General features: G+C 33.7%; 2 protein-coding genes and 1 pseudogene across 2 annotated transcripts; 1 reads left to right on the top strand and 2 right to left on the bottom strand.

Annotated features, from left to right (window-relative positions):
- The first annotated feature begins 28,616 nt into the window (after positions 1–28,616).
- On the top strand, positions 28,617–30,137 carry LOC107898118 (7-deoxyloganetic acid glucosyltransferase). Its single transcript, XM_041091428.1, has 3 exons — positions 28,617–28,994; positions 29,042–29,122; positions 29,259–30,137. Exons 1-3 carry the CDS (start codon positions 28,617–28,619, stop codon positions 30,135–30,137), a joined length of 1,338 nt encoding a protein of 445 aa, XP_040947362.1.
- Positions 30,138–54,880: 24,743 nt separating this feature from the next.
- LOC107898116 (tRNA-specific adenosine deaminase TAD2-like) lies at positions 54,881–63,056 on the bottom strand (annotated as a pseudogene).
- A 6,044-nt stretch (positions 63,057–69,100) lies between these two features.
- LOC107899009 (uncharacterized) lies at positions 69,101–71,232 on the bottom strand. The gene is made up of 5 exons (XM_016824597.2): positions 70,598–71,232; positions 70,190–70,501; positions 69,779–70,094; positions 69,569–69,688; positions 69,101–69,486 (listed from the first exon to the last, which is right to left on the bottom strand). The coding sequence occupies exons 1-5, from the start codon at positions 70,949–70,951 to the stop codon at positions 69,380–69,382; spliced, it is 1,209 nt and encodes a 402-aa protein (XP_016680086.1). The 5' UTR covers positions 70,952–71,232; the 3' UTR covers positions 69,101–69,379.
- Positions 71,233–72,089: the final 857 nt, after the last annotated feature.

The raw sequence follows: 72,089 nt of genomic DNA, 5'->3' as shown, positions 1-72,089 counted from the left end.
TCTCATGCACTTTATGTGTCGTATCAGGCACCTCGTGTGTCGTTTCAGGCACTTATGTATCGTATACTGATCAAGTACTATGTACCGTTTTAGGCACAATGTGCCATATTGGTGTGTTTGGGTTGGAATCCGTGTATCTGTCAAAGTCCAGATTGTTAATAGGGTGAATAATTGAAATAAGAAAAGTTAAAATTGTGGATTGAAATTTGAGATTGAAAATGAAAAGCATGAATTTAATGTTTATGTAGTGATTGAAATTATTACATGTGATATATGATTGAAATTGAAGAATAGCTAAAAATTGTATTGTTATTGTTAGTTAATGAAAGTTTATAAATTAATTGATATTTAAGAAATCGGATAGTTACATGCTTGGTAATTATAATTCTTTGTTGTTATTATAATTTGAATTATGGTAATACCACTGAGTATAAAATACTCAGCGTAAGGTTGTTTCTGTGCGTAGGTTGAAAAGGGATCAGAGTCTCGGTTCAGCATCCAGAACAATCCCAACTCCGACATAAAGATTTTGGTGATGTTTTCTTCCTTTAAGAGAAAGTGGCATGTACATAAGAATTATAATAGTTATTTTGGTATGTTATCTAGTTTTATTGTAAAGTAAGATATTATGTATTTTGATGATTATATTAGCAAATTGGTAGAAGTCCTTTATGGCATTGGTATCGAATTGAAATGACTTGATTAGTTTTATGTGTTAATTAGAAATGATAATAGGATTTTTATTAAATAAGTTGTTATATCAATATGTCAAGTAAGATTTAAGTATATAAATGCCTTGGTTGAAATACTGGAATTGGGTTGGTTATGTTTGAAATTTTGCAGGGGGTTGTATGTAAAAATAAGCAAAAATGCTGCCGAAATTTTTATAAAAAAATAAAAAAATAAAAAATGAATGAAGTCAATTAGTAAAATTTATATGAATTATTTGTAAATTGTTTGATTTGTCATGTAATGCCTCGTAACCCTGTTCCGGTAACGGTTTGGGGTTAGGAGGTGTTACACTATATCTATCTCTAGGGTCGTCTAAAGGGGTCTATTGAGACTAAAAACATGAATCACTAAAATAAAAAGTCAATGGCACTCTAAAGACCATATAGTGTAAGACTATAGTTGGGCTATGGTGTCATATAGAATATGTAAAGGACGATTGGGTGAGTAAAGTGATGAGGGGCTAACCTCACGACGGTGAGTTTAGGCAAATCCCTATCGTCAAAAACACCAATTTCCATATAAGTGACCATTTGTTGCTACCTTTGAAATGAAGCCTTTGTGGTGACCTCTATTATAAGGAAGCCCTTGTGGCGATCTCTATTAAAAGAATGTCTTTATGGCGATCTCTGTTATAAGGAAGCCTTTATGGCGATCTCTGTTATAAGAAAGCCTTTGGGAGGATCTCTGTTAAAAGGAAGCCTTTGTGGCTATCACTGTTAAAAGGAATGCTTTGTGGCTATCTTCGGAAAGGAATGCCTTCGTGGCAAAATTTAAAGAATGGATCTCATGATGACCATCTGAAGAAAATGCCTTTGGCAAATACCGAATGAATGACGAACCTTGTATAGTTACAATGGATGAATAAGAAAGGCTAGTGAGCGCCAAAGCATGTGGCAAGGCAACGATATAAGTTAAGAGTAAAAACAGAGAATGGACTAAAGTAAGAAAAATATGGGGAATTTTTTAAATAAGTACTGGGCGCAGTCTATCCAGCCCGAAGATAATGACAAGACTGATAAGTATGGAATAAGATATCAAGGTTGATGATAGGGTAAATGAAGAGGTTAAGGATTATTTAAAGGTAAGAGTTAAGAAAGGATATAAAAGATAAAGAGATGGTAAGTATAGTACGCCCAAGAGAAGGAAAATGGTTTTGAAGAAAGAAAGATGGTAGCCTTAGAAATGTACCTGCCAAAGGAGGAAATGTCAAGAAATACTTAAAGATGTGCAATATACCATATGCAACGTAGAATGAATGAAAAAGGTATTCTAAGGTTTACCTCACTAAGTTCTTACGAACTTATTAAAGTTGTTTGTGTTTCTAGGTCTGTAAAGGAAAGTGCACCGAGAGATGATCCCAGGGCTACACCAATGAAGCAGTACACTGGGCTATTATGCATACAGAGGAAAATCAAGTGGCGTGTCAAAATCTGTGCATAAGTCATTAGAGTAGAAATTGAATATGTTTATAACTGATATTTGAGCCTAAATAAATATGTAGTACTCCAAGATGTACATAGTAGACTGAGAGAGATAAGTAAGGAAGTTTGAAATGTTATTGCGTCAAAACGATAACAATATATTGTATATTTACAAGAAACTCTATAGTAGCCATAGATAGTAGTCTGTACATAGGCGAAATGTAAATGCACGCTAATAAGAAATTTTGTTACATTCATGGAGACTTTTACAACAATGAATAAAAGAAAGAAAGAAAAGTTTCAAGTACATCCATATAAGGTGTAACACCTGAAATTCGGATCTGGTAGATCGAGTTAGGTCGAGGGTGTTACACCAGGTGCAACAAATCTTGGAAGTTGCTCTATATAGATCTCCTTGTCCAAATCAACATTCAAGAAAGTTGTTTTCACATCCATTCGATGTACCAACAAATTGTGAATGGAAGCTAAAGTAAATAAAAATGAATGGTTGAGATCTTAGTCACAAGAGAATATATATTAAAGTAATCTACTCCAAATTTCTGAGTGAACCCTTTTACAACTAATCTTGACTTATACCTCTATATTGACCTATATTGTCTAAGTTTCTTTCTAAAAATCCATTTATTACTAATAGGTCTAAATCCTCTAGGCAAGTCTACTAGTTCCTAAGTGTGATTAGACATATTAGACTATAGCTTATTATTTATCGCATCTCTCCAAAAACTAGCATCTATTGATTATATAGCTTCATCATAGGTTTTTGGATCCTCAACTATAAAAAATGCATTAGCAATAGAATCACTTATTAAGGCTAAATCTCTAATTTAAGTTACAAAGGTAGTAAGGAAATCAAGTTCAAAACTAGTGGTAGTCACCTATCTTTTCCTCCTCCTAGGTTCAACGTCATTGACTGACCACAAATCGTATTGGCAATTTAAGTACTTTTTGGCACTTAACGAGATTGTTTTCTAGTCATTTCAATGTCTTTTATTACATTTTCACATTTCGTAACATAGATTCAAATTATTGTAAAATAAGAATTTTTATGCATTATTTCGAGATAGTTGATCTATTTGGCCAATATCGACCTTAAAAAGGTTTTAACGATCTAATGGAATATGCAGGACACCTATTTTTAGGCCTAAAAGCATTAGGAATGACAACAGAGTTGCAACACATGAACGAGCACAAATATTTATACTCGAAGTTGTGTTGCGACACGCCTTAGTCTATATTGTGACACAAGTGCGACGTGGGGCAAAAATTAAGCAAGGGTATTTTTGTTCGCACAACTTATACTTTATGTGATTAAGGCTTGTATTTGACCTAAATAGGACTGCTAAGCAAAGTTTGGGAGCTTTTTGCGAAGCCATTTTTAGGTTTTAGTTTAGTATATTTAGGTTTTTAGTTTAGGTTTATTTTATTTTAAAAATAATTTTATTTCTTATTCTTCAACTTGGATTCGATTTGAGTCCAAGCCTTTATTATTTTGTACTTTCATAAGTTTCTCTCACTTCTTGTTTGCAAATTACTAGATCTCAATCACTATTAAAGAATTTCACGATTCCGAGCACATCAAGATCATCAAACGAGTCGATGAGTGGCTAGATATTTAGGGAGATTAATGAGTGTATGTGAGAGTGATTAACGAATGAACTACAATTTTTCCAATAAAGTTAGTTGGTATAAATTCATGTGTGTTTAAAGCCTAGGAAGTAATCTAGGGTAAATGAGGTCGAGAGATCAGTTTACTGAGTAAATCTCGGATTTATCCCGATTAGGAAAGTGAGGTCGAGAGATAAGTGTGTACTAGTAGATTAGTTAATTAGTAGAAGCTGAGAGGTAATACTGGTTAGTTGATAAATAATTCCCTAATAAAACTTAAATTCTGAAGTTAATTGGACTACTAAAGCAAGTTAATCTTCTGCCTGTTAATTGAGAGATTTTCGTTTGTTAACTTTGTTTTAGTAGTTTAGTTTTTATTTTACAACGTTGATCTTAATATTAATTTTCGTAATATGTTTTTTAGTGATTACTAGTTAGAGTGCTATTGTAGATAATATTTTTAGATTTAATTCAACCTCCTTTTGGTACAATCCTCGAAATACTTACCGATGTTCTGTTGTAACACTAAATTATATTACAATTTGACATATTCGCTTGTAGATACCGCACTTATTTTATATATTTTATTGGCAAGATTTTTACTCTAAGCATTTGTACGTTTGGAAGCGGTCAAATTGTTGGCGCCGTTGTCGATGAGGTTTCGGCATTGAATTTAAATTTTTTTCTGCAATTAGTAGGATAAATAAAAAAATTAAAAATTATAGATACAATTTTTATTTTATTTTATATTTTCCATACTTTTTTAATTTATCAAGTTATTTTATTTTTCTATCTTTGATTTTAGTTTATGACCCGAAGTGGAAGCATTCTATTCAAGCCATATACTAATATGGAGCAAATTCTGAGACGCAACCATCACTTGATGCAAAACGATCCACCTATGGTAGCTGAGTTGCCTTAGGGAAATCTACTGTATGACGATCCACTTGAACCACAAATACAAATCTGCGGAGAGCTACTTATGGCTCAAAAGACATTGTACGAGTACACACTACCAACGCTAGATGTCGTGCGAAGAGTATTGAACGACTAACGATCAATGCCAATAATTTTGAGATTAAGATGACTACAATATAAATGATCCAAAATTACATTGCAATTCCAAGTGAACATGATAGAGGATCCAAACCAACACCTAAAATGGTTCCTCCAATTGTGTAATACTTTTAAGTACAACGGGGTAACAAATGACGTTGTTCATCTTTGGCTATTTCCCTTTCCCTTATGTGACTATGTTGCTGATTGGTTAGATTCATTAGAACCAGGTTCTATAACCATATGGGATGAATTACTGGGAAAATTTCTACACAAAATTTTCCCGATAAGCAATCTATTTAGCTCTATTATGAGATTACTAATTTCAAGTAATTCGAAGGTAAAAATTTATACGAAGCTTGGAACCAATTTAAGTCACTAATGAGGAAGTGTCCCCATCATAGAATGCAAGAGTGGCTCCAAATGCATATATTTTATAATTGTTTAGACAAAAATTTGAGGTCCACACTGGATGATGCATCCGGAAGAGCCTTGATAAACCATATGTAAGAGTGAACCTGTCAAATAATTAACGACTTGGCTATGAACTCATATGTGTGGTAGAATGAAAGGTTCACTTGTAATCTAAAACCAACACCTACAAAAGCAACCCAATATGTAGGTGCTTATCAAATAATTTTGGAGAAGTTGAACCGATCGGAAGCAAAATCTAAACCAACCATAACAGAGCCAAACCCAAAATTGTGGACAAAATTCGGAGGACCAACCGGACGAGGTGAATTACATAGGTAATAGAGGTGGAAATCTCTATTCGAACACATATAACCCTGGTTAGAAGGATCACCTGAACCTAAAGTGGGGAGGTAAAGGAGGTGGAAACATAGTGCAAAATCATTCAAACCCTTGTTACCAACTTCCATATGTACAAAAGATCTCAAGAAAGATCCATGAGGAATGACCATACTGTATGTGGTCAATGACTAGATCGGATACAAGGAGAAGTCTAGTCAATAAAGACGAACATCCGACAATTACAATCTAAGTGTACAATGGAGAATTCACGTACCCATTTACCTTCGTATCTCATTCAACGCACTCACAATGTTGTGCATTTCTTTCTTTAATTTGGTCATATTGGCATAAGTTTAATTGCATTCAATCTTAACCAGTTGAATCTCGAATCTCATTAATTTCATTTCACCTTTGTTTCAATCCAAATGTTGACCACAACCCACATAATCATTACCGATGGGTCTTTCTTCTGATCGTTGAATATGCAAAGGTCGATATGGAGGATTCTTTTGATTTGGAGCTAGGTTTCTGCTATCTTGGTTGTCTCTCCACTTTATATTTGGATGATCCTTCTAACCAGGGTTTTAGGTGATCGAATAGGGATTTTTTCCCCTATTACCCAAAGAATTCACTTTTTTTTGTTGGGTTTCTAAGTATGGCACGTAGCTTCAAACAGTGTTGTTTTTGGACGACTTAACAGTGGTCTCTAGACAATTTAATTTTTCCATGTTCTATTGATATTTATCATCCTCTTTAACCACTTTAGCCATTGGTGACTTTAAATTATATGAGAAGCACTCATTGGGCCATATGTATGAGTTCATGTCGTTTCCTCGATCAATTGACGAACTCACTCGTAAGTATTGGTCATGAAAGCCCCGTCGAATGTACAATCTAATCTGACCCTCAAGCTACCATCCAATCCATTGTAAAATATTTGCAATTTCAACCATTCTTACATTCCATGATGTGGGCACTTCCTTAGCAACGATTTAAAATGTTCTCATGCGTCATATAAGTTTTCATCTTCGAATTACTTGAAGTTGGCTATGTCGCGCCTCAATTGGATGGTTTGACTAATGGAAAAAAAAATTTATAAAAATTTCCCCACTAAACTGTCTCATGTTGTGATAGAACCAGGCTCTTACGAATCCAACTATTCGTACGCGTTGTTGTACAGCGAAAAGGGGAATAACCGAAGAAGGATGGCGTCATCGGTAACCTCGTTATATTTGAACGTATCGCAAAGTTGCAAGAATAATTTTAAATGTTGATTCGGGTCTTCTACTATATTGCCCCGAAATTACAAATTATTTTAGATCATCGGGATGGTAGCCATCTTGATTTCGAAATTATTGGCGTTCATTGTCGGCCTTGCGATACTAACTCAGACTATATCTAAGCTGGGTAGCGTGTATTCACGAAAGGTTCGCTCTTGTCGAGCCATCAGTGGCTCCCTTTGGAACTGTGCTTGTGGTTTTGGTGATTCGTGTAACATCTTGCTTGACGAATGATATATTTATGGTTATTGTTTATTGTAATAGGTGTATTTTTGAGTGAGTAAAGTATTAGTTGTGGCTAAGTATGGATCCTGTGTATGCGCAGATTGGTGAAGTCTACGTTTTGGCGCGATTTGTGGTTTAACAAATTCTTCTGTTAAGTGTATACCACCCCAGATGTTTTGGCAAAGTCATCAAAAATGTAGTTTCACAGATTTATTTATTATTTTTATAAGACTATTTAGTGAGACCAGTGAGAACTAGTTAGAATGGAACTAAGATACTATAGTTTATAAGACTTAAATGATGATAAATGCACTTAATCACGAAAATTGAGAGTGTTAGTGGAATAATTTGATCCTTCCACTAAACCTTGTCTCCATGCTTAAGTATATAAGAATATCAGTGTCTTCATTGATAAACTTTTTCTTTTTCTTTGCATTCATCTTCTTGATTTTCTCTGCATCCTCTGAAAATCTTAAGTCTAGAAACCTTACTGAAGTTGGGTTCGCTGTATTCAGCCAACTCCTACCTTTGTTTTAGCTCTCTAGCAAATACTGATGAGCCTTAGGTTATTTTTATAGTTTTTTTACATATTTTTAACTTTGCATGCATAAGTATCAAATTAGTATGTAAAGAGAGAAATTTCTTGATTCAAAGTTAAGTGTTAATGTTTCTTACATGCATGTTTGGTTTCAATGGTGTAATGATCTAATAAGTGTAATTATTTATATTTTAGCTCAATACACTATAGAAGGTCTGAGTGATAAAGGCAAAGGTCTTGCTATATAAACTTTGTTGTATTTTTTGTGAGTTCTTTCATACTTCTATGTGTGTGGTATTCCTTTTTTATATTTCATGAAAGGTAAGTACTCATGCTCTGTAAAGGTGAAGTGTGCGTTAATGAAAAGTGGTTGCTTAGAGTTGTTAGTCTGGGTCTGTAATGTCTGTGTTAAAGTGTAAGAATCATTCTTCATGCTTAAGCCATTACCTTCTACTTCTAACAAGAATGATATGATCTAAATCATGGAAAGGATGTTAAGGAGAAATATTCATGGCAATGCCTTCAATGGAATGTACATTGAACTGGCAGATCTCGATACATGAAAATAATTGTGTAGCCTTTGGTAGGGAAAATGTATGTTGCAAACCAGATTGAAAAATCACGACAATGGATACAAAAGAAAGGAATATGATTGGTATACATTATATGAATTTGACTAAGGGTTTGAGTAATTGGTTGGCATGAAGAAGGTTTCTCTGTATGGTTATATAGGCATAGTGTATACACCAAAGGAATAGTAAATCGACGTATAGACTATCTATGTATGGTACTCACCATCTGGTGAACTGTGTGATAGTGTTTGACTCTTTGATATGATTTGTTTGAAGTATTAGTGATTATTGATAATTATTTTTTCTAGAACTCATTAAGTTCTTTTGAACTTACTCCATTTCCCTTTTCCTTCTCAGGCTTACTGTTGAAGGAAGACATTCTGTTAGACTACACCAGAGGACATCTTCCACTGAGACTTCTGTTGTTTTGTATTATGCATGATGATGGGGGTGATGTCTAATTGTATTTTAGAAAGAAATTGTAATTAAGACTCATGTTGAAGAATTATGAATAAATGAAGTTTCATTAAAATTTATGGAATGATTTAAGAGTATTGTTATTCTGGGTAATAAAGCATATTACTGAAATTCTATACGCCATTTGACTTATACTTTATTTTCCATATTTTATTAAAGTTTTATTTTAAAAACTAAGGTTTTATAATGTTTACACCAGAAACAATTTAAGATAATAATTTATGAGAAGTGACACGTCACATTCGGATCCTTCTATAGGATTGGGTTTGGCGTGTTACAGTTCGTCAAACAGTAAATTCTCTTGAGGTAAGTCAGCTACCATGGGTAGATTGTTTTTCATTTGTTGATGGGTTTGTCTAAAAATTCTCTCTGGTTTAGGATTTAGCTCGATTGGGATGGTTCCGCTTCGAGTCATACAATGAAATCAAAGAGAAATTGAAATAAAATTAATAACCGAAAAATAAAATAAAATAACTAAAATTAAATTTGTATCTATAATTCTAAATATTTCTATTTATCCTATTAAAATGCAAAAAATAAAAGTTTCAGTTCAATGTTGAAACCTCCATAGCAACGACGTCAACAACTTAACAGGCGCTAAACGTGCAAACGTCTAGACTAGAAATACTGAAACAAATAGATAATAAATAAAACAGCGATTCTGCAAGTATACGAGTCAAATTGTAATATAGTAAAGAATGTTACAACGAAACACTCTAGGAAGTATTCCGAGGATTGTACCCAAAGGAGGTTGAATTAAACTTAAATTGATTTTCTACACTAATAGGGCTAAATAGTACTAATCTAAAATTGTATTACGAAAAGCCAAATTAAAATTGTTAACCAAAATAACATAAAATTATCTAAGATTAAGACATCCAATTGACAATCGAAATTAATTCCAATTTAACAGACAGAAGATTAACTCACTTCAATGTTCCTAATTAACTTCAGAACTTGGGCTTGGTTGAGTTAAATATTAATTAACCAGTTATTACCTCTTGGTCTCTAACTAATTAACTAATCGACCAATACACGTTTATCTCTCGACCTCACATTCTTGACCGGGATAAATAATGATTTACTTGGTCAACTTATCTCTCGATCTCGTTTATCCTAAATTACTTTTTAGGGTCATCACTTTCTAGGGTTTAATCACACATAATTTAAACCAACTAAATTGGATTCATTCGTTAATTAATCACACATTCGTTAGTTAACCTCCCTATGGAAATTAGCTACTCATGGATCTAGATGCAATTATCCCTAACTTCATATTTAACATACAAAGCAGTAAATTAAATAAGAACAAGGAATAAGAAAATAAATTCGTTTCGATGTTGATTTGCACGCGAAAGCCAGATTTCCATTAACAGTTATGAAGATAACTGGTTTGCGATGGAATGTGCAAGTGTACACAATCATTATCAAATAATAAGTAAGTATAAGAGTTATCTTCTCCACAGGGACTGTGTTTAAATTGATAATTATAAAAAGACTATTCACGAGTTGGTTAAGAGAAACACACTAATTTTGGGGTGATAGATGTTAAATTAAATTAATTAACTAAATACAAGTTAACCTAAATGCAAATGAAATAAAATGCAAGGTGATGGTTTAGCAGTAATTTTCACAAGTTAAGAACAATAACATGAATAGGTTAGATTATTACAGCCTTTGACTTAATTCATTTCTCATCATGCTTAACAATGTTCGGTAAAAATTTCATGGCAACTTGATCGTTCATTAACTTGGAATATAATATAAGTTCTCTCGAAATCTTATACTTAGAAAAAATGTATATTTCTATGTCCATATTTAACTAATGATTCCTTAGAATTTATGTGAAGTAATAGGAACGGATCAGGTTTGAAACAATTTAATCACACAAACCTAAAGTTATGCAAGGTAATAGAGCTCTCCCTAGTTATTACGAACCTTTAATTTAATTGGATCAAGATCTAAATTAAACAATCACCTTTCAATTATCGCGTCCATTAATTGTCATCTGGTTAAGATTGATCAACTAATTCTAATGCATTCAAACATGTTTTAATGCATGAAATACATAAATGATTTTAATTGGAAGCTTGAACAACTAAGGCACAAAACATCATAAACATGAATAAAATGAAGTTCATTAAATTAATGCAATCATTCTAGCCTAAACAAAATTATGCCATCATTTTTAATGGGAAAAATCAAAACGCTTGTTGATTTTGGAGAACAAAATTAAAGAATACAAAAGAAGAAACTCTTGTTGATTTTGGAGATGCTCCGAAAATCAATCATGGTAGCTTCCTCCAGTTCTCGTGATTGCTCATTCGCAAAATGCTCTTCAAGGTGGCCGACCAAGAGTAGCTTTCCTCTTAGCTAAAGGAAATGGGGAAATAGGAAGACTTATGCGTGGAAGGGAGAAGAGAAATGTTATGAATGAAAGATGAACGAACGATGTGAGATGTTTGAGAAGTGAAATGAATGTAGTATTTATAGTAGAGGGATAACATGGGAGTTAGTTAAAAATAGCTTGGAAATCCTTTGAATTTCTCCCTTGCTTTACCGGTCATGAATTGTGGAAAGTGGGCTGAATTTTTCTTGAATTTCTTACTTGATTATTCCTTAATTTGTGGCATGGGTTGTACAACAATCAAGGGGGGAAGTTAGAGGCTGATTTGTGATTTCTTTGCACATGTAGGGACCTTCAAATTAATTCTCCCAAAGTTGATGTGGGTTGCTCTCATGCCTTTGCCGAATTTGGGCCATTCTCTCTCTTATTGGATGGTTTTGACAACCCAATTGAGAGTATACTTCATTCTTTTCAACATCCATCTTCCAAGTTGGGTGGAATTGAATTTATGAGTCTAATTGGTGAGCTTGTCGTCCACATGAAGTAGAAATTAACTTGTGTCTATGTGTGATATTATTGACTCCCACATGAATTAATTTAGTTGTCCAATCTACAGCAAATTGAGTAAAAATTAACATGAAGCATAAAATAGAAAAAATATGTACAATTAATATTGAATTGTATAATATTAAAAAATTCACTCAAATTATGTCTAATGTCTAAATATTAATTAAAATGACTCATTTGGCTACCCACATGCTCGGAATTAGCATAAATTATGAGTAAAAAAGTGCTAATAAAACGTATATAATTTAAATGTATCAAAAACTCCGATTGTGATTGGAAAGCGAAAAGAAATGAATAAAAACTATTTAATTGAAAGCTTGGATCAAAATCGAATCTAAGTTAAACAAGAACAAAAACTGTTTAGGACTAAACTGAAAGAAAATAAAAACCCTAAAACTAACTAGGTGGCTCACTTCGCTAAGCCTCTCAAAATGAGGCTAAACACCCCTATTTATAACCAAAATTAATCAAGGGCAATTTATTCCACACAGTACTTCAATATTCGTACATCCGAATAAAGAAGGTGGAACACAACTGGTATCGCTCTTCTCAAAATGATTCAGAAAAATAGACCGAAAAATAAATTGAAAAGAAACAAGATGAGTTGAGGAAAGAAGAATGAGATTTTTGTTGTGAAAAGTAAGGAGAATGACTTGCTATTTATATTGTTTTTTGAAGGGGGAAAATGGTAAAATAACAGTGTCAATTTTCAAAACGTTAGAGGATTTTTCGCAATTGAAAATATTTTGAAAAAAAAATATTTCATATAAAAAAAACAAGAAGTTTATCTAAAAAAACACACACACACACACAGTGTGTATATGTCGTAAACACAAACATGAGTCGGACGAGTGACGAAGCATGTGTGTTTAGCGTTTAGCACCAATTATTCAACGAGGTAAGAGGCAAGACTATATTTAAACCCTCTTAGAAGCCTTTTCACAACCAATGTGAATTACCTACTTTGCATTACCAACAATCATTAACTCAAGGAGATGAAGTTAAGTTTCCTTACCTCCCCTGCTTATTTTTTTGGAGTGTTGTCTCCTTTTGTGCATTGAAGCAGTTCAACCATGTGTTGCCTAGTTCCCTATCTTATATTATTGTCCACCCAGGATGCATATTGAAGCCAAATAAACCCAAAGGTGTTGCATATATGGTATTTAAACCAATAGTCCTTTTTTCCAGCAACTCTTCCCATAGACCATATTTCTGTCACCATTTTATGTTCAATTAACCAACCTAGCATTTTTTTTACTATGTGTCGTGCTTGCTTTGCTAGGACTACCTTGTTTAAAAGCCTCATCTCCTTTATTCTTATCCTAATCCTCGTTTTCCTTTGACAGGTATAGAAGAAAATCTCAATTCCTAAAATGTAGTGTTTACTTTTTAAAATAAAGTTGTGTTCAACCAATTTGTTGAGTGAACACAAATATGTTTTTTTGACCAAATGAACAGAACTTAGTTTCATTTGGTCAAAAGAGCACACAAACTGCTTTAAGTTTAAAGTATCAATGTATTGTTTGATATCATCCACTTCATATATTTTCTTCAAGTAAGCTACCAAGTGTCTTTGATGGAGCTAAGATCCTCAGTCACTTTAGCATTCTCTTTTTCTTATTTCTTTTTTTTTTATCTATTACTTTGTTAAATTTAACTTCGCCATTAATTTAAAAGTTGTAATTCATTTGACCAGGTTTAGAGTTGTGGATAAAAACATAATACCATGGTTTGAGTGTAAAATTGGTTTGCTTGTGGAGGGGCCATGCATGTATATAAAAAGTTTAATGTTTACAAATTCTATTAATTTTAAAAATGAACAACTAAAGACAATTAATCATGTTTTTTTTTTCAGTTTATCCTATTTTGTATAAAATAGCCCTTAATGTTTATAAACTCTATTAATTTTGTCCTAATTCTATAAAATTTAACAAATTTAACCATTAACATTTACACATTCTACCAATATGGTTTTAATTATAAATTTTTGGTGTTTTTTTAGAATAAGGACCTAAATGATAGAATTTGTAATTGTTGAAGGTTAAATTTATTATATCAATCAAAAGTAGGAAAAACAATATGATTAGTTGTCTTTTATTGCTCACTTCTAAAATTGACAAGAACTAAATTGTTTCTTTTTTTTTTGTGAATGATCAATTTACTTAGATATCGAAAATTAGAGATCCTTTTACCTAATATTTTTCTCATTCATCTTTAAAGATTTAATTTTTTTTTTTGGAAAACCATTAAATGTCAGAATTGAAATAAATTATTTAATTAATAAACTAAAGTAAACATGAAAAATTTTACATGATATGTGTAATACCCAATTTTAGCCCGGGCTCACAAAAAAATAATAAACCCAAAATAATAAAACAAAGTTTAAGTCCAGTGCAAAATTATATCATTTGGCCCGATTGGAATGGCCCATTACTTGAAAAGGTTGAAGGTCCATCTACAAGCTTATGAAAACATAATCTTCAAGGATATGCAATCTTAGATATGATATGCAATCTTAGACATGATATATGCAATCTTGGATATGATATGCAATCTTAGAAGATATGATTTTGTAATCTTAGAGATTTAATTTGTAGATACCCTTTAATCTTAACCGTTGATGTAATAGATCTGTACCGTTGGATTTGGGGAGACTCAGCTATAAATAGAGGCCTCTCCCTTCATTGTAAGGAGAGAAAAATCAATAAAAAAAGGGAGAACGATTGACAGTTTTTTAAAGGTGGCTTACTCTTTTCTTTTCTTTTTTCGATTATTTTTTACTTATTTACGATTTTAAAAAAGGGAGAAGGTGATACCACTGCGAATTTTATTTATTTATTTTATTTACCCCTAATAAAGTGACGCGTTTCAAATGATGGAGATATTTTCTCATTCGAGTCCTATGGGTTATTCACACCTTTTAATTGGGCCCTTCATTTTTTTTCCTTTAATTCTGTTTGGAGTTCAATTTAAATCCTTATTAATTCAATGTGCTCGATTTCTTACTCCACTACTTTTTAAAAATATATATATTTAATTTTGAATCTAATACTATTTTAATGATTAAGCTTAGTATTTTCTATTTTATTTTACGTTTTATATGTATTATGGCTATAAGTTTATTGAATTATATGTATATATTACCCTTTTTAAAAATTATAATGTATCATTATTTTGAAATTCAATATATATTGCTATTATTTCGATTTATCACGAATTTGTCAATTATGAGTTGGGTGCTTAAACCATTCAACCATGGATGCTTAGCATGGATCCTCGTACACAGTAAATAATCAAATTTCAATTGAAATGAAATCTTTAGGATAATTCAATGCAATTTAGAAGAAATCAATGAAACAACATCAATTCAAATCTTGAATTTTCAAATTAAGAGAGATCAATAATCATTCACTATTTCTTAGATTCATGGACTCAATTCAATTCAATGAGATATTTTCTTTACATAACTCTTTTTTCACCTTTTTATCCTAGCAGACAAAAATTTCAGATTTTTCAATTGGAAGTCGAGTTAAGCAAACCGATTTTTCCTGAATAAGTGAAATTTGTTCTACTTTGGACAACATGAAAATTAACGTTTTGCTTTGGGATTTTTTTCAATATTAAAGGGGTAAAAAAGCTTCTTCACTTTACTCTTCTTTCAAATCTTAAGTTTTAGTCTACTTTTAGAATGAAAGGAGATTAAAATTCTAAATAAAAATGTGAAAAATATTGAAGAAAAAGTGAAAATTTGAAAGTAGAGGGAGGAGGAGTGGGGGAAAAGTGCGATTTTAGATGAGATGAGGCATGATGCGAAGGTATTAGGTAAATATACCGATTTAAAAAGAATTGAGGGTTTTAGGCCATTTTTCTAGGTATTTAGGGAATTAAGTCATTTTGGAGAGAGAAAACAAAAATGCCTCTTGTGGGAAGCTTTTTCAACTGATGTGGCAGCAAGGAGGCGTTTTCATTTTCTTTCTCCAAAAATGACTTATTTTACTAAATTTTGAGAAAAGCAGTCTAAAACCCTAATTTTATTTCAAAACCAACATATTTGCCTAATTACCCCAATGATGTGGGATAGAGAAAGAGACATGATTTTCATTTCCCAATGCATAATCTTTTTATCAAGTGTCAAAGATATTAAATATTTATTACCTAAAATAAATAATAAATATATTATTATATAGTTGAGTCGATTTTGGATCACTTGAATAAGTAAAATTGGGACTCAATGATCTAATTAATTCGATTACAGATCCAGTTCTAAAAACTTGATGGAACTCTAGAACGAAAAACAATCTCCTCTCTTTTATTAAGAAAAACTTATCTTAAGTATAACGTATTATTTACCTATGATATATTTATAAAATCTAAATTTATTAAAATATAAGTATATTGTAATGAATTAATTTTCTTTTTAAAATAAAAATTTATTTTATATAAATTTTCAAAATTAATTACGAACTTTATATAAAGATTAAGCTTCCATAACCATTTATATGATTAATATTTTTTTAAACAATACAACCGTTATATTTTATGGTCTATTCATATAGATCATACATGTCAAGTTTAATGCAAATTTAAAACTTCTAACTATTTGTTTTATATATAAAAAATATCAACTGTTGAATATATATTAATATATAAATTATTTTAGACCGATATGATAGAGATATCGGATCGGTTCAAAAATTTACATGCATAACAAGTAGAATTATATTGATAAATTCAATGTTCAGACCATTAAAATATTAACTATATAAATAATTATAGAAGTGTGTAAAACTATTTTAATTTTTACACTATATTTTTAATATAATAATATTTTTAAAACATTTTATTTTGCCATGCTTGTTTGAGCAACAAAAGCTTTTCTAAAAGCAAAAGAAAATCTTTTGCTGCCTGCCATGCAGATTTAATTTTTTTTATATTTCGAAGAAATAATAGATAAAAATATTAAATACAATTCATTGTTTTTAATCATAAAATATAAAAATAAAAAAGTGGAAGATTGAGTCATGTCAATAAGTTGAGTTTTGATGCACAATTTGTAAAATTCTTTGACTCTTGAGGTATGGTTAAAAATTTTACAAACGATGTTGGACTTAAATTAAAGAATTACGTGGTCTTTTAATCCAATGTTTCCCATTCTTCATCTAATATGCTTTGTAATGATTACATTTTATTTTGTAAATGTGTTTGTACTTTATTTATTACACAGAAAAAACTTTAGAGAACTGTAGATCCACTCCTCTAATTACGCCTGATTTAATAATGCAAAATTAATTCAACATCATTATTATAAATTTAATTCAAGAACAATGTTGTCAAAACTCAACTTAGCTCATGAGAGAACTTGACCCCAAAAACAACTAACATGAAAAAAATAATGAATCTGTTTTATTTCTTATTTCTTAATACAATTTATTATTCTTATTTTTCATCCATTTTAGTCCTACAATTAATATAAATTAAAAAAAATTACAAATATTAAATTTTAATTCAATAACTTTCTTATCAAAATATTGATATTTTACCTTTATACTCATGGTTTAATGACATGAATTTAATTCAAAAATCACTCTGCTTTGTAGCATGTTTTCCTCTACTTCGTAGCACGTTTTGATCTTTGCTTTTCATTTTTCTCTTTTTTCGATTTTCTTTGCTCTTTTTTTCTTATTCACTGCTCTTTGTTTCTGTAACTTGTTTGGAGGATGACAGATGTGGAAGGAAACTTTGCCAATTTATCTCTTGAAGATGAGGAGGAAGAGGTGGTGTAGTTGGGTACACAAAGATTAGGTCTAGGTGTCTCTTTTGACAACTATTTTGTGGGCTCCTTTTTGACATCGAGTGTGGTTAATTTCCAGTCAATGCGGGTGACGTTGGTAAATGTTGGGCACCTGATTGGGGGCATTTCTATTTCGGATCTAAATAAGGGCAAATTTCTTTTTTGATTATATCACAAGGTGGACGTGGATCGTATTGAGGCTGGGGGCCCTTGGAATTTTAACTCTCATCTTCTAGTTACGCACCGGTTAAAATATAGGGATGATCCTAAAACTATGTTACTATAGATATTTTGGTCTTAATCCATGATCTACTGCATGGATTCATGTACAAGATGGTGGCAAAGTACCTGGGTAATTTTATTGGGTATTCCTAGAGTATGAGGTGAAAGCTATTTCTTTGGGGTATAAGGGAATAATGCGAGCTCGAGTCAGATTCAATATTCAAAAACTGCTGAAGCACAAGAAGAAGTTCGCCTTACCAAATGAGACATAAGCTTCTGTGAGATTTGAGTATGAAAAGCTCATGCTTTTTTACTTTCTTTGTGGTAAATTAGGTCATGGAGAAAAAATTTTCCTATTAGGATTCTACAAGAGAAGCAAGCTTTTGTGTTAAGGTGGGATATCTCCCTTCGTGCTCCAGCCAGGCGAATGGTGGTACCGAAGGGTGTGTGGCTGAGGGAGGAGGATATCTTCAGTGTCCCTAACTCTAGGGTTACCACTACCGCAAATGTGGGGATAAAGGAGAGATTTTCGAAACCTCATCCCTACAATTTCGATGATAATCTTCAAAGGGATATGGTTGACAATATGGGCATTAATGGGAAGTTAGCAGATGTACAGTTCCCGAGCTCACAAAAAAAGGTTATTATTGGGCTGAATGCTGATCCAATTTTGTCCCGTAATCAAGGGTCATTGTACACTGATTTTGATGAAGAAATGGGTGTGTTGATAAGAAGACTAACCAACCGTGTAGATGGATGGGCTTAAGCGTCTACGTACTCAGTCAGATTTTTCAAAAGTTTTAAATGACTCAATTTTGAATAATGCAAAAAACTCTATATCGACAGGCTTTGCTCAGCGGGTCGACTGGTCACAATGAAATTCTTGAGTTAGAACGTTTGGGGCTTGGGGAACCCTCAGATAGTTCATCACCTTTAGCAAAGGGATTTGAACCCCTCTATAATTTTCCTAGCTAAAACAAAATTATAGAATACTTGAATAGAGAATGTACGTCGACTATGTGGTTTTCCAAATGGAGTTTATGCTAATTCTTTTGGTAGTGGTGGTGGTCTTTCTTTGGGTGGAAAAATAATTGTATTGCCTCTTTACGATCTTTTTCAAGTAGACATATTAATGTTTTAATTAATGATGATTCGGATGAAAATTGCTAGCGATGTATAGGGTTTTATGGAGCATTTGAGGAACAACGAAGAGTGGAGTCTTAGAATCTATTAAGACAGTTGGATGATTGCCCAAAAGTACAGTGGCTTGTAATTTGGGAGTTTAATGAAATTACTTTTTCCTTTGAAAAGCAAAGGGACTTTTGCGAAGTAAACGCCAGATGAATGCTTTTTGGAGTGCCTTAGGCCCCGTTCTTTATTCCGTTTCAAACTGACTTTTTCACCCAAAAGCACTTTTCTCTTAAAAGGAGCAAATAACAGCCTCCTTTTAGCTTAAAATTTCTCCATCCCAAAAGTGCTTCTCTCTAGACGGAGAAGCCAAAATAGAGGATTGTTCTTGGAGGATTTGGGTTACAATGGTGTTTGGTTCACTTAGGAAATGGGGAGAACGGCGAGCAATAATATTCGCGAGAGGCTTGATAGGGATGTTGCAAATGGATTATGGTGGCTGATGTTTCTGCAATATAAAGTATCCTATTTGCCACATATGTTCTTTAACCATTTCCCTATTTTGGTTGAGACTACTTATGGCCTCAATAGGTGTCCACGAAGATAGCACTTCAAATTTGAGGTTGCTTGGTTAATGAATGAATCGCGTGAATCTAAGGTGGCAAGGCTTTGGGAAAGCTCATTTGGTACTGTCCTAGATAGACTTCGAATTGTCAGCGATGGACTAAATGTGTGGTTTAGAAAGATATGGCATGGCAACAAGTTGATCGAGGTTGACCTTCAAAAATGACTTAAATCGTTAAGTAAAATCATTCCAACAGATGAAGTTTTGGGGGAAATGGTCGATGTAAAACTTGTGTTAAATCTAGCATATAACAAGGAGTTATATTGGGAGCAACGAGCAAGGGAAATGTGGTTGAAATATGGGGACAACAATACAATATTCTTTTATCAATTTGCTTTGCAAAGACGATGGACGAACCGTATTCACAAGTTGGAAGATAGTAGTGGGATGGTGGTAGAAAAAGACAATGAGTTGGAATGAGTGGCTCGTGAGTACTTTGAGTTGTTTTTCACCTTTCAAGGCGTGTCGAATGTTTTCGGAATACTAGCAAGTGCTGGTAGATGCATAACGGTTTATATGAATGAGCGTCTAAGTCTAGATTTCACTAGTGAGGAAGTAGTTGTTGCTTTACGATAAATGAGTCCCCTTAAGGTGTTCAGGGACGATGGATTGGGTACGATGTTCTATCAAAGATTCTAGCATATTGTGGGAATGACGTGTCTAGTTTTGATGCAATCGTAACCCAACTAAAAATTTGACTAAGGCAAGTGCCTCTATCAATTAATAGTATAGCTACTATGAGAAAATATATCGTTCCCACGAAGACTAAAAGTATTAGTAATTACTGTCTTTCAATTATTTAATTGATAAATTCAAGCGATTGATTAAAAATAAAATTAACTAAATTAGCTAACTAATGAACACAACAAAGAACAAATCAGGAAAATAAATTATTAACAACTAAGAAGCGAAACAATACCCAAGAAAGAATTCACCTAGACTTCATCTGTCACTATCAATCTAAATTACACAATTTCTTCACTTAGCATCTTGATCTGTAGAAATCCATATATTATGATAATATCTCTCTTCAAAAATAAGAGCAACTAACTCTAGGTTGATTAATTAAAATTTCTTTCTAATTAAAACCCATATTATTGCATTAACTCGATCTATGGATTCCCCTATTAAATTTGACTTTAATCTAGTAAATTTATGTCGTTCTATTTCTAGGATTGCATGCAACTCCACTCAATTATGCTAGATCTACTCTTAAACAGGGTCTATTCCTCCTCTGATTTAAGCACATCAAACATAGATCAATAGTCTAGAAATATTAAACTAGGAATTAAGCACACATAATTGAGAACAAGTTCTAAGTCTTTATTGCATAAAATAAAAATCAAACGATAGAATCCATCTTAAGGTTCATCTCCCCTAGGTATTTAGAAAATTAGTTCATGCTAGCAAATAAAAAATCCAAAACATAGTATAACCACAAGAAATAAAGAAACTCATGATAATCTCCTGATAAATCAATTGAGAGTCTTCAATCTTGGTGGAATTCTACTTCAGAATCAGCTTCAATGGTGTTTTTCGAGTTGTTTGCTTGAATATTCTATGACGGCTCACTCGTATCTTCTTATTTTTGTTATATATAGGTCTCAGAATGCTCGAAAATCCTTAAAAATCACGTTTTTCCGTTGTTCTGTGTGCAATTCGTGAAATTGACACGACCTCCTACATGGCATTGTGACAGCGCGTGTAGCTAGGCCGTGTGGAATGGTCCATCCCGTGTAGCCCTTGTACCTTGCTCCAATTTTTTTTTATTTTTACTCATTTTTCGCTCATTTTGCTCCCAAATGCTTTCCTATGTATAGAAACATGATTTTAAAGGATTAGGAACATAAAATTCACAATTTAACATCAAATAATCACCCAAAAATACATTAAGAATGAGATTAAAACATGTTAATTTTAGCACCTATCAAGTTTCTATATTGTTATTCTAAAAGGTGAAGTCCCTTTAGCCATTATTAATCACAATCACATTGTCTTAATACCAAATATTAATAATCCTCATACTATGTCTCATTTTAGACCTATCAGTCTTTGTAATGTTATTTTCAAGATTGCCTCGAAAATGTTGGTTAACAAGTTTCAAGAAGTGCTTCATTTATGTATTAATGAGGCCCAAAGTGTTTTTCTGTTTGGGTGTCTTACTTCTAACAACATTTTGGCTGCTTACGAGATACTTCACTCTCTTAAAAAAAGAAGGTTGGTTCAGCAAGGGTCATTTGCGCTTAAGTTAGACATAAGTAAGGCTTATGACCATGTTGTGTGGCACTTTATTAAGGAAATATTGCTGAAAATGGGTTTCTTCTCTAGATGGGTTAATGGCATTATGTGATTTGTTTCATCAGTGGCCTATTCGATTGTGGTTAATGGAGTGGTTGGTGAAAAGTTTATGCCGACTCATGGTCTTAGACAAAGGGACCCATTAAGTCCCTACTTATTTTTTATTTGTAGAGAAGACATTTTTGCCCTTTTACACATGGCGTCGTTGAATGGCCAAATTCGAGGGGCAAGGGTCGTGTGGAGAGCACTTCGAATTACTCACCTTCTCTTTGCTAACGATAGTCTTACTTTTTAGGAGGCTACACTATGGGAGTTGACACCCTTAAGTAGATCCTGCAACAATATGTTAGATGTTCGGGGCAACTTATAAACTTTGCGAAGTATAAGACGGAGTGAAGTAAATATATTTTTATACTAAACAATTTAATCACAACAATCTTACAAGTTATGAAAGGTAAGAATATTGTTTAAACGATTGCTAATTTAACCCACTTTTACAATTAGTATATTAAACATGCCTTAGTCCGAGCCTCGAGAAGTTTCGATTTGGGGAATTTATTAATATCTTTGTTTCCCCAACTTCTCCCCTCGAGTGTTTTGCTCACCGTCTATTCGCTACTTCACTTGATGGCTTAGGGTCGGTTATGGTCCCTCTGTGAGATAAGCCTCCTTTTGTTTGTTGATTTGTTTTCAAATTTTCCTCTAGATTCCGTTTGCTGGGGACTCTGTCTTTTTGTTTTCTTCTATTAAATAAAGTAACTAACTTTTCTCTCAAAAAAATCCTTATTAACACGAGATGATCTTTCATTAGGCTAATTTACCAAAAAAAAGCCAATTTTTTTTATAAAATTACCGAAATGGGCCGGTTTTTTAATTATTTACCGGAATGGGCCATTTTTCCCGAAATCGCGTCCACGTCAGCGCGGTGTCAGGGGACGTGACAGGAGGTCATGTCCACGTCAGCAGGTCGCGTTGACGTGGACGCGATGTGGACGCGCGCGTGAACAGTGCCCAACGTAAAAAAATTGACCGTTGCCCCCCCAACGGTCAAATTTTTTTTACTATATAAACCCCCACCCCTTTTATTTTCACAAACAAATTCAATATCAATTTCCTTCAAAAATTCTCTCAATTCCTTTCAAAAATTCTCTCAATTCCCTTCAAAATTTCTCTTATTTTCCTTCCAAAATTCTCTCAAACTCTCAAATTCCTTCCAAAATCCTCTCAATTTCCTTCAAAAAATCTCCAAATCCATATTAAATTTATTTTTCCATTAAATTTCATTTTTTAAGAAAATTTTTTTATTTTTTTATTTTTTTTAAATAATTTTAAAATTTTTAATATTTTCAACAATGGCCGGATCATTGATTCGTCTTGATAGAAATCACATATCGGTGGAGCAAATGAACATGGTAAGTATTAAATTTAAATTTTAAATTTTATTTAAGATATTTTTATTTATGTATTTTTAGATATTTATTAATTTATTTTTTGTTATAAAAGGCTGAAGATCGGGTATTGGAATGCAATATTCGGAATATGCATGCTCCTCCATCACCGTTAGTAGAGAACTACCTGCGGGAAGCGGGATTTTGACACGTGGCGACGGTAGGCCGGGGATGCAAGTTAGAGCCGAAACTGATCAGTGCGTTGATCGAGAGGTGGAGACCTGAGACGCACACATTTCATCTTCTATGTGGAGACTGCACTATCACTCTAGAAGATGTCCATCTGCATTTGGGATTGCCGGTGGATGGGCACCCAGTGGCCGGGTCTGCCCAATCTAGCAATTGGGAGGCAGTGTGCTACGAGCTTTTGGGCGCCGTTCCGGATAAAATGGATGGAGGTAATGTGGAGATGGGCTGGTTACGTGCCACCTTCCCCGGTCTGAATGAAAATTCAACCGAGATTGAAAGAATCCGATATGCTCGATCATACATTCTTCAAATAATTGGAGGCTATCTCATGGCCGACACATCACGGAGCCGTGTACATCTAAGGTGGCTGCTAAAACTCGTTGATTTTAGAGTAGCCGGTGAATTTAGTTGGGGGTCTGCTGTCTTGGCAACATTATATCGGGAGATGTGCGGGGCGACCAAACCGAGGAGAGCAAAAATCGGAGGTTGCCTGTCACTACTGCAATCATGGGCACGGTTTCACTTTCCATTTCTACGTCCTCGAGTGAACCACCCATATACATTCCCACTCGTAACGAGGTAAATTTTATATTACATTTTGAAATTGTTATGTAGATTTTGTAAGAATAAAAGAATGCTAAAAATTTATTTAATTAGGTGGAACCATTTGGCAAGTTATCGTGGATTACCGACTGAACTTGAAGATATACGGCTTCTATTGGAGCAACAGTCAGAAGCAGAAGTAAGTATTATTGCAAATAGATATTTCCATGCATTCGCTAGTGGATTGATATTTAGTATTTAGTATTATGTATATATGTAATATTTCTATCATGTTCATGTAGTTTCAATGGACATCATACGAGGATCTGGCAGTCCGGGCAGTAATCTCGGAAGAGTTTTTACAAAATCCGAACGCTTGGCACGTGAAAGTGGTGTTGATCAACTATGCAACCGTGGAGCCCCACCAGACAGACAGAGTCCTACGACAGTTTGGATGTAGACAACCGATCCCTGCGGACCCTGAGGAGTTTGACGAGCACCACAAAATCGACCTTCGGCTATTAGGTACGGATTGGCCATTATACTGGTCAGTGTACATAGAAATATGGGAAAATCGGAATGAATATCTACCTACTCGGGAACCAATCATCGTTCCCGAGTTAGCGTGCGTTCCAGAATACATGCCATGGTTTAGGGCCCATGGGAAGCCGTATTTACTTACGCCGGAGGAGAGGCGGCGGCAAATACGTGTCGGAAGGGAAAAGCGCGGGCCTCAAAATCCAAGGGGACAAGACTACGATGGCAGCCCCTCAACGAGGCCCAGACATTCACCCGGTTCATCATCAGCGACCATGCAATCACCGTCCCCAACGAGAGCACCGACGCAGTCACCTGGTGCTGCAATTCAACAGATGATACCCACGCATTCACCTTTCCCTATGATGCCAGGTATGTTTCCTAGCCCTTATATGTACCCTAACCCGTACATGTATCCTTTTCCGAATCCTATTGCAGGTTGGAGCCAAATGCCCGGATCAGCTCCATTTCCTGTAATGCCGAGCGGACCACCGATAACTAGGCCATCGGCGCAGGAGGGGTCGCAAGGGGGGCCGTCGGGGAGCTCTCCTTTTTACCAATCGCTAGCAACGCATGGCTTTCAAACTCCGTCGCCGTTCATGATGCAAACACCTCCACATACACTATTCTTTGAAGGTGGATCATCGTCCCAAGTCCGACAAGCAGATGCCGAACCGGAAGAACAACAATCACCACCCGAGGAAGAACAACCGCCGCCAGAAGCTAGAGGAAGGAGGAATCCAGCGCGTAACCGTCGACCCCCGCCATGTGGAACCGAATCCCCCGGTCATAGACATTGATTACCGTATTAAAATTTATCATTTGATGTAATGAAATAGAAGTTTATGACGATGTAATACACATAAAAATTTTTCCGAGTTATTTTGACATTATTTGATTAAAAAACCCTAACCCTAACCTAATTTAATTAAAAACCCTAACCCTACTTAATTAAAAACCCTAACCCTAACCTAATTTAATTAAAAACTCTAACCTAATTTAATTAAAAACCCTAACATAACTTAATTAAAAACCCTAACCTAATTTAATTAAAAACCCTAACCTAACTTAATTAAAAACCCTAACCTAACTTAATTAAATTAAAAACCCTAACATAACTTAATTAAAAACCCTAACCTAACTTAATTAAATTAAAAACCCTAACATAACTTAATTAAAAACCCTAAGCTAATTTAATTTAATTAAAAACCCTAACCCTAACCTAATTTAATTGAAATCCCTAACCTAACCTAATTTAATTAAAAACCCCAACCCTAACCTATTTTACATGAAAACCCTAACCCTAACCTATTTTAATTAAAATCCCTAACCCTAACCTAATTTAATTAAAAACCCTAACCTAATTTAATTAAAAACCCTAACATAACTTAATTAAAAACCCTAACCTAATTTAATTAAAAACCCTAACATAACTTAATTAAAAAACCTAACCTAACTTAATTAAATTAAAAACCCTAACCTAACTTAATTAAATTAAAAACCCTAACATAACTTAATTAAAAAACCTAACCTAACTTAATTAAATTAAAAACCCTAACCTAACTTAATTAAATTAAAAACCCTAACATAACTTAATTAAAAACCCTAAAAACCCTAACATAACTTAATTAAAAACCCTAAGCTAATTTAATTTAATTAAAAACTCTAACCCTAACCTAATTTAATTGAAAACCCTAACTCTAACCTAATTTAATTAAAAACCCCAACCCTAACCTATTTTACATGAAAACCCTAACCCTAACCTATTTTAATTAAAATCCCTAACCCTAACCTAATTTAATTAAAAACCCTAACCTAATTTGGAACCCTAACCTAATTTAATTAAAAACCCTAACATAACTTAATTAAAAACCCTAACCTAATTTAATTAAAAACCCTAACATAACTTAATTAAAAAACCTAACCTAACTTAATTAAATTAAAAACCCTAACCTAACTTAATTAAATTAAAAACCCTAACATAACTTAATTAAAAAACCTAACCTAACTTAATTAAATTAAAAACCCTAACCTAACTTAATTAAATTAAAAACCCTAACATAACTTAATTAAAAACCCTAACCCTACTTAATTAAAAACCCTAACCTAATTTAATTGAAAACCCTAACCTAATTTAATTAAAAACCCTAACATAACTTAATTAAAAACCCTAACATAACTTAATTAAAAACCCTAAGCTAATTTAATTTAATTAAAAACCCTAACCCTAACCTAATTTAATTGAAAACCCTAACCTAACGACGTGGTAATTAACGTCGTTTTTTATGCTATGCTGTTTCAAAGCACCAATAAAACTATCCTTATTGGTAAACTGATTACCAACTTCAAGTTCACCAAGATCTACCCCCGAACTTGTACGATCGCGCACCCGGTGTGGTAGATCTGGAAACTCTAACGCATCATCTGTTGACAGATCGACATTATGCATGTGGGCTGGAGGTGAATATGCTCTGAATCGTGAATTTTCTTCATCATCTGCACTCATATCACCATCTTCACATTCTATTGGAATAGGCCCCGGTTCAGAAAATAATCCCACCTCTGCACCATCCGGCCCGGGCTCTCGAGGTGGATCCACATCGGAGTCACCTTCTAACCCAAAATCATCTGCAGCGTACGACGTCCCCTCACCGGTTGATGTCGTAGGTAGTACGTCATCCCTTCTTCTGGGCATTTGATAACGTCCCCAATGGGATGTAGATTGCCATCCAGTAGAACTTGATGCAGTTCCCCAGCTCGTATTTCCAGCGTCAAACGTCGAGCCACCGACGTACTTGTCCCATCCACCGACAGAGTGTCTTGGGGGGATATGCATTCGACACCGCTACCGAACATGGGCTGTTCCGTATTTTGTAACACGCTAATCGAGTGTCGGCTAGGGGTCGTGTATATATCTCGAACACCGGACGGAAGTACATTATTTGGCGACGTAAATTGTACATATAACTCAATATAAGTTGCTCCGCTAGCAAGATGAGTCTGCACCATTGCCTCCAAGCTACGAGCACCTTTCATGTCGAACGAGTCATATGTCACCGGATCAACAGAAGAACAAAATCGATACGTCATTGACAGAACTTTCATTGGCGTGGTTCCGAAGATTTTACGCCTAATTCTTTTACGGAGTTCTGTCAAATTTATGTTTTGGCTAAATGACAGTCGCACCGTATTCTCCGACAAAAACACAACACCATTCTCAGTGTGGCAAACCTCACCATCGTAGTAAATAACAGCACTAATACGTTCACTCATTTTGAAACTCTAACTTTCTTAGCCTCTCTAAAATGTTTCTGTTGTGAGTTATGCATTCTAAGAACATTTTCTGCCTAATTTATAGCCTCAGCCCAAACTTGCTACTATAGAAAAATCGCGTCCACGAGGGCGCGATTTGACACTATTTGCTCAGAAACGTCAAAAAAAATTATTTCCTACATGACCAACTGTAGCGAAATCGCGACCACGAGGGTGCGATTTCACAATTTCTCCTCATATAGCATCCTGGTATCAGCGATTTTATACTATTTGCTCAGAAAACGTCAAAAAAAATCATTTCTTACATGACCACTGTAGCGAAATCGCGTCCACGAGGCCACTATTTCACAATTTCTTCTTAAATAGCATCCTGGTAGAAGCGATTTCCCACTATTTAACCAGATACGTCAACTCGAAAAAAAATTTTCCGGGACCCCTAACTCCTAAAAAGCCTGCACCCTAAACCCTAAAAGCCATAAAACGTAAACGTAAAATCAGCGTCAAAATCACGTCTCCCGTACCGCGCTACGTGACAGGAGGTCGCGTCCACGACAGCAGGTCGCGCTGATGTGGACGCGACCTCCTGTCACGTCCCCTGACATCGCGCTGACGTAGACGCAATTTCGGGGAAAATGGCCCATTCCGGTAAATAATTAAAAAATCGGCCCATTTCGGTAATTTTATAAAAAAAATTGGTTTTTTTTGGTAAATTAGCCCTTTCATTACTTTTATTTTTATATTTTTTAATTAAAAAATAAATTGATTTAATTTCTTATTTATTATTCCAATCTATTATTTTAAATTTTTACTAATTTTAATCTTACAATTAATGTAAAATTAAAAATTAAGTAATAAAAATACAAACAAATATATATATATATATATTTATATAAACGTGTGGCTTAAATTGAAGAAGAGGGGCATATGGAGGAGGCAAAAGACTTTCGTCCCCGAATTGGCTATCAGAAATGGAGAAAGCAGAACCTGAAGCACCTCATGTCCTCATCTTGCCAATCCCTGCTCAAGGCCATCTCAAATCCATGTTGAAGCTAGCAAAGCTTCTCAGCTACGCTAGTTTCCAAATCACCTTCCTAAACACTGAATACTTCCACCATACATTCCTTTCCTCTATCGACATCCGCGCCTTCTCTCGCCGCTTCCCTAAATTTCAATTCGTAACAATCCCAGATGGTATACCACCTGATTCTCCACGCTCCGGAAAAAGTATCGCTCATTATTTAATCTCTCTTACGGATGCAGCTAAGCCTGCCGTTGTTGAGGTGCTGGTTTCTCTCAGATCTAAATCAGGGCGGCCTCCCACCTGCATAATAGCTGATGGGATAATCGTCTGCTGCTGTTGCTGCTGGTGAGGAATTTGGGATCCCTGTTTTAGCTTTTCGCACCTACAGTGCTTGTTGCACCTGGACTTACTTCCACTTGTCCAACCTCATTGGAGGGGAAGTCCCATTACCAGGTTAGTGGAAATAGTTAATTTTAGCAGAGCAAATAGAGGACAAAGCTATTTAGATGTTTCATTGACGTTGCAGATAAAGACATGGACAAGCTAGTGACTTGCATTCCTGGTTTGGAGAGTGTTTTACGACATCGAGATCTTCCAAGTTTTTGTAGGCTTGAGAAAGCCGACGATCATCTGCTCTACGACTTCTTCATCGCCCAAGCTTCGGCCATGTGACGAGCATCTGCTCTCATCCTCAACACGTTCGAACAACTTGAAACACCCTTTATATCTAAGCGCTTCTATTTTCTCCAAAATTCGCACTATCGTACCATTGCATTGTCTCTCCAATGTGGACGACCCAACAGCTTTAGCTTCAACAAAAAGTATTTTTTGGCAAGAAGAAAAAGGTTGCCTCACTTGGCTTGATTCTCACCCATCAAAATCAGTTGTGTTCGTTAGCTTTGGGAGTGTAGTGACCTTCACCCTTGACCAAATGCTTGAATTTTGGCATGGCTTGGTTAACAGTGGGAAACCATTTCTATGGGTCATACGGTCCAACGCCATTATTGGAGAGGATGATCCAAGGAAAATATTGGAGGACCTGAAAGACAATACAAAAGGGAAGAGATCGATAGTGAGTTGGGCACCTCAAGAAGAGGTCTTAGCCAACCCTGCTGTGGGTGCATTCTTGACTCATATCGGTTGGAACTCCACCTTGGAGAGTATATACGCAGGGGTTCCCATGATTTGCTGGCCTCTATTTGTGGATCAATATGTCAACAGCAGATGCGTGAGTCATGTGTGGAGAGTGGGATTTGATATGAAAGATAGTTGTCATAGATCCATTGTTGAAAAAATGGTTAGGGACGTGATTGAAATGAAGAATGAAGAAATAATGAAGTCAATGGAAGAGATTTCAAAGCAAGCTCAAGAGAGTGTCAAGGAAAGTGGGCCTTCTTACTGCAACTTGGACAAAATGATTCAAGACATAATGTCAGTCAATCTGGAAAACATTAATAGAAGAGATTGAGGTAACCATTTTTCAGGTCAATTTTAAACAAAAATTAGGAAAATGAACCAGTTTCTGAAATGATTAGGAAAATTGGCCAATTTTGGATAAAAAAAGACGAAAACAAGTTCTGTAGGACGATTTTTCTGACTTCTTTAAACATTAGCTCTTTCTGTCTCCTTTTGTGCATTGAAACAGTTCAACCATGTGCTGCCTAGTTTCCTATCCTGTATTATTGCCCACCAAGGACGCATATTGAAGCCAAATACACCCAACGGTGCTGCATATATGGTATTTAAACCAATAGTCCCTTTTTTCAGTAACTCTTTCCCATAGACTATACTTTTTCACCATTGTATGTTCAATTAACCAACCCTGCCTTTTTTTTTACTATGCGTCGTGCTAGCTTTGTTAGGACTGCCTTGTTTAAAAGCCTCATCTCCCTTATTCGTATCCTAATCCTCATTTTTCCTTCGGCAGGTATAGAAGAAAATCTCAGTTCCTAAAACGTTGTGTTCATTTCTTAAAATAAAGTTGTGTTGAACCAATTTGTTGAGTGAACACAAACGTGCTATTTTGACCAAATGAACACAAATTGGTTTCATTTGGTCAAAAGAGCATACAAACTGCTTTAGGTTTAAAGTATCAATGTATTGTTTGATATCATCCACACCTTGTGCTTCATATATTTTCTTCAAGTAAGTCACTTCACCGTTCTCTTTTTTCTTTCTTTTTTATCTGAAAAAGTCAAGGCTTACTTTGTTAATTTTAACTTCGCCATTAATTTAAAAGTTGTAATCCCTTTGACCAAGTTTAGAGTTGTGGGTAAAACCATAACACCATGGTCTGAATGTAAAATTGGTTTGCTTGTGGAGAAGCCATGCATGTTTATAAAAAGTTACTTTTCTTTTAACCTCCACAAGTAGTGTAAAACACTGTCATATGTAAAACTTTATCTAAACAGACATTTCCTAGTTGTAGTTGTAGAGTTAATGAACCATATTGGAAGTGAATAGAATAATAACCTTTATTTTTAATTTTTCTAAAAATAAAAATCTTTATTCATTTTCTTTCTTTAATTCTTGTTTTAAAATGTTATTTTGTCAATAAGATATTAATTCATAATATTTTGGTAAAAAGACTTGTGTGGTCTCTCTTAACATCAGAGTAATTTAATCTCTTTTAATTTCAAAAGTGAGCAACTAAGGATAATTAATAATGATCTTTTTTTAATTTATCCTATTTTTTTATATTATAGCCCTTAATATTTACAAATTTTATTAATTTTGTCCTAATTCTATAAAATTTAACAAATTTAACGATTAACATTTACGCATCCTGCCAATATGGTCTTAATTATAAATTTGTTGGGGTTTTTTTTTTTTAGAATAAGGACCTAAATGATAGAATTTGTAACTGTTGAAGGTTAAATTTATTATATCAATCAAAAGTAGGAAAAACAATATGGCTAATTGTCTTTTGTTACTCACTTCTAAAATTGACAAGAATTAAGTTTTTTCAATTTTTTTTTGTGAAAGATAAATTTCCTTAGATATAAAAAATGAGAGATCCTTTCACCTAATAATTTTTCTCATTCGTCTTTAAAGATTTTAAATTTTTTTTTTTTTTGGAAAACCATCAAATGTCATAATTGAAATAATTTATTTAATTAATATACTAAAATTTTTACATGTTAAGAAGATTAATGAGATCTACAAACAAGTACATATAGGACAATCAATAGCCATAACTGTTTCTTACTTTGTCTTCACTAGTATCATATATAGGTAGACATTTTCACCCTATGAGCCTACAGTATATAGAGTGGTTTCGAAACTTATTTTCCCTCAAGGTTGCTCCAAGTTGCCTGGTTAACGCAAAATTGAAAAAAAAGTCCTTGTTTAATCCCATTGGTAAGTTGAAGTTCTTATAAATATTTTTTTTCTTTCATGATTTATCTGCATTTTCATTATCAAAAGTGCCTTATTATATGAAATGCTAGTAATATCCTAACAGTACTAACACAATTTAAAAAGTTAAATACTAATTGAAATTTCAAAGAAGGAATAAAGAAAAAGAACTCAAATCTATTGAATTTATTATAATTAATTACATAATACTAAAGAAAATAGGAGTTACAACGGTGCAATTGCAAATTCGTCTCTGTAAATGAAAGTTGCATGCTGTCAAGGAGTTAGAGGGCTCGCAGTACTCTACCCCTAAAATAGAATAATTTTCATTTAAATCTTTTATAATTTATAAAATTTTAAATTAGTAATGGTAAAATTGTACTTTGCCCCCTCCAAAAATGATAAAAATTAAATTTAATCTTTTAAATATTATAAAAATATAGACTATTAAAATGGTGAAATTATATTTTTACTATAGTAAAAATATACAATTTAATTCTGACAAAAAAATTATTTTTTGGCTCCACCACTAGCTGCATGCTTATCAAATACGAGCAACATTAGGAAATGACTCAAGTTTCAATTTAGATTCATGTCGAGCAACTAGTTTAGGAGTCTCAAGCACATTCCACAACTGTAGTGTCTCGTCCACTGCTGGAAGTCACCACCATACATCCATTTGGACTCTGTAACCAAAGATGCCAAATTTGAATGAGCTACACAAAATAGAAACTAAATCCCTATTTTGCATAATATATAAGAAATTGAATCCTTAAATTACTTCAGCAATGTAAAGTAATCTGGATGTGTGGCCATGGAGCTTTGCCATATTTGTCATGGTTGGATATTTTCATAAAATGAGTTAATTGTCTATAAAACCATGGGTGCTAAGCAGTTCAGGCTTATGCTTATTCAATAGAAGAGCACACACTTGTGAATTGGTGTCGACTGATTTCAAGCAAGTGCCAATGTGCATATTACGGAACCTAACACACCGATCACTTTTGCCACCGCTCAAGGCTAACAAGCTCCCCTGTAACAGACACCAAGCAAGGGCTTTCACCTTAGCAGTGTGGTCTTCCTGCCTGTGTAGCCATGGAGTTGTTGTATTAGAAGAGGCCATGGATCTGTCCCAAATTAAAAGCATGTTGTTATCATCTCCACTTGCCAATTGTTTACTTGAGGGAGACCATTTTAGGCCACAAACCTCCAACCCATGTCCCGTACAACACTCACGATTTGGTCTCGGGCCCTAAAATCGTTGTTAATAATCCTAGCATGCATTCCTTCGGTTGTGCGAATGAGACTAACCAAGCTAATGCACCTATTCGAGTCTCTTGTTGATGTCCACCTCTCAATGTTCTTAGCTGAAATAGTTGAAAAATAGCCAAAAGATGTCACACCCTGTTTTCAGTAAAGTCTGAAATTTAGGAGGATTGGTAGTAAATTGAAAGAAATTGAGGGATCAGCGGGCTCTAATAGAAAACTTGGAAATTTTGGAGGCTGATTGGTAAATAGTTGAGTCTCAATTCTGGTTCAGTTAGAATAGAACTGGTTGGTTCCTTAGTGGGAGACAAAATGATTGCCAATGGATGGCTTAAGTGGGGTTAGTGGCTGTGCAAGAAGGGTTACATATATGAGTAAGAAGCCTTATTTAGCTGATAGAAAATTTTTCTCAATTTTTGTTTACATTTCTTTTCCTTCTGCATCTTCTTCTTCGGTTGCTCCGAACAATAGAAAGCTGAAGAAATTTTTGCATGGGGAAATGATCATGAGGATCAAGCCTGGAAAGTAGAGAACCTAATGAGTTGGTAAGCTTCTACATCTCACTGCATTCGTGAAATTGAAAAAAAAAAGATTTCTAAAATAGTTGAAAAGCTCCTATAAGATACTAGGTTTTTGGGTTTTTGAGTTAAGTACCTTCGATTCAATTGGTGTATGTGTTGTCATGCTTAGCTACCAGGACAAAGGAGGCTCTGGCGTTTGGACAAGCTAAGCTAGTGAAAACAAAGGATTTAAGGTGAGTTTATGTACTCCACTCGGGTGTTTTTCTACGTTGTTGTGTTGAAATGTTATGTTCGTATGTCTGCGATGAGTTATATTTGAATTTCATGGTTGTTTGTGATCACGATTAATGAGTATGCTATGCATGCATAAAGTTGTGAAAATATATGGGTGCTTCCAAGTATGTTTTCTGGGTGCCAAATGTGGTTGAGTAATGACATATAGATTAGTGGTGTATTATATGTTATAGTGATAAGCATAATGTTATGCATGAAATGCGTGTTATAAAATGCAGAGTTCGGAGGGAGTTATTTTGACGGGGTAGATAAAGATAAGAGAAATTGGCATAATAGAGGAATGGGCAGATTGTTATGGGATTCAAGGGAGTTTGGCGGCATTGTGGAACAGTTATCTAGTGGTTCTTCAGGGTGTTGTCCGCCTATAAATGCACTATCGTTTCTAGAATAAATATAACACCAAAAGTAAAAATAATAATAATAATAATGGCGGTATTCGCAAGTGCATTGGTCAAATTGTAATATAGTTGTACAATGAAATACCAGAAGTATTTCGGGGATCGTCCCAAGAAAAGATGGAATAAATAATGAAAACATTTTTTTACAGTAATAAGTTTAAGTAGTAGTAATTATTTCTTATATTACGATTAACCATAAAATAGATTAATACGAATAAAAAGAAATAAATAAATAAATAATGAGAAATAAATAAACGAACTAAATCAATAAACCAATCAGGAAGATTAACTCACTTCAAGGTCTGTAACTAACTTCGGATTAGGGATTTAGAATGGATTAGTAATCAATTAACCAATTATTACCTCTCGACCTCTAATTAACTAATCGATTGGTTGATACTCGTTTATCTCTAAATCTCACTTCCGCAACCCGAATAAATTACGATTTACTCAGTTCAACTTATCTTTCGACCTCGTATAGCCTATGATAACTTATTAGGGTTGTCAAGCCTAATAGTTTAAGAACACGTAATTTATACCAACTAATCGTTCTCAGGAAACCCCAAATCCTCCGTTAATCACATCTCCTTCCATTCGTTAACCTCTCCAAACAGATTTAGTCACTCATGTTATTCATAATCTAAACTTTAATTGAATAGAACATATGAACATGATCGATTTAGAGAAGAAAATATATTTGAATAATCATGGATTGAATATCAAATGGGGAACGGAGTAGCAAATCTCTCGATTGGAATAACGAATAAAAAAATGCAAAGGTAAATAGAAACTGAATACTTTAATTTAAAAAAAACAAACTCTTGAATCAAAATTGATTTTAAGAGGAAAACAAGAAAGAATTTAAAAGGTCAAAAAGAAAAAAGAATTTAAAAGGTCAAAAAGAAAATAAACTAAAACTAATTCTAAACTACGAGGGTTTTTGAAGGCGTCTAGGACGACTTGATTACATTCAACCCCTAATGTCTTATTTATAATGGTGTTGGTAGCCCAAATTAAGTCTTCAGCACGTCATAGGTCTTCAAATAAGTTTGATTGTGCAGACAAAAATATCCCAAACATACTTGGGTAGCACATCGGTCTTGTCTCGCGCTACACCCCTTGTGTGGCGTAACATGACACCAAATTCCTGCCTTGTGTCATTCTTTCAATGCCTTGACGTCCTAGGAACCTTGTACATCACTCGACCTTTGCTTCCTCGTCAATTGGGCATTTATATCTTCATTCCAAGGCCCGTTTCAGCCAAATGGGTCACAAGTAACACCCTTAACCCGTACTACACAGTTGAGACAGACACCCGTGTCTCAGGCCTTGTAACAATCAACATAGGGACACACGGTGGTATCCCAGCCCGTGTTCGTACCCATTTAACTCTTTGAGTTGGGTCACACGGCCAAGCCACACGCTCATGTGACAGGCCTTGTAACTTTCGAAATGGCATCACATGCCCGTGTGCCAGGCCATGTGCTAGGCCGTGTAACTGCCTGAGCTGTAACCTTTAAAACCTACAAGGGACACACGACCATGTCGCATGGCCGTGTGTCACACACGATTGAGACACATGCTTGTGTCTTAGGTTGTGTGGACATGAATTTGGCCAAAATTAAGTCATTTCCATCACCTATTTCAAGCATGAACCTACAAGCCATTTGCACCCTTGATCAAAGCTTTAAAACATACCAAAACATGCACAAAATGACCAATTCATTAGACTAAATTCCATTCAACCAATATGCCATATAGAAACCTCAATCACAATCAAACAAACATACTTAAACTTATGCATATTTGAACACATTACTACATTTCAAGACATACCATACTTGACCAATATCATGTCAATATAAACTTACCATTTAGACCATTACTCACATACATCAAAATCACCCAAGTGACACAAACCAAGCATTTCCAAATGGTGCCAAACAACCAATATATATACATACCAAAATTAACATTTAGCATTCAACCCAAACTTTAAACATAAGTCCACCTATACCTGCTATTATACCTTTGATCAAAACATCAAAAACTATCGATATAATCATCGAATAGTGTGATAGGTTTCCGACGAGCTTCTAGACCGGTCAAGCTTCCGATAATCTATAAACATATGAAAGAAAACTATGTAAGCATATAATGCTTAGTAAGTTCGTAAATCATGAATGCAACTTACCATTTCAATGCAAAACCTTATAATTTAAACATGACTCAATACAACATAAGCTTGGCACAAGCCTAAGCATCATTAACAATATATGTTAGTGCTTTAACACATAACTCAGTTGAATTATCACATGGTAAGGTAGATTTACATGAACATAATGCCATTGAATTCATACTTTTCATAAACATAGATATACATTCGTTGATCAGTATCATTTCATACCTTTCCATAGGATCATAACAAGTCAATTGGAACACTTATCGTTCCTTCCCTTTTCATGCCCGTTGAACCATTTAGAATAACATCAAATACGCAGGAAAGCTTGCACAAAGTGTGCTAAACATGTGGTCGAAACCATTCCTTTCATTTTTACATCGTAGGTCACACAAGCTGTAAAATAGGTCTGCTCACACAAGCTGATAGTCAAAATGTAGTTACACAATGCCGCTCACACAAGCTAACGAGCATATCCAACAAATGTAGGACCTTAGCCATCGGTAGAACATTCAAGACTAGCACCCGAAACATGGTAACCCTAATGACATGTCATTTGTATCCTATATATTCCTAAGGTTCAAACGGGGCTCGATCATCGTTGTGACATCGTTGGATTTCCAAAGTTATTTACATCATAGATAGCACAATAATATATGAATCAAAATAACATTAAATCGTTATTTAAACATATAAACTTACCTCAATTACAAAGATGTCGAAATAAGATCAACTAATCTGAGGCTTTAGGTTTTCCTCGATCTAGATTCTTACGAGGTTTATCTTGATTTAAATAAGAAAATTCAGTCCATTTAATACTCATGCTATTCAAATAATCCAAAATTCATACTTTTGCAAATTTATATTTTCCCCCAATATTTTAACTTCTTTACAACAATCCTAAAACTCATAAATTGAAATTAATATAATTTCATCCACATTTCATGCTAGCAGAATTACCTAGGGACTTATATCAATCCATACAAATCATCATTTCATAATTTTACCATGGCATTTTACTACTTTTACAAATAAGTCCCTAAACCTTGTTTTTTTAACAACAAGGACTCATAATCTTTCATTAAATTTCAAGAATCATACGAACATGCTCATGGAAAACCCTAAACCTTTAACAATTTTGCAAATTAGTCCCTGGACTACATAGGTTAAGCTACAATGATCCTGAAAACATAAGAATCATTAAAAACAGGAAAAATTACACTTTCATGAAAGAGAGAGCTAGCTGAATGTTCAAGGTGCAACAATGGAAGGGTTTTCTTCCTAATTTTGGTGGAGCATCTCACTAAAGAAGATGATATCTTCATTTTAGGCTATTTTACCTTAGTTATTTATTAAATTACTTTATTAACCTTTAGTTAAAACTAATTAAAACATTAATTCCTTTCCTATCTTTGTCCACTAACAGTAATAATGGTCTAATTACCATCTAAGTCCTTTCACATTAAAGTTTCATAGCTAAATGATACTTTTAGCTACTACAACTTCATTTTTACACCTTTTACGATTTAGTCATTTTCACTTAATTAAGCATGCAAACGTCAAAATATCTTCACGAAATTTTTATACGACCCTATTAATATACTGTAGATATTAAAGTAGTAATAAAATAAATATTTACTCGTTAGATTAGTGGTCCTGAAACCACTGTTTCTATTTTATGAAACTGGGCTGTTACATCGCTAGGACAGTGAACAGGGAAACTTGACAGGGCATAAAAAAGGAAATCACTGTATGACATGCGTGATGAGTAGTCTGATAGTGTAACAACCCATTTTCAGTAAAATCGAAATAATGGTTTCGGGACTACAAATCCGAGTCCGTAAGAAAAATTATTTTAATATTATTGCATGGTCTAAACTATGATAGGAATGTCGTATAAAAATTTCGTTAAGAAAATTTTACCGATTACATGTCTAATTTGTTAAAGGACCAAATTGCATAAAATGCAAAAGTTGAGTTCTAATAGCTATAGGTATCAAATAGCTATGGAATTTAAAATTGGAGGTCCTTATATGGAAAATAGACCATTAAGAAGGGTTAGTAGATAATTATGATGATTCATCCATGGAAAATTAATTAAAGAAAATGATTAAATTTAAAAGTGAAATAATAAAATATGATAAATGATAAAATAATAAAAATATCATCATATTATCATCTTTCCCAAATAAAAATACATGGAAATCCTATATAAGAGAAGAGAACTCAAGCAAGCTATTTTGGCTTAATTAGGTATGTTTTCTTGTCCCATTTTTAATAATTTTCATATTTTTGAGATCGTAATAGCTTAATTTAGCTATCTCAGGGATTAATTTGTAAAGTTATCAAACTACTAAGGTTTTACCATGGGTTAATATAGTTGAATTATGAATCTTTATGGTAGAAAATGAAAGGTTGTTGATAGATAAACAACTTTTGTAAAGTGAATTTTGATGAAATTGTAATTTAGGGACTAAATTGAAAAGATGTAAAATTCATGTAAAAATTTTGAATTTTGTGAAATACATGGGCTATTAATGTTACATGTAAAAATTGGCTAGGCTTGGAATAAGGGTTAAATTGCATGAATTTTATTTTCTGAGCTTAAGGACGAAATTGTAATTAAATAAAAGTATAGAGGCAAAATATTAATTTTGCCTAAGATGTGAATTGGATTAAATTGAATATGAATTGTATTAAATTAAGTTAAATTTACTCGAATAGATTCGGATAGACAAAATACGAAATTAGATCGAGGAAAAGAGACACTGTCAGACTAGTAGACAACAAATCAAAGAACACTTGTCAAGGTAAGTTTGTGTAATTAAATTGTGTACATTTATATGTTTGAAATTGAATGTTGTATATATATATGAATTGTGTAATTGTCATGTATATGAAATTGATTACATATCTGACAAAGCCCGATAAATGTTAAGTCCCGTTTGAATAAATGAAATTCGATGGATATAAGATTCTCGAATTGGTTATGGTCCTGGATATGTTGCAAACACACCACAGCTCGAAAGAGCGTCCCATTGTAAGCTCTTATGAGCATCCCGTTATTAGCCCTCTCGAGTTTCCCGTTATATGGTTCTTGCAAGCTTCCCGTTAATAGCTCTTCGGAGTATCCCGATTGGTTGTGATCCTACATGTGTTGTGGACACACCGCAGTTCTTATGAGCATCCCATTATGTGGCTCTTCGTGAGCTTACCGATTAAAGGTTCTTTGTAAGCTTCCTGATTAATGGCTCTCCGAAGCTTCCTATTTAATGGCTCTTCGGAGCTACCTGTTATTGGCTCGTATGAGCTTCCCGTGATATAGCTCGGATAAGCTTCCCATTACATAACTCACATGAGGTTCCTATTATATGGCTCGAGAGAGGGCTTCCCGATTAATGCTCTAACGAGCACTCCTAAATATGAATTGACAGATTACAGATTCATACACTTCGTGTGTATTACCGTGTACCCATCGATATTTCAAATGGTTCAATAGACAAAGTTCTGATATAAGTGAAGATGAATTTAGAATAAGATATTACCTGTATACACCTAAAAACACATGAAAATTTGATATTTGATGAGCTCATCCCTGATTCTTGATATTCACATGAAATACATGATTAACATGTTGATGAAGTTGTGTGTTTAGGTTATTAGCCAAATTGCTTGGATGCATTTTGTATGCTTACCTTAAATATAAATGAATGGTAAGTTTATTTCCTGTTACACGAACTTACTGAGCATTAAATGCTTACTCTGTTTTATTTTCTCTGTTTTATAGTAGTTCAGAAGCTCGTTAAGGTTGGAAGCTGGTCGGAGACAAATCACACTAACCATCAGTTCATTTCGGTATAAATATTAAATTAATTTTTCGTTATAATGGCATGTATAGGTTTAAATAGCTAATGTTGGCTTATAAATGTTTTGGTTGTAATTAGCCATTGGTATGGCTTGTGATTAATGTGTTTTTATATACATATGAGATAATGTCATGTTTGATATGAGTGTTAAGTATGGACAATTGATAGTAAATTTCATAAGTATGTCTAAATCGGTCAAATAGGTAAGTTTGGATATATGGATTTATGAAGTAATATGTCATGCATAAGACTTGATTTTTGGCTTAGTTTAAATGTCTTGGATTGGCTTGTGTATGTGTTAAAGTGTTTATGTAGGTAGAAGACTAATTGGGTGAGAAAAGTGGCTTTGAAAATGACATATTTTTGTCCACACGGGCAAAGACACGGGCGTGTGTCTCAAACACACGGCCTAGCACATGGGCGTGTGGTTTGGCCGTGTGTCCCCTGCATCTTTAAAATTTAAAACAGAATGCTCAGGATTTTTCACACAGCTTGGCACACGAGCATGTGGCTTGGCCGAGTGACCCCTGCACCTATTTAATGTAAATTTTCATATTCACACTGTAACAACCCGGTTTTGACCCTAATCGGAATAGTGGTTTCGGGACCACAAATTCGAGTTTGAAAAATATCTTAATATTATTTTATCTATTTATTATGTGTGAATTTATTTGTGTGAAAATTTCGTGTGAAGATTTTATCGTTTGTGTGCTCGATTTTATAAAAGAACTTAATCGCGTAAAATGCAAAAGTGGCTAACAATTTGTTAAAGTGCTATATTGCTATGGCTTTTATAATGTGGGGTCCTTATGTTGATATTATACCATTGAAATTTTGAGTGGACTTTTATGGACATGGTTAGCTAATTTTTAAAGTAAAATCATTAAGGTTAGTTTTGTAAATTAGTTAAATATGTTCATATAATAAAACATAAAATAAAAGCCATGCATGTTATTCATCTTTTTGGCCGAATGTGAGAAGAAAAGAAAGTCATTTACCTTGTTAAGGGTTCGGCAATTTCAAGTTTGGATTAAGGTATGGATTTAGTTCGATTTTTGATAATTTTTATGTTTTTGATATCGTTGCTTTGAATACTTCAAAACCCATGTCTTAATTTTGTGAATTGTTGATGATTTTGAAATGTGCCATTGACGAATGCTTGAACATTGTGATAGTTGATGATGAAAAATGAAAGAAATGTGATAGATTAACATATTTTGTCTTTGAATTTTTAATGAATTTGAGAAATTAGAGCTAAATTGTGAAAATGAATTCTTGAGGGATTAAAATGTGAAATAAATGAAATGTGTGGACTTGTATGAAGACAAGGAATATTCGGCCCTAGCTTAGTGTGGGCAAATTTTGTGTATTTTGTGTTTTGTACAAAAAGGATTAAATTGCAAAAAAGTGTAAAATGTTAGGGGCAAAATAGTAATTTGCCCATTTATGTATTTTTGGACTAAATTGAATGTTTTGATGAATAAAAAGGTTAAATTTGATTATGTTTAGATCAAGAAACGAAGAAAACAGATTTGGATAGGGGGAAAACGAAAGTAATTGAATAGTCGATCTTGTCCGCTGATATCCGAGGTAAGTCTATTAGCAATTTGATGTTATTAAATCAGTATATATGCATGTATATCTATTGTATTTTGATGAGCTAAAATTGAAGGTATATGGATTAAATTTGGTTTAAGTATGAATGATATGTATATATATGTATCATGTTCGAAAATATATATATGTATCATGTTCGAATATATATATGTATAAATTCTTGTTTTTAATCAAAGGTATATATATAATATATATGTATACATAAGGTTCGAATATATATATGAGCATATACATGTATAAAACCTTGGAATTGGTTAAAGGTAGGAATGTTATATATATATGTGAGTTGGAATATATATTTATACTCATAAATAAGTCTTGAATATATTTAAAGGTATGAATGTTATGTAAGTATATGTATGTATATACATGTATAAGTTCTTGTTTTGAATTAAAGGTATGAAATTGTTAGTTAGATTATCTATAAGGTGTTCGAATGTATGATATATTTTCTTTGATTTGATTTTTAAGGTTATGAAATATATATGTATTTAAGTGATTCGATTAGTAAATGAATATTAGTTAAGGTATGATATAAGTTGAATGATAAGATTTTAGTAGTAGAATTTAATTTATTAAGTTATATATATATGCGAGCTTTCGGATGTATAATTAAATTATTTAGCTGAATTTGGTATTTGATCTTTATATATCTATGTGGTTTAAATATATAGTTTATAAATTATTGAGCTGAATTTTTATGTATGGATATTATATATACAAATATAGTTTAAATATGAATTTCAACTTCTGTAAATTGAGATTTTCAGGCTCAGGGCCTATCAGGTTAATGTCAGTGAAATAATTCGAACTTTAAGTCTAGCAGGCTAAGTGCCGGTGATCTAAATCAGGTTATAAACCTAGCAGGCTAAGTGCCAGTGATCTGAATCAGGTTATAAACCTAGCAGGCTAAGTGCCGGTGATCTGAATCAGGCTATAAGCCTAGCAGGCTAAGTGCCGGCGAATATGTTAAATTAATTGATTATATGCATGTGATATATATAATATTTTGGGTTATATATATAATGGATAAGTATATGAACATTTGTCTATATGTATTTGATGAGCATATAAAGGTTTGGATCTCTGTGTTGAGTGAATAGGCACATATATTGGTTGTTAAGAAAATTATTGAATATACATGTATGCATTCGGCACATGTGGATTAAAAGTATAGATGTGCATTTGGTTTATGTAGTTGATAAGTAAAAATATAAGCTTTTGACATATGTATTTGAAGGATCATATATATGCATTCGATGAAATGCAAATGATAAGTATATCAGAAATCAGTATATGCAATTAATGATTATGTCTGTAATTTGATTATAAGCATATAATATTTATACATATGTTCGTTTATATGTATTTTTAGATATGCTATAAACTTATTAAGCTATAAAAGCTTACTTCGATTGTTTTTATCCATTTTTCTTCTAGATAAAAAAACCAAGCTGTAGACTCGGGGATCGTTAGCGAAGATCATCACTCTATCTACTATCTCGGTATTAAAATGTTTAAATTTTAACTTATGGCATCTATAGGCTAGATAATATTTTGAGAGTCGTACTTTAATGTACTGTGTATATATATGTAATTAATAACCAAATGAAACTAGTTTATTTTTCTTACGGTTTAACTGAACTGAAAAGTTATGTTTTGTTATAAAAGGTTAAAGTAAAAATTTTGAATTCTACTGAATGTCTGTGTTAAGTTGTGTTTTATCCGGTAACGCTTCGTAACCCTAATTTATCGACGTATACGGGTTAGGAGTGTTACATTTTATTGGTATCAGAGCTACGGTTTAGTCGATTCTAGGACTAACGTAGCGTGTATGAGTCTAGTTATACATGTCATAATTTATACTGAGATAGTGTGATGACTTCTGACATCTAAAAAAATGTGTTTTTTTGTATAGTAATGGATCACGATCGAACTGTAGCGGAAGATGTCGAGAGTGTAGCACCTGCTCCCGTGCAAGAGACGGAGCCGGTTGATTCTCGACCGAATACGAGTAACCATGGTGATGAGACTAAACAAGCCTTTTATACTATGATGAATGAATGGTTTACTCAATATATCCAGACAAATCCGGCTGTTCAACAACCTCCGACCCCGATTAACCCACTTCCGATGCCTGTGGTACCTCCGACCATCGATCCTATGAGATTGAATAAACCTCCTGTTGATAAAATAAGAAAATACGGAGCTGAAGAATTTAGGGCCACAGCTAGTGATGATGCTGAACGGGCTGAATTTATGCTCGATAATACCATTCGTGTCTTCGATGAATTATCTTGTACACCTAATGAGTGCCTAAAATGTGGTATATCCTTGTTACGGGATTCAGCTTACTATTGGTGGAACACTCTAGTTTCGGTTGTTCCGAAAGAGCGTGTCACTTGGGATTTCTTTCAGACAGAATTTCGTAAAAAGTATATTAGTCAGCGATTCATTGATCAAAAACGCAAAGAATTTCTCGAGCTAAACCAGGGTCGTATGACCGTATCTGATTATGAGCGTGAGTTTGTAAGACTCAGCCGATATGCCCGAGAGTGTGTTGCGATCGAGACTGCTATGTGTAAAAGATTCAAGGAAGGGCTGAATGAAGACATAAAATTGCTTGTCGGCATACTCGAAATAAAAGAGTTCGTAGTACTCGTCGAGCGAGCTTGCAAGGCTGAAGAACTCCGCAAAGAGAAAAGAAAGGTCGATTTTAAAGCTAGTGATTTTCGCAAGAGATCAGCGAGTAAAACTTTTCAGACGGCAACAAAAAAATTCAGAGATGTTAGTAGCCGATCTAAGGCTACTGTCGGGCTTTCTATACGAGATCGACCCCCTGTGAGTTCACGAGCTACTTCAGTTGCTAGTGTGGGTAATGTTCGACAAAATAGATCAGAGTACAAGCATTGTGGTAAATGGCATCAAGGAGATTGCAGATTTCATGATCAATTTTGTTTTAAGTGTAGATCAAAGGATCATTTTATTCGAGAGTCTCCGATGGTGGCCGAGTAAAATACTGTACAGAGTACCAGACCAAATAATGTGTTAGTACGAGGTAGACCACCCAGGCATACGGGTAATGTTAGTGGTAGTTAGAGAGGGACAAAGGACACGACAGTTCGATCTGAGGCTCGTGCACCTGCCAGAGCATATGCCATTCGCGCACGTGAGGAGGCTTCATCCCCAGACGTCATTACTGGTATTTTCACTCTCTACGATACTAATGTTATTGCACTGATTGATCCTGGTTCGACTCATTCATATGTGTGTGAAACTTTAGTATTCAGTAAGACTTTGCCTGTTGATTCTACTGAATTTGTGATTAGAGTATCAAACCCCCTAGGCCGATGTGTGTTGGTTGAAAAAGTATGTTAGAATTGTCCGTTGATGATTCGAGATTTGTGTTTTATGGCTGATTTAATGTTGTTGCCATTTGACGAGTTCGATATAATTTTGGGTATGGACTGGTTGACTTTACACGATGCTGTGGTTAACTGCAAAAGGAAGACTATTGATTTAAAGTGCTTGAATGACGAGATTATTCAGATTGAATCTAATGATCTAAATGGTTTATCGGCAGTGATATCCTCTATGTTGGCTCAGAAGTATGTGAGAAAAGGTTGTGAAGCTTATCTTGCATATGTTCTTGATGGTAAAGTGATAGAAAAGAAGATTGAATCAGTACATGTTGTATGTGAGTATCCAGATGTGTTCCCTGAAGAATTACCGGGTTTACCACCTATTCGAGAAGTAGAGTTTGGTATTGAGTTAGTACCGGGGACGACTCTAATTTCAATAGCTTCGTACCGTATGGCACCGACCGAATTAAAAGAATTGAAAGCAGAGTTGCAAGAATTGACTGATAAAGGTTTTGTACGACCGAGTTTCTCCCCTTGAGGGGCACCAGTTCTATTTGTGAGAAAGAAAGATGGAACGATGAGAATGTGCATTGATTATCGACAGCTCAATAAGGTGACTATAAAGAATAAATATCCATTACCATGGATTGATGATTTGTTCGATCAGTTGAAAGGGGCTACTGTATTCTCGAAGATAGATTTGAGATCAGGCTACTATCAGTTGTGAGTTAAAGACTTTGATGTGCCAAAGACTGCCTTTCGAACGAGGTACGGACATTATGAGTTTCTTGTTATGCCTTTTGGACTTACTAATGCACCTGCTGTTTTCATAGATTTGATGAATCGGATCTTTAGACAGTATCTAGATCAGTTTGTAGTAGTATTCATAGATGATATTTTGATCTACTCCCGTGATGAGGCAGAGCATGTCGAACATTTGAGACTTGTGTTACAGGCTTTACGAGATAAACAGTTGTATGCAAAATTCAGTAAATGTGAGTTTTGGTTGCGCGAAGTCAGTTTCTTGGGCCATGTTATATCGGCATTAGGTATTCGGGTTGATTCGAGCAAGATTTCGGCTATACTTGATTGGAAACCTCCGAGAAATGTTTCAGAAGTTCGAAGTTTTCTGGGACTTGCTGGTTATTATAGACGATTCGTAAAAGGATTCTCTATGATTGCAACCCCGATGACAAACTATTACAGAAAGACGTTAAGTTTGAGTGGTCAGAAAAGTGCCAGAAAAGTTTCGATCAGTTGAAAGCTCTTTTGACCGAAGCTCCAGTCTTAGTTCAGCCCGAATCGGGTAAAGAGTTTGTTATCTATAGTGATGCATCTTTAAATAGTTTGGGTTGTGTTTTAATGCAGGAAGGCAAAGTTGTAGCCTATGCCTCGAGACAGTTAAAGCCGCATAAAAAGAACTATCCGACGCATGATCTGGAATTGGCCGCTATTGTGTTTGCGTTAAAAATATGGCGTCACTATCTGTTTGGCGAAAAATGTCATGTTTATTCCGATCATTAAAGCCTGAAATATTTGATGACTCAGAAAGATTTGACTTTGAGACAGCGCCGATGGTTAGAATTGCTGAAAGATTACGAGCTTGTGATTGACTATCACCCGGGCAAGGCTAATGTTGTTGCTGATGCCCTAAGTCGAAAATCACTATTTGCTTTGCGTGCAATGAACACACATATGGCTATGCCTGATGATGGTGCGATAGTAGCTGAGTTGAAAGCAAAAACGTTATTTATTCAACAGATTTGTGAAGCTCAGAAAGTCGATAATGATTTAATTGCAAAACGAGCTCAGTGTGACTTAAATGTTGATTCGGAGTTTTTAGTTGATGCTGAGGATTGTTTGAGATTCAGAAATCGATTATGTGTTCCGAAAAATTCAGAGTTAATTCAAATGATTTTGAATGAAGCTCATAATAGTCGATTTTCTGTTCATCCGGGTAGCACGAAAATGTCTAACGATCTGAAACAGCACTATTGGTGGCATGGTATGAAACGAGACATTTCTGACTTTGTTTCGAAATGTTTAATATGTCAGCAAGTAAAAGCCGAGCATCAGGTACCTTCTGGGTTACTTCAGCCGATCATGATACCTGAATGGAAATGGGACAGAGTTACGATGGACTTTGTATCCGGTTTACCATTGTCACCGAGCAAGAAAGATGCAATTTGGGTTGTTGTTGATAGACTGACAAAATCGGCTCACTTTGTTCTGGTTCGTATTGATTATTCACTTGATAAACTTGCTGAATTATATATCTCTCAGATTGTGAGATTACACGGAGTACCTATTTCTATTGTTTCGGACAGAGACCCGAGATTCACATCGCGATTTTGGAAGAAACTACAAGATGCTTTAGGTACGAAACTACATTTTAGCACAGCTTTTCATCCGCAAACAGATGGTCAATCCGAACGAATCATTCAGATACTTGAGGATATGTTGAGATGTTGCATTCTCGAGTTTGAAGGTACGTGGGAACGATACTTACCTTTGATTGAATTTGCTTATAATAATAGCTTTCAATCTAGTATCAAAATGGCACCTTACGAGGCTTTGTACGGTCGTAAATGTCGTACACCATTGTATTGGATCGAACTCAGTGAAAATAAGATACACGGGGTTGATTTGATTAAAGAGACTGAACAAAAAATGAAAGTGATTCGAGATAGTCTGAAATCAGCATCGGATCGTCAGAAATCTTATGCGGATTTGAAAAGAAAGGATATAGAATTTCAGATCGAGGACAAAGTGTTTTTGAAAGTATCACCGTGGAAGAAAATAATCAGATTCAGTCGTAAAGGCAAATTGAGTCCGAGATTCATTGGACCGTATGAGATTAAAGAGCGGGTCGGACCGGTTGCTTATAGATTGATGTTACCACCTGAGCTAGAAAAGATTCACAATGTATTTCACGTTTTGATGCTTCGTAGATACCGATCCGATCCTACGCATGTGATTAGTCCGTCAGAGATTGAGATTAGATCTGATTTGTCATATGAAGAAGAACCGATTTACATTTTGGCTTGTGAAGTTAAAGAGTTACGAAATAAGAAAATTCCGTTAGTCAAAGTATTGTGGCATAAACACGGAGTTGAAGAAGCAATTTGGGAGTCAGAAGATACAATGAAAGAGCGTTATCCAAACCTAATCACCGGTAAGATTTTCGGGGACGAAAATCCTTAAGGGGGGAGAGTTGTAACAACCCGGTTTTGACCCTAATCGGAACAGTGATTTCGGGACCACAAATCCGAGTTTGAAAAATATCTTAATATTATTTTATCTATTTATTATGTGTGAATTTATTTGTGTGAAAATTTCGTGTGAAGATTTTATCGTTTGTGTGCTCGATTTTATAAAAGGACTTAATCGCGTAAAATGCAAAAGTGGCTAGCAATTTGTTAAAGTGCTATATTGCTATGGCTTTTATAATGTGGGGTCCTTATGTTGATATTATACCATTGAAATTTTGAGTGGACTTTTATGGACATGGTTAGCTAATTTTTAAAGTAAAATCATTAAGGTTAGTTTTGTAAATTAGTTAAATATGTTCATATAATAAAACATAAAATAAAAGCCATGCATGTTATCATCTTTTTGGCCGAATGTGAGAAGAAAAGAAAGTCATTTACCTTGTTAAGGGTTCGGCACTTTCAAGTTTGGATTAAGGTATGGATTTAGTTCAGTTTTTGATGATTTTTATGTTTTTGAGATCGTTGCTTTGAATACTTCAAAACCCATGTCTTAATTTTGTGAATTGTTGATGATTTTGAAATGTGCCATTGATGAATGCTTGAACATTGTGATAGTTGATGATGAAAAATGAAAGAAATGTGATAGATTAACATATTTTGTCTTTGAATTTTTAGTGAATTTGAGAAATTAGAGCTAAATTGTGAAAATGAATTCTTGAGGGATTAAAATGTGAAATAAATGAAATGTGTGGACTTGTATGAAGACAAGGAATATTCGGCCCTAGCTTAGTGTGGGCAAATTTTGTGTATTTTGTGTTTTGTACAAAAAGGATTAAATTGCAAAAAAGTGTAAAATGTTAGGGGCAAAATAGTAATTTGCCTATTTATGTATTTTTGGACTAAATTGAATGTTTTGATGAATAAAAATGTTAAATTTGATTATGTTTAGATCAAGAAACGAAGAAAACAGATTTGGATCGGGGGAAAACGAAAGTAATTGAATAGTCGATCTTGTCCGCTGATATCCGAGGTAAGTCTATTAGCAATTTGATGTTATTAAATCAGTATATATGCATGTATATCTATTGTATTTTGATGAGCTGAAATTGAAGGTATATGGATTGAATTTGGTTTAAGTATGAATGATATGTATATATATGTATCATGTTCGAAAATATATATATGTATCATGTTCGAATATATATATGTATAAATTCTTGTTTTTAATCAAAGGTATATATAATATATATGTATACATAAGGTCCGAATATATATATGAGCATATACATGTATAAAACCTTGGACTTGGTTAAAGGTAGGAATGTTATATATATATATGTGAGTTGGAATATATATTTATACTCATAAATAAGTCTTGAATATATTTAAAGGTATGAATGTTATGTAAGTATATGTAATTTCGAATATGTATGTATATACATGTATAAGTTTTTGTTTTGAATTAAAGGTATGAAATTGTTAGTTAGATTATCTATAAGGTGTTCGAATGTATGATATATTTTCTTTGATTTGATTTTTAAGGTTATGAAATATATATGTATTTAAGTGATTCGATTAGTAAATGAATATTACTTAAGGTATGATATAAGTTGAATGATAAGATTTTAGTAGTAGAATTTAATTTATTAAGTTATATATATATATGCGAGCTTTCGGATGTATAATTAAATTATTTAGCTGAATTTGGTATTTGATCTTTATATATCTATGTGGTTTAAAGATATAGTTTATAAATTATTGAGCTGAATTTTTATGTATGGATATTATATATACAAATATAGTTCAAATATGAATTACAACTTCTGTAAATTGAGATTTTCAGGCTCAGGGCCTATCAGGTTAATGTCAGTGAAATAATTCAGACTTTAAGTCTAGCAGGCTAAGTGCCGGTGATCTGAATCAGGTTATAAACCTAGCAGGCTAAGTGCCGGTGATCTAAATCAGGTTATAAACCTAGCAGGCTGAGTGCCGGTGATCTGAATCAGGTTATAAACCTAGCAGGCTAAGTGCCGATGATCTGAATCAGGCTATAAGCCTAGTAGGCTAAGTGCTGGTGAATATGTTAAATTAATTGATTATATGCATGTGATATATATATATGTAATATTTTGGGTTATATATATAATGGATAAGTATATGAACATTTGTCTATATGTATTTGATGAGCATATAAAGGTTTGGATCTCTGTGTTGAGTGAATAGGCACATATATTGGTTGTTATGAAAATTATTGAATATACATGTATGCATTCGGCACATGTGGATTAAAAGTATAGATGTGCATTTGGTTTATGTAGTTGATAAGTAAAAATATAAGCTTTTGACATATGTATTTGAAGGATCATATATATGCATTCGATGAAATGCAAATGATAAGTATATCAGAAATCAGTATATGCAATTAATGATTATGTCTGTAATTTGATTATAAGCATATAATGTTTATACATATGTTCGTTTATATGTATTTTTAGATATGCTATAAACTTATTAAGCTATAAAAGCTTACTTCGATTATTTTTATCCATTTGTCTTATAGATAAAAAACCAAGCTGCAGACTCGGGAATCGTTAGCGAAGATCATCGTTCTATCTACTATCTCGGTATTAAAACGTTTAAATTTTAACTTATGGCATGTATAGGCTAGATAATATTTTGGGAGTCGTACTTTAATGTACTGTATATATATATGTAATTAATAGCCAAATGAAACTAGTTTATTTTTCTTACGGTTTAACTGAACTGAAAAGTTATGTTTTGTTATAAAAGGTTAAAGTAAAATTTTTGAATTCTACTGAATGTCTGTGTTAAGTTGCGTTTTATCCGGTAACGCTTTGTAACCCTAATTTATCAACGTATACGGGTTAGGAGTGTTACACACACGGCCTGGCACACTAGAGTGTGACTTGGCTGTGTGACCTAAGTCTAAGAGTTACACGGGTATGGACACGGGCTGGGACACGACCGTGTGCCCTACTTCGAATACCCACACGATCTGAGACACTGGCGTGTGTCCCCTACACTCTTGAAAAATTTTAATATTTTGTGAAAAAAATTCTCTGAGTATCGGTTTAGTCCCGACCTGTTTCTAATGTATGTTTTGAGCCTTCAAGGCTTAAATAAGGGGCAATATGATTGTATATGATTGATTTCTAATATGATCAACAAATGATATTAAATGTCTATTTCTGATCCGTAAATTTTGATAATGCTTCGTAACCCTATTCCAGCGACGTATATGGGTTAGGGGTGTTACAGATAGGATGATCATGGCGCGTTTGGTAATGCATGAAAACATTATAAGAGAGGATTCGCAAAAATGTGAATTTAAGGGGAATAGGTAAAAACATGAAAGGAATGGGTATTCTCTTAGAGGCATTTGTAAATAAGTATCTGCCAAAGTTTGACAAGTAAACCAGGATTTGCTATGATAAGACGAGATGATTATGAAAATTTTTAATCCCAAATAATCATGGGAAAAGGGGGTTGCTAGAAATAAGAGGGAAGCCCGCCAAAGACTAACTTGGGTGGAAAGTCCGCTAGGAAATAACAGAAGCAAAAGTTTGCCAGGACTATATAGCGCGGAGAAGTCCACTAGGACTATCAAATGTGGAAGCCCAATAAGAAAAATCTAGGAAAGAGACAATCGTCGAAAATCTAGGAAAGAGACAGTCGTCGAAAACTAGGACTTTCAAATGTGTATCAGCCAAATCTCGTATTTAAGATAGTAAGTGGGAATCTTAGTAGATGGGTCTTCCTTTAAAAAGGGATTTACGCACATGCCACGTCATAAGAAGTGCGTTGCTGGGGACAATTCAGTAGGCTTATACTGAGTTCAGCATGGATTGAGAGGATCACGTTAAGGAATCCGCAATTTTAGTGAGATGTCTGATAGTCCATCAATAGTAGTCACCAATATGGGTATTCGTATATGTAGGTACCATTTATAAGACATGCCACAAAAGGGAAAATGATGGTCTAAAATGAAGCTAAACAAGCTCAAGTTTCAGAAAAAAGGTCGTCGGTAAAAGTAAAATCACAATTAAATCGGTCAGAATGGTCCATCAACTGTTCATTTGAAGAGAACATATGGGCGCTATCTACGCCAAGCAAACCAAGGAATCTTTTGAGATACTCGAGTAGTGACGGAAGTAGTGATTATGACAAATAAGATCCCTTTTCGAGTGCGAAGCTTGTCTATCAGTGATGAAAATAGTATACTACAAGAAGGCTTTTCTAGCGATGATTGTGAAACCAGGAACTCTCGAGATCACCTACTGTTTGAGTTTTTTGAGCACAAGACACCTCATAGTCTTGAAGCCTTAGCAGACAAGGCGTTATTTTTACTTGCTATTATTTGATTAAATAGGTTTCTGGTTTTATTTTTGATCTGACACAACTTTTTATTTAATTTTTATTCTCTTCTGCTGTTGGGTTACAGATATTTGACCTATCTTGCAAGTATCCTGGCCTGAATACATTAAGAAGTTGCGACTTACTACCCATCAGTTGGATGTCGATTGCATGGTACTAAATGATGTTGATCTCTATGATCTTTTCTCTTTAAAGGGTATTACGACAAGTGTTCATTTTCTCTGAATTTCCCTTTGTAGTGATCTTTTCTCTTTAAAGGGTATTACGACAAGTGTTCATTTTCTTTGATTTTCCCTTTGTAGGTATCCCATATACCGAATACCTACAGGTTCTACATTAAAAGATTTGGATGCATGCTTTTTAACTTACCATTCCCTTTGCACACCCATAGAAGGTAAAAAAATATTTTTATTTTGTAGTAAAGTCATAATAAATATTTTCGCTAATTATGAAAGCTCCCAAATCTTCCCAACTAACATAATTGAATGTTATATTCAGATATAAAAGAAGTAAAAGGATTTTTCTTCAAAAACAGAATAAAAAAAAAGTGGATGGACCACCCGTTTTGCATATAAAAGAATTGGGAAAACGGTGCTGTGGGAGAAATGAAAATAATAGACCACAAAATTTACAAAGTAACAAATCAATCTAAAAAGTTTAAAATCTCTTTATGCCGTAAAAGTTTTATGGTGATGTTTGTATTAGGAGTCAATTTATGTTTACGGGAAAACAAAGCGATGACATATAGCAAGCCACGAAGGATCAATTTTTAATAGTAAAAATTTTGACAAGTCTAAATCAAATAAAATGAAAGGTATACCATTTGGTAGTTTGAATGGAATATGATACGGTATTGATTAAAAGAATCACCAAATTTCAAAAAAACAATGAATAGTCTTAATTTACAATTATATATACATAGATGATATGTTTGTCAAAACTAATTTGTTTCAAACAAAAGTGGAAGTCATTATGTCATCTAAAGAACTAATATTCCAATATAATGTCTATTAGATTCCCTGACCAAATATTAGATAAGATATAGCTTTAACATTTTCTAATATTTTATTCAAGACATAACAATTTCTATTAAGCTTGAATTATGTAGAATTTTTATTGAAGATTTATAAACCCTTATGAGCGTCCCAAGAAAAACCATAGTTTCAGAATTTGGATTTATATTTCATTTTCTATATAAATTGGAAGATGAAATGCATACCTAAATTTCAATTTAATATATATTTTAAAAATATAAATTGTTAAATTTATAAGTTCCTTAGGAATATCAAAATAACTTGAAATTAGTTGCACCAAAGCCTTACATTGGAATTATATGTAAAAAACCATGTCGAATAAAAACTTAATAGAAACTCTTAAAGCCCAAATTTGTTGTAACAAATTTATCAATATGATACTTGTTCTTCAAGAATGTTCAAGCTACCTATCCTATCAAAAATTTTATAAGTAGCCCTTGAAGATTATAAATATGACTTTCGACGCTGACATGCGACAGCATACTAGAACAAGATGCCATTATCATTATCAAACTCCAACCAGCTTTTCCTTGACTTGTTATTTGCTTTTCCCTTTACAGTTTTATCGCCGAGTTTTGATCAGCTCTAAATCACTTTACACCACCAAAACCCTTACAAAAAATTAGAAACAAATAAAACATCACTCAAGAAACTAGGAAAGAGTAGAAGTATTTTGATCACTTAGAAAAGAAAATTCCAACCTATATTTATCACTCAACTTTCTTTTGAACCAAAGGCCTATGAGGCTTTGGCGCTGAACCATACCAAAAGAAATTTGATGAATACTAACATTGACATAATTTCTTTTTCTTTTTAAAAAATAAAATAAATAAAGAAAAATACTGAAACAACGGTCCAAACCATGCAATGTTACGAGACCTTCATATATAATACATATATGACTTAGACAAAAGAAAACATATGAGCTAAATGAGCAAGTATAATCCCTTCCTAACAAAAGGTTAATCACATCTTCTCAAATGACTTCACAAAATTTATTATAAGTTTGTAGTATAATCTTGCCTACTATTTTTTTTTCCATTGCATACTTACACGTGCACTAAATCTAGTCACCTCTTATACATGATTTGACTATTTGTACCCAATTTCAACATATTTTCACCTGAATTGTTTAGTTAACAGATTTAGGAGTAGTATTTCACAAGGATATGGATTAAAACAAATATGCTATGATGATATCCAAGATTGCATCAAGCTCTACTCCCTAGATAAAAACTCCACTATTATTGCGATCTTGAACTCTGGAAAATGTTTGACATGAGGTTGGAATTTTCTTACTAACCTAGCATTCCTAGATATCTCTTTGTTTATGTTTCATTCTTAATAGACTAGAAATTCCACAGTGCATTGAAGTAGAAATTACATACCATTAAGATTCCCCTGTTCATAGAAACTTCGAAAAAGAAAGAATACTTCTGAAGCCATTAATCCCTCTGTACATTTGAAACCTCTTTGTGGAACTTTATCCCTAAAAGAACAAAGAAATTTTAAAATAAGGAAAATCCATTTGAATTGCAAAATGTGCCAATAACGAAGAGGATGAATGCAGATAGAAATTTCAGCATTTATGGGTTATCAGTTTCCACATACTAGAGAAAAAAAAGAAAAAAAATGTCCAATGAAGAGACAATATGAGCACATTATCAAGAAATATTGCATTAACAAAGATAGCATTCCCTTCTACACATTATTTGAGATTATACACATAGAAGCACTTTCTTTTTGGTCTGTTTTCTCTTTCAAAAAGCTTAGTAGGTTACAAGCTACCCACACTCTATTTCTATAGCGAGAGAGACCTTTAGGATCTGGTCTCAAATTAGTTTAGAATTAGAAAAGCAACCCTAATTAATCATTTATTCTACTAATATAACAATCACTCAGACAACTTCTGACAAGTGATAAAAGTAACATATTTTAATCTCGTTCTTAATGTGTTTTTGGATGATTATTCATACAATCTTTTAAATTCATGTTTCTATACTTAGAATAGCATTTTGGAGCAAAATGAGCGAAAACGAGCTAAAATCAAACAAAAAGCGCATATTTCAAAAGCTACACGGGTTGGGCCTTCCCACACGGCCTGGACACACAGTCGTGTGTGCCAAACGGACTAGACACTCGACCATGTGTCATACCGTGTCGATTTTGTGACTTGCATCCCAAACACATGGAAAAACGCAATTTTTAGTCTTTCTAGGCATTCTAAAGTCTACAAATACCAAATAGAAGAAGAGAGAAGGGGGTCATCAGAGAATATTGAAGAAAAAAACTCGAAGAACACCATTGTAGCCAACTCTAAAGTAAATTTCCATCAAGATTGAAGACCTCCTTTTAATTTCTCTTGAAGTTTTTATGAGTTCCTTTATTTCTTGTGGTTATTCTATCTTTAAGATGTTTTTATTCACAATTATGAACTAATTCCCTAGATACCTAGGGAGGATGAACCCTATGATGAATTATGTTGTTTAATTTCTATTTTACACTATAAATAATTTATCCTTGTTCTCAGTTATGTGTGTTTATCACTTGTTTTAATATTTTCGGGATATTAATTCATGTTTAATGTTCTTAATCAAACGAGCAAAAGTCCCTATTTAAGAGTAGATCTTGCATAATTGAGTGGAGTTGCATGCAATCTTAGATATAGGACGACATAAATCTATTGGATTAGAGTCAAATCTAATAAGGGAATCAATAGATCAAGTTAACTCGATAATAGGAGTTTTAATTAGAAATAAATTTCAATTAATCAACCTAGAGTCAATTGCTCTTGCTCTCGAAAGATATATTAGCATAATTTAGGAATTTCTACGGATCAAGATACCAAGTGAATAAATCGTTTAATCAGATTCATAATAATAGATGAAGTCTAGGTGGATTCTTTCTTGGGTATTATTTCTCTCATCGGTTATTATTCGATTATTTTCCCGATTCATTCTCTGTTAAGTTCTTTAGTTACATTAATTTAGTAATTTTAGTTTAAAACAATCAATCCAAATTGTAGGCTAAATAATAGGAAAACAGTAATTACTAGTAATTTTAGTCCTCGTGGATACGATATCTCTTCTCACCATATCGATAGGTGCGCTTGCCTTTGTCGTATTTTTAGTTAGTCACGTGATACATCAACTTCTAGAGCAACACTCAATATATATACAAGGAAGGAAAAATGTTGTCCTTCCATAAAAGTGATATAGCAAGGGCAAGGAAAGCCAAATAGCAATGCAATAAAAGGCTGGAGAAAACATTGATAAATCATGTTTTTTTCAAAAGAGAAGATGAAACTCTGCTTCAAAAAGGGTAGAAGGATTCAAATAAGTTGTGGAATTGGCAATACAGGATAGAGAGGGGAAAAAACAATGCAAACATTAAGAAGGTTAGTCTTACTTCAAGGAAAATCTTGAAAACAGGAAACCTAAAAACTGACAAAGAACCTTATGTTCGTTCAATTATCTAACTTACATATTATATTTCTTTTTTGACTTGTGTTAATGTTTCCAATATTTTTAATTCAATACTTTAATTCCATTACACGGTATTGTCTTGGGTGATTATTTGAGTGAGCTTATCACCACTAATTCGAAGCGATGCCCAATTAGAGTTATACTTAAATGACAATCTAACAGAACTTTTTAGTGATTTCCATCATAATCACTCCACCTCATGATGATCCAAAAGGACCACAAGGCCTCATTGATTGCACAAGAGTGGCAGTTAGGAGGTGAATCCATTGATTAGCTCAAATCTATACTCGGAACCTAGTTTAACTCAAAAGATGGCTAGTTTGAATATTGAAAGATCACATATGTTATATATTACCTTGGTTCGTGTACTTTAAGAAGGTCACAATGTGTCTCATTTTCAAAAACTAAAAAATTCAATTTTTTTTAAGACACATCCGAGCACGTTCACAAAGCAATGGGCATGAAAATGAAGAAAAAGTCAAAAGACAAAGATACGATGTTGTGTTAGAATACTAAGAAAATTCCTACTAATGCATTTAGCAAACAAAAAAATAAAATAGATTTCTAAAAAAGAAAATAGTAAATATATTTTATGTTAATATTTACTCATCAAAGAAACTAGAAAAAGAAAAGGATAATTATATTGCATGATGCCACTAAATATAACTAATAAGTAAATGGATTCAATTCACTTGTTTGGCATGAATACAACAAATGCAGATTGCAAGAGGTTTCTACTACTCGATTATATATATGTTGATTACCAGTTAGCTACTTTCATTTAACTGTGATGAATAGTTGGAATTACTTTATTTCACTCCAGAATATTTCATATACAATATAATTATACTGGTAAAAAATTCAAAGCATCATAAAATAATAAGTTGAAACTCATCTAGATGAAGACAATAGAAAAACAATGGTGATTAAAATAATACAAAATAAAAGGTAAAAAATTTGCATTCAAGAATTAATTCCAAAACAACCCTAATGAATGGCTCTGAGCAACTTGAATGCAAGGATAAAATTGATCCGCACCCTCCAAATTTCTCGTTTGCACAACCATAGTATACTTCCTTTACGCCTAAATGAGAAAATATCCATCAAGAACCAGGATAATGAAAAAAGTAAGAAAACAAAATTATATATATTCATAATAAAATATTTGACACCCCGAACCCGAGACCGTCACCGGAGTCGAACACGAGGTGTTAACAGACTTTTAAAAATTTTCCAGACACTGCCAGTCTGCGTAATAGTCGCTTTAAAAATCATATCTTGAGTTTCACAACTCGAAAATTTGTTTCGTGATTTTTCCCTGAAACTAGACTCATATGCCCATCTACATAATTTTTTTTAGAATTTTTGGTCGGGCCAATTAGTACAGTTTATTAGTCAAAGTCTCCCATGTTACAGGGATCGACTACCCTGACCTTTGCGCATTACGACTTGGATATCTCCTTGTACAGGGCTCCAATACTGATACCGTTTGTTTCTAATGAAACTAGACTCAAAGGGGAATCCACACATATAAGGCATGACTTCTAATTATCTCTGGATAATTTATGGTGAATTATCAAAGTCGAAACAGGAGATCCAGAAACCGTTCTGGCCCTGTTTCACGAGAACTTTAATATCTCTTAATATACTGTCCATATGATTTTTTTGTTACTTTCATATGAAAATAGATTCATCAAGGTTCGATTACACAATTTATTCACTATTTAACTCCATTCCTACAAATTTTTGTGATTTTTCAAATCCACACCACTGCTGCTGTCAGCATCTGTTTTCAAGGTAAACTTTACCTGTTCCGTGGTTACCATGGACCAACTAGGGATTCGTCATACATGGGTCCACATATGATCATATTTAGCCATTCCAATGGCTGATCATTTGCCCAACACTTCCATTCCAAACCATAGTCACATCATGAAACCATATAAACATACATAAACACAAATGGTCTAATGCCATACTCCACTTCTACAAGCCATTTTCGCATGGCTGTACACACATACATCACAAAAAGTACTTAAAACAACAAGGGGTAGTCCTATACATGCCATATCCAGAGTTCAACAAAAAGAGTACCAAAAGAGCTTTGATAGTGTGGATGACTTCGACTTCGTTGATCCCGAATCCGATAGCTAACGAACAAAATCTATAAAACAGAGAGCCAAAGCAACCGGGTAAGCAATTTAAGCTTAGTAAGTTTCAAGTAATGAAATCGGCTTTGACTAAAGTATTACATTCACATAGCTAACTGAATCACTTTATTGATACACATTCTCATAATCATACTTACTTCACACTTCATCAACATATATACACACAAGGTATCAACCTATCTAAAAGCCGAAAGTTCGTTAGCCGATTGCACGAATACTATTTAAAACGAATCGACTTTTCCGAAGCACATGCAAACATACCTTATCGTTCGGGTTAGTCGAGCGTATTAATTGAATTAGTTACAGCACAAAACGCTCACATTCAAACCCAAGTCTCTTCGAAATTTAGCCGGATATAACCGCAAGCACAATTGCCTTCGGGTCTTAACCCGGGTATAGCAACTCGCACGAATGCCTTCGGGTCTTAGCCCGGATATATCAACTTGCATAATTGCCTTCGGGTCTTAGCCCGGATATATCAACTCGCACAAATGCCTTCGGGTTTTAGCCCGGATATATCAACTCGCACAAATGCCTTCGGGTCTTAGCCCGGATATATCAACTCGCACAAATGCCTTCGGGTCTTAGCCCGGATTTATCAACTCGCACAAATGCCTTCGGGTCTTAGCCCGGATATATCAACTCGCACAAATGCCTTCGGGTCTTAGCCCGGATATATCAAATGCTCATGCACATATATATCTATAATCTTAACACATCCATATCTTATTTTCGTTACTAAGGCTCAAACACAAATCATTTATTAAACCTTTCAAATTTCGGCTCAATAGCCACTCACAAAGAGCATGATTTTGATTGGCTTTATAACTTAGTCTCTATGCACATTCGACTATCCGTCATAGTATGACTAATCATTTCAATATAATTCAAGTAGGGTCATTCCTCGAAGACTTACCTCGGATACTTTGAATAGTTGTGGATAGACTACTCGATCACTTTTTCCTTTCCTTTATCAGATTTTGACCCCCTTGGCTCTTGAGCTTGATTCAACAAGTAGATTTTATTAAATAACTTATCAAATTAGCGATTCGATTTAATACATGTATACCATACAACTAAGTACAAAAGATGTTATTAACTAGATATTAAACATCAAACATATGCTCTACTCATGTACCAACGAACATGATACTAGCTCAATACCATGCATAATCGAATTTATTTAGCATCATTTAGTTTTATATAAATACACATATTATCCCAACTCGACACAAGAGTCAAATTCATCACTCAAACATTCACACCAATCTATTTGAATATCTTGGCCGAAACCCTCAATTGGCTAACATAGCCTTAATATTTCAATATAAACATGTATACATCAAAGGCAATTTAAAACACTTAGCCCTTATACTCAATAATGAAACCAACCCGTATACCTAATTATTTAACACCTCACCTCCAAATGCATATATTAACTAACATATATCCAATCCACATGCCAAGTTACCATGAATAAATTAAACTTATATATATATAGATAACCTTTCACACCCTTGTATCTAGTGTCATGAGAATAGCCGAATGTCCAAATTAACCAAGCTTAAAGATTTAACCTTCAACACTTTAATGATCCACAACCTATTCTTCAAGGCTTCAATTATAAAGTAATTAACATTTATACTCTTGTGCCGAATTAGCTAACACTTATAGTCCATAGCCGAACCTCTTGATGATTAAGCCTCCAATTATTCATTTCAATTACCCTTACATTTTTACTTATCAAAGCCGAAACCCATACATGACATTACTCATATCATTCAAACTCACCTTCTAAAAAAATCATGAACAATGCCGAATCCTTAAGTGTTCAAACCCCTAATTTACTCAACACATTCTTCATCAAAACTTAAAGGAAATAATCAAATTCCTTCTTTAATAACCATAGCCGAATGCTCCATCCATCCATCAAAAATTCCAAGTTTTCAAATGGGCTAATATGGAGCTAGCTAAATGACTTAAACTAAGCTTAAAATTTCAAAACTAACAAAATTTTACTAACCTTCTCAAGCTTCAAGTGACCGAATGCTACCCTCCTATCTTCCTCTCTACAATCGGCCAAGAAGAACAAGGTGATAACCTCCCTCTTTCTTTTTTTTTCTTTTAGTATCCTTAGTATTTCTTTTATTATTTCTTTTCTTTTACTTAAAATAATGACCACTTCATGGAAATTTACCACATAGTCTAATATATGCTCCATCATGGCCGGCCACTATGCACACAAAAGGAGTATTTGACATGCAAAGCCAATATTTTCACTACATGCTTAAATTGGTCCTTATAAATTAACCTATCGCATTTCAAAAGTGTCACACATAAGTCCTATTAACTAGGTTCACATGCAATCGACTAAATCGAAGTTTAAAACTTTCACACATTCATATTCACATATTCTAGACAATAATTATCACATCCAAATACTTCGGTGACTCGGCTTAGTGGTCCCGAAACTACTTCCCGACTAGGGTCAATTTAGGGCTGTCACAATATTGCTACACTAAAGTATTGTAATTAGAAAAGAACCATACCAAGAAATGACAAAACTGCAGCACACATTATGCAAGGTTCACATGTAATATACAAAATACATTGTGAAAATTTTTTAGCCACCTCTACTTTTAAAAGTTTGTCTCTCTGCCACATCTCTAAAAGATTATCTACGGCTTCCATTTATGCATGCCTTGTTGCCTACACCATGAAAAATGAAGCCGTATAATTTACATGAGCTAGCAAGGAAGAAGTAATTTTGACAAACAGTCCATCGACACACAAAAAGTAAACTATAACAGAGGTCTAGAGACTCTAGACATGACCAAAAGTATGATAAGTGATAACTTTACTGACTTGTGGTCAAAATTGTGTAAAATGAATACTATTTTGTGAGGCTACCACTTGCACCCCATAACCATGGGGTGGGGATTAATATAATATTTTTCTCATATGAAAAAATTTGTAAAGCCAAAGAAAAATATAAAACAAATGCTCATCGTAAAATAATAATGGAAAATAGATTAAAATTAAGTTAGCCATCGAAAAAAATGAGGAAAGTGAATAAGAAGAGGAAGCAGAAAAGGAGGCATGTTTCTTTTACTTGTCTAAGATCCAAAAAAGAAACACAATATTTAGTTTTGCTCTCAGCAGACTACCAAAAAAAATTCCAGGATACAGAACAAGGAAGCCCAAAATAAACAAACCAACAAGCCTTTCATTATTACTACTTTAATTAAAAATTTTAAAAACATAAATATCCTGGAAAAAAAAAGCTCATTTAAAATATAAGTCTAGCTCGGGCTTGATCATTCAAGGCCCGAGCCTAGTTCGAACCGACCCATTTTTAAGTTTATAATACTTTATGTTATGTATTTTTATATATTATGTAATTTATAACACATTAAAAAAATAAATTTATACTAAATATATAATACTACTATAATGTAAACATTAAAATAATGTTAAGATAACTATATAAAAAATTTCAACAAATAAAAAATATATTAAATTACTAAATATTAAATTAATGTAATATAAATATTTTCTAAAATTTTAAAATACAATGGACGGGCAAAGAATCTGACCCATTTTCTCATTGAGCGAGGAGTACGAAATAAATCAGATTGATTTTTTGATCAAAGCACTATGTGAAATCTTCGGTTTTTCCTCTTTCTCTATCTCTATCCCATAGGTACAACATTTGAATCAATAGAGAACCTTTTCCTACTATATGAATCAATATTATTACATTCAAATTCCTTACTGATACCCTCTAAGGAAAATCCTGAATTGGATCTCAAATTGACGGGTTAGTGTGAGCTTATCCATGCAGTTATGCACTCTTCGAATAGGAATCCATTTTCTGAATGATCCTGGCTTTCGCGCTTTGGTGAGTCTCCGAGATCCTTTCGACGACCTATGTTGTGTTAAAGGGATATCTATATGATCCGATCAATTGCGTAAAGCCCGCGGTAGCAACGGAACCGGGAAAAGTATACAGAAAAGACAATTCTTTTCTTTCTATTATATTAGTATTTTCTATTATATTTTTTCTATTCTATTAGTATTAGATTAATATTCTATTCTATTAGTATTAAATTAGTATTAGTTAGATTAGATTAGTATTAGTTAGTGATCCCGGCTCAGTGAGTCCTTTCTTCCGTGATTAACTATCAGCGCCAGTTTTAGTCCTACATTTCATTTTGTCTCTGTGGACCGAGGAGAAAGGTGGCTCAGCGGGAAGAGGATTGTAACATGAGAGAAGCAAGGAGGTCAACCTCTTTCAAATATAAAACATGGATTTTGGCAATGCAATAGAGTTGGGCTTTCATGCGGATCCGAATGAATCATCTTTTCCACGGAGGTAAATCCTTGCCCTCTAGGCAAGAGGATAGCAAGTTACAAATTCTATTTCGGTAGGACATGTATTTCTATTAATATGAAATTCATAAATGAAGTAATTAATCGTGGGGTTACTATTATACTGTTTGTAGTGACGAATCTTGTATGTGTTCCTAAGAAAAGAAAAGAACCTAAAATGGGATTAGGTTAATCTTTTACAAATATGAGCGGGGGATTTAGGTAAAAAATTAATTCAATATTTTGAGTCGAGTCAAACTTACACAAATATAAAATACATTAGTATCATACTTACACTCGGCCTAAACTCAACTCGAACCACACCTCTAGTTGATCATGACCTACCACATTTAAAGCTTGGAAGGAGTGAAGTTGCACGAGAAAGCAAAGTTTAACAAAACTAAGCAAGAGTGAGATGTGCCCAATATTGACGTTGGTCACCTTCATTGGCGTAAAACTAGGTAAACTGCACAAATCACCCAAGGTAAACTGCAGAGATTGGGAAGTGGAACAAGTAAAGGCCAAAAGCTAATTTGGCTTTTAAGAGCCATGAGAAAGCTACACGCCAGACGGAAGAAAGACAACAAAATATTAAATTGTTTCTTCTTCTCTTTTTTTTCTCAATTTATTGTAATTGATACAATTTTTCTAAAAAAATTATAAAAATATTTTTTTCATTTTTGTTGCACTGTAAATATTCGTATTTTTCGAAAAATACATACGGGTGTTGCCTAACATAATAGTGGCACAAAAAATATTATTTTTTAAAATCTGATGATTGAGGGGAAAAAGAGAGTGGAGCCGTCAATGTGTCAAAAGACACTGACAATGACTTTAATAAATGGATCATTTTCGTATATAATTTTCTCCTAATCATTTTCATAATTAATTAATTTTTAGAGTTATTTAAAAAAAACTAAAATGGCTGAATTGGTCGATTTAGGCTGAGATTATAATATACCAAGGAGAGTTATGGGTTAAATTTACGGGCTGAGGCCCAAACTGGTTTTTATATATTTTTATGGTCTAACTCTGTCTCTGGTTCCTGTAGTCTTAGGACTTTCGAAATTTAGTACTCTTGCTTTAAATTTTAGGAATTTAATTTCTATATTTTTTCTGGGGTAAATTATACAAAATGTTACTTAAAATGTCACAAAATGGTCATTAAACTATTCGAAAGTTTTCATTTAAGTCACTAAACTAGGTTGTTAAGGTTTTTTTAAGTACAACTAATGAGCTCTAAGAGATAATTTGACAATCGGTACAATGGATTACTACCCATCAACAGGTAAAAGAACATATCTTAAATCCAATTCGATTTGACTATCAGTGTTGAAGATCGGAGAAAAAAACTATTTGAATTTTGATTCGCAAATTTGTAACGTTCGAAGTTGTTTCATGAAAAAAACCGAACCGTAGAAAATAAGGGGATGGAGTGCTTTCAATTAGTGTAGGCAATACAAACAGAGAAGGTAACGATTTTAACATCCTATTGACTTAAATGAAAACTTTCGAATGGTTCAGGATCAATTTTGTAACTTTTAAAATTAAGTGATCAAAACGTAAACTTACTATAATTTAGTGACTTTATATGTAATTTACCCTTCTGTTAATTGGACCTTCGAATTTAAATATGCATTAGACTTTAAGTTTTAACTCATACATTTAAATATTAGAAGTGGGAAAGGCATAGTTAAATGGATTTTTAGTGTTATTTTAGAATTAAAGTGGCTTCCCAGACGAAGTAAGGAATTTTGTGAAAAAAGTGAAGCTAAGCATGCAGTGGTCACTGGTTTGTTTGCCTAAGTTAGTATGGAAAGCTGTGAAAGATTGAATAGTAAAGCTAGCAAAGAAATTTAGGTTCCCCTTGGATTGTTTTATGCCTTGTGATTGCATACTCACACCACAATTGCCTTTTATCTTAGATTTGGATAAGTTTAAATTTAAATATCCAAACCAATAAGTGGTTGACTCTAATGGTAAGGCACATTGTAATTTTAAGGGGAGAATCCAGGTTTAAACTTTGGAGATGACATTGTTGGGAGAAGCACTCACGAACCCCAAACATGGATCATAAAACAGACATGAAGAATATCAAAAAAAGTTAAATTAAATACCCAACAATCATGTGGTGTATCGGATAGAGTATTGAATTCTCAGTTGATCAAAGTCAAACATCAAATAAATAAAATGTCATAAGCCCTTGTATTCCTCTAAATTTTAAAATTTAGTCATTGTATTTTTTGTCGGGCCAGTGTAAAAAGTTAAATTCGTTTTTAGGCTTGATGCGGTTCAAAAAATAAGTCTAAAATTTTGTTTAAGTTCGATCTGGATAAAAAAATGTTAAATCTGAGTCCAGCCCGCCTATATTAATTTTTTATATAAAAATAAATTTAAAAAATACAATATATCAAAACACCTACCAAGAAAAAGTATTTTGTTTTGGCTCGACTTGTAACCTCGTATGAAATACCGGACGGTCTAAATTTAGCAACATTCTTCTCCTAGGATCCATTTCGGGAAAAAGATAATATGCAACTTCGAGTTGTCAATTATATTCTTTATGGAAATGGCAAAACGACTCAGAGAATTTCTGACACAAGTATTCAACTAGTTCGGACTTGTTTAGTGTTGAGTTGGGACCAAGACAACAAAAATTCTTCCGCCGAAGAGGTATGTGCTTCCTTTGTTGAAGTAAGTACAAATGGTTTGATTTGAGATCTCTTAAGAATTGACTTAGTGTTAGGATTGATTTCTGATAATAGGTTAGATTGTACCAATAAAAATCTATTTTATTTCATTTATTCCAATGCAAGGATTCAACAATCGTTTATCCAAAATCGCGGAACTATTCATACGCTCTTGAACAGCAATAAAGAATTCCAATCTTTGATAATTTTGTCATCATCTAATTGTTTTCACATGGCCCATTCAATGATGTAAAATATCACAATGTGATAAAACACCAATTAAGAATTTATTGGGAGTATAAAAATATTAAAATAAATGTTTCTCACCAAATTGAAAATATATATTAAAAAAGTTTTTGTACTTAAATAATACTAATATAGTTGCAACTTAAAAAGCAAATGACTCTAAAATAATAACAAAATTAACAATAAAAAATTATACAATATCCAAACAATAACAATAAAATAATAGTAACATAATAACGAAATAGTAACAAAATAACAACAGTAAGCAACAACAGACAGCAACATAAATTTTTTTATCAAAATCGAGTCGAGCTCGAGCCATAAAATCTTGTCTGACCCATTTTCTAAACATATCTTCTTTTTTCTAAACTTATTTTTTGAATCCTCATCCTTTCTAGGTAGATTTTTACATTTGGATGAGTGACTCAACTCATAATTGGGTATAGTGAAAATATACTTAAATATATTGTTTAAAGTAATAATTTTTTAATGTTAGTTTACTTATGAAATCAAATCAGCCTTTGGATTGTATATTGAGAATCTCAAATCAGTATGTTGGCTGCTGATTTGGATTTAGGATGCTGCCATGTTTGATTTCGACAGAGTAAATGCATCATTATCATCTCAAATCATTTAAAATTTTCATACACAATTAATATGATTTTTTATTCTGGAAAAGGATCCGCAGTACTAATATCTTTGCTTTTAATGATGATCTGAAGTTTAAAATTAATGGGAGGGAGAGGATGTACCCAGATTTGATACGGTGGTATTTACTTACAGGCAGTTTTTTGCCGTAAATTTAATGATAAAAGGGAAAGATGTGGTGTCGGGTTTTAGCAATCAAAATCTGGTAAGATCCCTAAATCAACGCATCAACCACACCAAAAACAAAAGAACAAGAAAATAGAGACCAAAAATGTGGAAACAGATTGTTAGCGTACCATAAATACATTCACCCCCTGTTTTTACTGTTTTCTTAAATGAGATATGGAAAGATCACAAAAGATTTGACACGTCTACAGGTAACCTCACGCTTCGTTGCTCGGCCACACCGCCAATTTCGTGTATGCACAATGCTTGCTTCCTTCCCAAGTAAAGCACAATATCCTTATACTCTACACAAGTGGTGAATTTAATTATTACTCTTATTTAATTGAATTATTTTAAATTTTTTAATTTTGATGCAATGAGAGCCATTAGTCTTTAATTAAATTTTTTGATTTTAATAAATTTAATAATTACTTGATGGACTAAAAATGCCAAATTATAATGTCAATCTAAAGTGTTAAGAAGCTTAATTGGCAACTTATAAAAGAATAGATAGATGGGAGAAAAAGAGGCCAAATTAATTAGTTTTTAAGAATTAAGATTAAATTGATAAAAATATATAAATTTATTATTAAATAAGTTAAAAAAAGGTGATTAAATTGAAAAGAGGTTATAATAGCAAAAAAAAATGAAACCCATTATTTTTATTTAAGCATTGGGCATATTATTGAATTATATTTTTTTTAAAAGGTGTAGTACTGCCTTGGGCACAGCATAACAGTCAAAATTCCAGGTTCCAGAGACGTAAGTAGATTACCAGACAATTAACAAACTCATTAAGACTACCTTAAAACATTGATTTGACCATCCTATAGCTAAAAACAAAACCTTATATTTCTTCCAAAAAAATCTTTTAATTGTTCCAGAATAACTAGAAAAAAATTCTTAAATAAAAAAATTTCAGTTCAAATGTAGAATACCTATTCTAAAATTTTCGCAACTCAATTAAAGATTTAACCTTTTCAAACACTTTCTGTAACTCACTATAGGCTCAGCCAGTTCTTTAATGACAAATCTACTCCTTTATTATTATTATTATTATTATTATTCCAACAATCTCGGTTAAGTAAATAAATGTCTACAAGCTCAGTGAAGTGAAACAATAATAGTTCAGTAGAGAAAGAAGACCACCTATGTGGTTAGAATAGTAGGGCTCATATTCTGCCAAATACTTATTGACCCAATTCCCAGATTTACAAAACAAAATAACCCTTTCTCAGCCCCCACCCACATTCAACAAAACCTGCTTACTACCTACACATTCTTCCTTCTTATTTTCACCCAAATAACCATTTCATTTCATCTTCTTAACCCTATACTTCTATACTACAATTTCATCACTATAGCAAACTAACATCTTTTTCTCCTACAACTACCCAAAAAGAGATCATGAAAACCCAACCACCCAAAGCTGCTCAATATGTCCATTCCTGAGGTAACGCAACTTCATGGTTTATTCCTTGATGTTGCCTGAAATTCCCCTGCTTCTGGTTCCAACCACTTCCAAGTTTCAAAGCAGCATCTACAAATATAGATAACTAAATCAGTCGTATAACTACAAAGTGATTCATAGAGTAGAATGCCTAATTAGATTGGCTTTTTACCAATTTCGGCGGTGACATTAGCGTTCAACCGAGGATTAAGCTGGGGTTGAGCACCAAGTTCATCAAGATTTAAGTTCAAGGCCTGAACCACTCTAGCTGGAAGCAGAACAGTAGGACAAGCTGCCAATATAATAAAAACAAAATAAGATCCTGTCAAAGAAACCCAAGAGAGAAATGCATTTTAATTGCAAAAGGAGAATAGGTAAGGACCTGGCTTCTTGCGGGGTTCAGAAGGTGCACCAATACGGCGAGGCAAGAAAACGCCAGTTCCAGCACATTCCCTTTTTCCAGTTGGATTGCCCAAGAAAACTGCCCTCATACCCGACCCGTTTGGCGTCTGGGTTTGCTGCTGCAGAGGGGGCCATGCAGATTGGGACAAACCCATAGGCCTATTGCTACTATTATTACTCCTCACTCTGCTTTGGACCACATGGTTATGGTGGTGCGAATGCAGCTGCTGCTTTTGTCCTGCCCAAACCGATGCATTTTGTTGTTTCATTAGCTGCTGTTGCTTCAGCATCTGAAACTGAGACATAACAGAAAACGACCAAATTTATATACTGAAGAGGGAAAAAAACAATCCAAGTACAACATTTCTAGGTCTGGCTTAAGGTTTTTTACTTGAGCGGTCTGTAGTTTCTGGTGAGCAAGAGACTGGGTAGGCAGGTAAAAGCCAGTAACATCGGCGTTCGGTGAGAACTTCCTTGCCGAATAACCTAGGAGGCCTCTGTTGTTGAGCCCACCATATGATTCTTCACTCATTCGCATCCTTGCAACTTCCTCTGCCGCCGCATACAGCAAATCCCATGTTCCCGGCGGTGGCGGAACTCGGGATTGGCAAGTAGGGCTTCCACGGCTACACCCTTGCATGCAACTGCACCCGCTCCTTGACACACATAAGGTTGATTGCGGCGAACTGGACATGACCCGACCCTTAAAAAGCAAAAATAATAATAAAACTAAAATAAGAAACCGTCCTTGAATCAAATAACTTTGTGGAGAAGTTGAGTGTTAAGTTCATCAACAGACCTTAGGGTTTTCAGAAGAAAAGGCACGGCCGTTTCTGCGAATACCGTCTTCGAGGGTAGAGTGAGCCATTTGACGAGTTAACCCAGCAAGATAATCTTCTTCGTCACTCTCTGTCTCAGTAGAACCCACCACTGACTCAACCGGAGAACTTGGATCCGAAGAGAAACCCAAAGATCCAAACCCATAAGGGAACTCGTAGGGAAACAAAGACTTAGAACCGCCAAGCTCTAATCCAAAACCACCATCAACATACTTGGGATTGCTCTTAGCCTTACTATTGTCCATGACCAAGTCGTCGTCGGTTAAAAACTGAGGTGGAAGACAAAACTCAGCGTCGTCTAAAACCTGCGCCATGAGAAAGAAAAGCAAAGCTAAAGAATGGAGATATCAGAGAAAGGACCCCAAAAGGGAAGAACTTGATGAGTAGAGAGTAATGGATGATTGCTGCTTGGTTAAGATTTAATAATAAGCAGTTGCATCTCTGTTTTGGTGGCCATGGCAGAGTTCGGGGCCCACCAAATATATATATTTTTTAAGAAAATGCCCTATTCACAACTGAGCAAAAAGTGGAGAGGTGGGGAGAAAGAGGTGAGAAATGGGGGGATTTTCAGGGAGAAAAAGCAATGAAAGAGAAGATTACAGAAAAAGCGGGGCTGAGTTTCCCACTCGCTGATATAGGAAGGTTGTAACACGCTCCTACTATATTGTAGGGTCCATGGAGGGAGCTGCAGGCTTGCATCCAGGTAAGTGGGGCCAATTCAAAATACAGGAAGCACTTGAACCAGCATGTGACAGGGCCACCGTTTTCCTTTTTCTATTTTTAATTCCATCAAGCCGTTTTTTAAGGCTAAATTGCTTAATTAGATGCAAAACAAAATCCAAAATTTCTTCTTCTGCTTCTTCTTTTTTTTAATTCAATACCTTGAACCCAGGGGCAATGCTTTCCACTTGGCAGTCCAGGGAGTAATTCACCATCTATATTTAATTTTTGTTTGGAAATAATTTATTGATTATTTTTAAAAAATATTAATTATTATGATAGTAAAATCTAAAATAAAATAATCATCTGTATTATGTTCTGATAGTTTAAAAAAATAATTGATAATACGATTATTAATAAAAATAATAAGCATCATATGCAATTTTACCTAATTATTTTTGTGCATATTTGTTGAGTTATTTCACCTACATTGAAGTTATGAAAAATGTAATATTTTAGTATGATTCAACCTTATTTTTTAATGTTATATTAAGATGACGTTGTTAATATAAGAAATATTTTCTTAGAACATCAAATGTCTTCTAAATTGCATTTTAAAACCTTAAATATTTCAAATTAAAGTGTTCGTGGCACTATTCTCTCAAATAGAATCGTACATCCATGATATGGTGTGATAAAATATTCTGTATTTACATAATTAATATTACCTTATAATATTTGAGTTAACAGTTCACATCGCCTATAGTTTTATTTATAAAAACTTAAATAAAC

Source organism: Gossypium hirsutum, chromosome D04 (assembly GCF_007990345.1).
Source record: "Gossypium hirsutum isolate 1008001.06 chromosome D04, Gossypium_hirsutum_v2.1, whole genome shotgun sequence".
In the NCBI taxonomy this organism is placed as follows: Eukaryota; Viridiplantae; Streptophyta; class Magnoliopsida; order Malvales; family Malvaceae; genus Gossypium; species Gossypium hirsutum.
This window is presented reverse-complemented; position numbering and strand designations above follow the sequence as displayed.

Excerpts from the sequence above, each read along its gene's own strand:
- LOC107898118 (XM_041091428.1), top strand. The coding sequence starts at position 28,617 with ATGGAGAAAGCAGAACCTGAAGCACCTCATGTCCTCATCTTGCCAATC. Across the intron at positions 28,995-29,041 it reads TAATAGCTGATGGGATAATC|CTTTTCGCACCTACAGTGCT; the intron begins GTCTGCTGCTGT and ends TCCCTGTTTTAG. Across the intron at positions 29,123-29,258 it reads AGGGGAAGTCCCATTACCAG|ATCTTCCAAGTTTTTGTAGG; the intron begins GTTAGTGGAAAT and ends TACGACATCGAG.
- LOC107899009 (XM_016824597.2), bottom strand. The coding sequence starts at position 70,951 with ATGGCGCAGGTTTTAGACGACGCTGAGTTTTGTCTTCCACCTCAGTTT. Across the intron at positions 70,095-70,189 it reads AGAAACTACAGACCGCTCAA|TTTCAGATGCTGAAGCAACA; the intron begins GTAAAAAACCTT and ends GTTATGTCTCAG. Across the intron at positions 69,689-69,778 it reads TGAACCCCGCAAGAAGCCAG|CTTGTCCTACTGTTCTGCTT; the intron begins GTCCTTACCTAT and ends TTATATTGGCAG.